Raw genomic sequence first — 72,089 nt, 5'->3', positions numbered from 1 at the left:
TGCACACAGAAACTGCCAGCTGCTCCTCAAGTGTGTCAGACTCTATCTCCGCCTTAACCCAAACGGTTACAGTAATGCAAGGTATGTTCATTTTTATTGTTTATTGTAAATTTCAGTCATGTAATAACTGCAATGTGTTATCTTTGCACTTTGTACATTTCTGACCTTCATTTTAATGTCTTTGAAACATTTTGTGTTTTTGAAACAGAGACACAATAAGGCAATGTTGACTCGCCAGGATGTGATGGCAAAAAACATCCAGGAGATCCTCCTCCAGTTAAACCAGACTGGAGGAGCCAGCCAGGGTCCGGAGACTCCAATAGAAATCCATGTGGCCCAGTCTTTGGAAGAACTTGCTGTCAAAACTGAAAGAGCTTCCGGACTACAAGATTTATTTAAGATTTATTTAAATTGTTTGTCTAGGTGCAGTCAGTCCCAGAAGTGGCGGTCCCACAAGAGATCAATAACCAGCAATTCAGTGACACAGATTAAGATTCAGATGAAGACCTTTTTGAAGTGTTTTACATAGTGACGTTTATTTTTTTCATTTTTTGCTTTAATGTATAGTTATTTTTTTCCCCATTTGTTATATTGTCTGTTAAATTCTGTTAAATAAAATCTGCAAAAACACTTTTCAGTTCTTTCAATTATTCTACAATGTTTTTTAACATGCTTACATTAGTGAATGTTTAAACATGTTTTTATCAATTGTTTGAGTAAAATGTCAAGATTTGAACAGTAATGCTAGTTGAAACAACAAACTTAAGTTCTGAACAAGAACCACAATTATCGATGTTGCTGTGACAGTAGCAGGTAAATGCTAGTATAAATGGATGACAATAAATCCACTGCAGAATGAATATATGAAAAACTGTCAAAAGTCATCAAATGACCAATCGGCGACCTTAATTAAATAACGTTGTCGCAACGTACTGGAGACGTTGTCACGACGTCGGTTGGCGACGACGTAGCGACCTCTTTTGGTGTTTCACTTAAAAATGACCAGCACGTGACGTCGTCACAACGTCATATTGTTTGCTGGGCTAGCGTTGTCATAGGAACGCTTCGGCTTTTGCCACCCGGAAGAACGTCTATTATTGTTGTGACGTCATGGTGAATTGTCGTATTTATTTACCTCAAGCGGTCTGTTTTGAAGTTCTGTGAGTAGTAAGAAAGACGCGCACTGATAGAGAAGCATTTCCATTGGCTGCAGTCTGCAGGTATTGGCCAATAACAAAAGACGACATAGCGCAGCCAATTTTACAGAATGCCATTGATAAATATCAATATCCCTCTAAGTTTTTATCATCATATATACGTTTATGTATCTATTATATTGTAGATATAGTAGTCGTTACAATGTCCACAAAAAAAAAAAATATATATATATAGGGTGAATAGTGGTAAAGTATACCACACTTTCTGAAAATTTATATTATGCATACTTTTTTATTATGATCCAAATGTCTTAGCCGCTCATATGATACTATTCTAAATAGCTTAAGTGCTCTACTCTACTATACAGAATGAAAAAGAAAGAAATATTAAACACAGGATGGATGACTCTTCCTCAAACACACATAGACCCCAAACCACATTTTTCCAGGCGCTACTGTCAAACTGGGACACCTTTATTGGCAAACTGGGACACTTCAAACACATTAAATTGTTATTCAAATGTAGGCCCAATGAATTAAATACACAATAACAATATAAACAACAACAACAAAAATAATAAAAAATCACTTTTTTTAAGGAGGGATGCAGGTACAGCACATTCTTTCCACCCCTCCCTCCCTCGCCTGTCCACAATATTTTGTATTGGGTATTTCATATCAATTTAAAAAATAGAAATCTTCATAAACATTTCTTATTATAGGCTAATTTTATTACACACAGGCTAAGTTTAATTTCTTTTTGTTAAAAAGTTTTCTGCAAATATTGCAAATGTCCAGGCATCCAAGCTTGTACCCTCCATCTTTCTTGTTTTTATTTTTATTTTTTTGTTTTTTGTTTGTTTTTTGTTGGGTTTTTTTTTTTGGAATTGGCATTGTTTTTTAAAATCAGTTTACAATCTTTGTTGAAATATCCAGCTAGGTAACTAAATTTATGAGGGGCATACAAAAAGGGAACTCAATTCCTCCATTAGAATGACTTAAATGGCTGTCCCAGTTTGCCAGTAATACCCTGTCCCAGTTTAACAATACGCTAATGGCAAACTGGGACAGTGTCAAAATCACATAAAAAACAAACAAAAAAGATTCATATGAATGTGATTTTTACAAATTCTGATTCACCATTACATCCTATAACAAAATATATAACAATTACAAATGGTCCATAAGTGTTTTAATTTTTATAATCTTAACATTATTCACCTCAGAATGCTATGTCATTTTACTTTACCGTCATGGTTCACTGTAAGGTTGTTGAATATGGTGTGCCACACCCCCGGAAGTGATGTCATAGTCACAGAATCTATATTTTTTAATCACATACTTGCTTATGATGAGCTCAGTGTTGATTTTTAGTAATGGAATAATTTACATGCAAAGATATAAATTATTAAGCTTAACTGTCCCACTTTACCCATTGTCCCACTTTACCACTATTCACCCTATATATATATATATATATATATATATATATATATAACCTTTTTTTTTTTCAACTGGAACGCCGCCCCCCCTCGAAATTCACTCCCCACACTCCGTCCCCCCGCGTTCACTCCCTGTGAAGGGCCAATTCAGCTCCAGATATGTTATTTTCTGTTTTCTTCCCAATCCCCTCTTTTTTCTCAGAGACAGATTTAGCTCATTCACTTTGCTACCTTTGAGGTAAACGGACGTGCTGAATTATGAAGCAATCTAACGACAGTAACAGCCAATTAGCTTTATTAGAACTAACTATTAGTGAACTTGATTACCACACTCTGTAGCCATAAAACACAACATGCACAGATTTCTTGTTCCGAACGGAAGACCTTGTGTTCTTAGCTCATGAAAAAGCAATAATACATGAACTGGACATGGATGAGTTTGTAACAGAATTCTCTAAAATGAGTGGAAAGCTAATGTTGTAAATATAAGTAGATCTTTTTCAAGACCTGCCCTGTTTTCCTCAAATCTAAAGTTACTAAATGATACAAGATCATGTTGTGTGGTAAAAAAAAAAAAAAAAGTATTTAAAAAACTAACTATACATAAGATTGTTAAAATAAAAATGTTGCATATTTTTCATGGGAGTTGAATTTGTGGCACATCTGATGATTGAAACAGCACACACAAATTACATTCATTGTCAAATGAAAAAGCTAATTAAACAATGAGAAACCTGTGGATGAGCTTCATGACTTAGACTCATATTTCCTAATTGATTACTTGTATGTAATTGTAAATGAAATTAAATTCAAATTAGCTTACTTAAATTGATTTTTGAACGTATAAGATGTTCCAAAGAACCAGTGAAGAACCTTAATTTTCAAGAGTATAGCAGCCTAAAATTATATATGATCAAATAAAATAAAAATACTTTCAGATATTTAATTCATACATTGTATGTTTTACACAATCAGTAACCTACAGGGCAAAATACAATACATCCCAGAAAAAAAGGTTAAAGGGTACATAACATGCACAGTTTCACCTAATCTCATGTTAATCTTGAGTACCTATAGAGTAGTAGTGCATCCTTAATATCTCAAAAAAGTGTTTAGTTTTATTAAATTTATAAAAGAAAAATACAGCTTTCCGATTCTCTCCGGAAAAAGCCGAGGTCCTGGAGGCGGAGCTATAGAGTCAAGCGGTAGTGCTTGATTTCCAGCAAAAGACAGAAATCTGATCCAGTTGTACTTACATGAATGGGGTCTTTTATCACTGGGACCACTCCACGTTTTAATAGCAAACGATTTGCAAATCCAGCGTCGACCTGAGCCTTGTTAATAAAACATTCGTCACTGAAACGACCAGAACACACAACCGCACTTCCTACACTCCGTTGCTGCCCCGGAAAAACAAACTGCATCCACTGTTCCTGTAACACTGGGTTCTTTGGAAAACTGAACACGGTAAGCTTTCCCTCACATCCAAATACACACTTTTTTGGAGACATTCTTGAACAAATCCTATGTAGCGCTGCCGATGATTTCCTGTTGAAGCGCGTTGATGTGCGCGGTCTCGCTCTCCTCTAGTCGACGTGCGCGCGGCCGCGCTTTTCCGAGAGAAATGCTCATATAAGGAGTTCCACTCTTATCTACGTCATTAGATCCACGATCTAAAAAAAAACAGCCGAAACTTGTACCAACCCGGAAGTAAGATTTTCAGCATAGAAATTCTCCGTTATTCGTCCAAAATATTTTTTTAAAACTTTGCCCATGTTTAGCATGAGAATCCATCTCTTTAACACTGTAAACAACTCTGAATACATGAAACACCATTGTACCCCCCCTTTAAAAGTGTATAATATAATAATAACAATAATTAAACACAATTTTTCTTTAAAGCGGTGGTTGATTATGATTTCACTTTTCTAACTTTAGTTAGTGTGTAATGTTGCTGTTTGAGCTTAAACAACATCTGCAGATTTCAAAGCAAAGAGAGATATTTTCTGTTACAGAAATTGTTTTTTAAGGACTACAACAAACGGCTGGTTGGGACTACACAAGCTTCTTCATGGTTTAGTGACAGAATAGAAATGTTTAATTAATTATCTTTAATAATAACATAAACAGTTTTGGCATTTACAAGGTTGTTCAGCTTTAAGAAATGTCTACCCATAATGCATAGTGGGCAGATAGAAAAAGAGACAGAAGAGAAATGAGATTGACTCCATGTGTGTTCGCTATTTGTAATCCTGTTCATAAACTTCAGTAAACAGTTAGTTTATTTTAATTCAAGTCGTCAGTGGTCATTACTGCTTGTTAAGTAAATTTGGTTTTAAACCTAATTGGTTTTTGGTGTTTGAGGTGGGTACACTTGTGTTTGAAGTTTGTATCTTGAGCTCACAGTTTTAATAGAAGTATTTTATGTTACAGGAAATGTATCTTAGCAATGGAGAAAAACTGCAGCACATCTGACGTGACCTTCATTCAGCTGAATTACTTTAAAGCTGTCCAATAATGCCCTTTTTACGAGATGTAAAATAAGTCTCTGATGTCCCCAGAGTGTGTACGTGAGTGTGTAAGTTTTAGCTCAAAATACCCCACAGATATTTTTATATAGCATGTTAAAATGTTCCTTTTTGAGCTCTGACACAGAGTTTCTCCGATCACCTCACACAGACATGCACTAAAAATCTCCAAAACTTTTAGCCTTTTATGTTTAAACTGGAGTCAGACAAAGATGGAGAGACTCAAGAAGAAGTGACAACATGTAGAAGCAACAGGACATTTCTGAATGATTAGTTAATGGATTTATGTTGCTGATGTGTAGTCAACTAACTTCTAGTCATTGATTAGCATATTCTGTCATGATAATCTATAAATCGTGTTCCCTGGGGCGGGGTTTATATACATTTAAGGGTTAGTAATTGTCATCTTTTTTTTTTTCTTCTTTTTTTTTTTCTCCTTAAATCTAATTCAAAACTCGGCTTCTGTAAATGTTCACAAAGTCACCAAAACCTCAAACACAGAACACTACATAATATGACAATGGCCTCCTATTTTAATGAGGTTTTTCAGAGCAACTTCTATACAATTTGAAATGTGCAGCATTTGTATTATAATAAATATATTTACTTTTGGCAATCCTCCGCGTCCTCTTCGCATTTGTCATGACCTTTGAGCCTGGTTATGACAACTGTAATGCTACGGTAATCTATAGTTTGTAAGTCCCGTAAAATGCACACATAATTCCTACAGTACTGCTTTGGGAAAGCAGAGTCTATTTAAACCTGTACAGTGCAGTCAATCATGTCATAGTAAATGAAAACTTGAAATTAACAACTTTTCACCAAGTAAATTAAATACAATCTTCTTCTTCTTCTTCACAATCACTTACTCACTAAAATAATTGTTCAGTGAAACCATTGACTTGTAATTCATAAACATGTTTAAGGATAAATGTTTTTGACAATTGCTTACTCGTGATTTCTGAAACGAAGACTCCTGTTCTCAAAACACACACAACATGTAAATCATGATCACATCTCTTGCACCAGCAAACTCTTAAATTATTTGAACTCTTCTCAAAATGCTGTTTTTGCACCAAATCTCTACACACAATCCATCAAACAATTCACTCTGTCTTAACTAAACACAGATGTGACAAATGCAAAACACTACTATCTTCACTCTATGTGTGGAATATAGCTTGTCATAGCTTTTACACTCACAGTACTGCTTTGGGAAAGCAGAGTCTATTTAAACCTGTACAGTGCAGTCAATCATGTCATAGTAAATGAAAACTGAAAAAAAAATATGTAAAGACTTAAAATTAACAACTTTTCAGTTGTCCATGCACAGATACTGTAAATAGCCTATGTATGATTAATATTTTCACTATAAATAGAAAATCCAAGATGGAAATTAATTAATTTTGTCTGATTTGTACGTGAACAAATTAGCTGTAAGTGTTTCACACACACACACTACGCTCTGGTGTAGATCATCGGTAAAATGGCATTTTAAAAGGAAGTGTTTTCTAAATGAACCACAAGAGCTGATGATGTGTCTAATGTAGAGATCTGTAGAAATCTGACACCAAAACTATGTGCTCTCACAAGTGAAAGTAGAGGAACATTACACAACAGATATATGTCCATCATGCAATAGACATAAAATGTCACAAATTCATAAATAAATTTTGTGTTCATTTACTGTAAATTCACAACTGAATTCATAATTTTTGCTCATACAAGATGACACATGTGCAAATTAAGGGGAGTGGCTCCTTTTCCCACTTCAACTGCTGTCAAAGTAAATATGGGAAATATTGCATAATATTAAACGGACCCTCCCACCAGCATGAACTCTCCATCCGTGTGTCTCAAATGACAGTAATAAACTGCCTATATAAGGACAGTGATCGTCCGACTAAAAGCAGCAGAACACGACTGGACAGAAACAGAAGAACACCTGACACTCAACACAGGTATGATGACATATATGATCAATGACTACATCAATAATCTAAAACCCTAAACACTTTTAGCATTTGTATTAAATTATGAGGATAATAAGGCTAAATAGAAACTTTGAACATTTCTTGACCAGGTAAATTAGTATTTTAAACATTATAGCTTTGATTGACATTTCAGCACTTGATGAACAGAAAGCAACACTTAAGTAGAGAACATACATTTTATAACACATTAGATTAGATTAGATTAGATTAGATTAGATTAGATTAGATTAGATTAAATTAGAAAAACTTTATTGTCTGTCACTGTGATAGAATTTTGTCTTTGACGAGGCAGGCTCAGAAAACATAAAAACATATACAAAAAGAAAACATAAATACACTCAAAACAATTTAGCTACATTAACACTACCGTCACTACCGTCTAGATTGCCAGTTTTAACCAAAGTTTTCGAATCATTAATAAATGACCAATTAAAACAATATCTGTCAGCCAATAATATTCTTCATGATTATCAGTCTGGATTCAGAACAGGACATAGCACCATTACTGCAGCAATGTCAGTGTCAAATGATATTATAACCTCTCTAGATAGCAAAAAGTCATGTGCTGCTTTATTTGTTGATTTATCAAAAGCCTTTGATTCGGTAGACCACAAATTATTATTACAGAGACTCAGGTTTATTGGCCTTAGTGAAGCTGCTTTAAATTGGTTTGAAAATTATCTTTCAGATCGTACTCAATGTGTGTCTGTGGAAAACTACAATTCACCATTCCTACAAGTTAATACTGGGGTTCCTCAAGGATCCGTTCTAGCCCCTCTTTTATTTTCTATTTATATTAATGATCTAGGCCATGGAATAGATTCCGCTAAATTACATTTGTATGCAGACGATACAATTATTTACACAACAGCATCTTCCTTAAATCAAGCTATGCAGCAACTACAGAACGCTTTTCAAGTACTGCAGCACTCTTTGGCGCAATTAAAATTGGTTTTAAATTCAAAAAAGACAAAATACATGATTTTCAGCCGGGGTCGCTCGAAAGTAACTGACATTTCAATTATGACTTCAAATGACTTACCATTAGAAAGAGTGAGTTCTTATAAATATTTAGGTATATGGATGGACGAAAGATTAGCATTTGATGTACATATAGATTATTCATTGAAGAAGCTTAGGCCGAAAATAGGTTTCTTTTTTCGTTGAAAAAATTGTTCTTCCTATGAGGCCCGAAAGAAAATAGTAGAGAGTGCTTTTTTATCTATAATCGACTATGGTGATCTTCTTTATATGCATGCAGCTACATCTCTACTTAGAAAACTAGATTCTGTTTATCATGCAGCTCTGCGTTTTGTCTCCGGTGCAGAGTCGCGGACGCATCATTGTATTTTATATGATTCTTTATCTTGGTTATCTTTATACCAAAGGAGAAAGCTACATATGTATTTATTTATTGCAAAAGCTCTTTTGGGTAAATTACCTTTTTATATATCAAATCTTGTAATTTATTATACAAACAATTATTGTACTAGGTCAGGTTCCCACATTCGGTTAAAAGTCCCTAGGGTATTGTCTGAGTTTGGCAAAAGTGCATTTTCCTTTTATGCTCCATGGGCTTGGAATGAATTGCAAAAAGATCTTAATTTAGACGTAGCCTACTTCCAACTATAAGCACTTTTAAAAGTATTTTGCAAAATGTCTTACAGGATACTTGTAATTGTTTTAATTGATTTGTTTTAACCTAACTTTCGATTGCTGTAATTTGTGGTGTTGTCTTATTGTTATTTTGTTTTGTGTGAAACTCTATGTGCCGCTATCTTGACCAGGTCTCGCTGGAAGAAGAGATAATAATATCTCAATGTGATTCTCCTGGTTAAATAAAGGAAATAAATAAATAAATAAATTAACTATACAGACATGTGCAAAATGCAAAAATGTAATGTGTTCTATATACGATTGTTCAGTGAAGTAATGGCCGTGGGAATAAAATAATTTTTGTATATGTTTTTCCTTGTAAAGTGAGACTCTGCAGCGTCGACCTGATGGCAATAACTGAAAGGATTGGTTAAGGGGGTGGTTGGGATCCTGTGTGATTGTAGTGGCTTTCCTACTGACCGGGTGTGAAGTTCTGTTAGGGGAGTTTGAGGGGAGCCTAGCTATTATCTTACTGGCTTGATTTATTATGCATTATTCGTGCAAGTTTGGATTTGTAGCCTACTTGACGGTGAAGGCATTGTACCAGGCTGAGATATTGAAAGTGAGTATGGATTCAATGAGTGACCTGTACACCCTAATTAAAATATCCTTGCTCACACTAAAAACGCGGATTGCTATTATAACGGCGGATTTGCCAGGAGCGGATCACAGCCGAGGAGACCGACGTTCTCGTCAGGGCCGTAAAAGACAGAGAAGTGACACTGGGGATGGAGAAACCCACCCAAATTAACTTTGGTTAAACAGGCGTATGATAATTTGGGTTAATGTGTATGCTAGATGTATGCTTTTATAATAAACTGTTTATCTATCTATCTATCTATCTATCTATCTATCTATCTATCTATCTATCTATCTATCTATCTATTTATCTATCGTAATAATGTATGATTTGCAAAAATGAAAACTGCTACTTCTGTGTAGATGAGAGAATCAGGGGCTGTTTACACCTGGCCACTTCATGCATTTTCTCAGACCGGATAGCTATCCGATCGTGAAAAGACCAGGTGTAAATGCCCTCTGAAACGCATTCGAGACAGATTTGAATCCGATCGCTCAAACCACTTCTGTGGTCTGGGCCGCATTCCTGACGAAACTGGAACGTGTAAACGCATCTGGTTGTTGAAACCACATGTAAATTGTACTCCTCCCAAAAATGCTAAAAAAATAAACGTGTGAGAGCGTGTTATAGGCTATATGTAATGTTATAGCCAGATATGACGACGCTACTGGAACACGCATCACCGCAGATGAGAAGCTGAACATATTCATTAAGCCAACATGCAAACTATCGCAATGAAAGTAAGTCGCAGACGCTTATTATCACACAATCATCATCATTAAAAGTAAAGAAACGAAATGATCTTACCAGGGCTGTTGCCGCTCTCTCTTATTGCGGTCTTTGATTTTGAAATTTTAGCTGATGATCAATAAAATGCAGTTCATATCTGTTGCTTTCGGTGACGTGCACTCCATTAAATCTGCATATAGCGCGAGAATTTAAGATCGGATTTAAATCCGTTTCGCAAAAAACACATTTATGTGACCAGGTGTAAATGGAATCGTTTTGATAAATCAGATAGCTATCCGATCTGAGAAAACGCATGAAGTGGCCAGGTGTAAACAGCCCGTATGCGCGTTGTGCACACGCTACATTGATTATGGCCAAGCATGTGCCCTTAAAATAGCCTAGCATATGAATAACATGCACAACGCGCCACTGACTTTAAACTAGTTTTTTTTTTTTTTTTTGGTTAGTGGCGGAATTGTTTTCTAAACCTGCAAAATATCACCAGAGAACGTTTGCGCCGGAATTCACGCCGCCTCTTTGCGCTGAACCGCCCCCCCCCCCCCCCCCCCCCGGGAGTGCAAGTGTATTTCTTAGGGAAAAGTCTGCTGTGCGCCGGTGCAAAATAGGAATGATACAGTACATGCGTCGGTGTACAAAGTCAATTGCGCTGGGTGCAAGATAGGGCCCATTGACTTGTTCAACTGGCTGACCATTGATGCTGAGGGGTTGAAACATTTGCTGTGTATTCAAGGTTTCCCTACTCTGACAGCACAGCTCCTTGGTTTTATCGATGTTGAGCTCCAGGGAAATTTCTTGGAATGTTGAGACCAGATTATTAACTGTCTGGTGATAAACAGACAGTGCCTGAGTATCAGACAAATGGGCTACTAAGGCCATATCATCAGCATACTTAAAAAGAAACATTCCATCCCTGTTGCAGGATATATTGTTTGTGTAAACAGAGAAAAGAACAGGAGATAAAACAAATCCTTGGGGGAGCCCAGTATTTAAAATCCTAGAATTAAAACCGTTCACACGCACCTGTTGTGGTCTGTCCTGTAAAAAGTTATTTATCCATAAAATCAGTGTTGGGTGGACCTGAAGCTCGACTAGGTGTTGCAGAAGTGTGTATATGTGTACAGTATTAAAAGCAGAGGAAAAGTCCATAAATAAAATCCTTGTGTGTGATTAGGTTCAGTAATAAAATGAGTGTGTAATGAGTCCAGCTGTCTGGTCACAGTGTCCAAGAGAGTTAGAGTTGCATCCTCCACTCCACGTTTAGCTTTATAAGCAAACTGGAGTGGGTCCAGCCTTCCTGTGAGCCTGTCAGGGCCAGGGGCTTTGTGTGGGTTCACTCGGCTTAGGACAGATGCCACTAGTTTCTCATCTATGATGAGAGCCTGGTTGGATAGACTGGAGCTGGGGGGATTCCAGCTGACTGATGTGCTACAGTTGTCAAACCTGCTGAAGAAGTTGTTTAACTGCTCTGCAAAAGAGGCAGGATCTTGACAGTTAATCACTGCAGGTTTAGGTGTTCTCCCCATCATGGTGTTTAACCCCTGCCATGCCATCCTCACATTTCCAGAGGTTAATTTTTGTTCTACTTTGTCCTTGTAGTGGATTTTTGCCATCTTAGCCTTCCTTCTAAATTCTTTCTGTAGCTCCCTCACCCGGAGTGTGTCACCTTCTAAAAAAGCCTTCTTTTTTAATACCAGACAGATTTTCATGTCCTTAGTGACCCACTGCTTGTTATTTGGATGTATTGTTATATGTTTAGTTGGAGTTACCACGTCCTCACAGAATAAGATGTAAGAGGTATTACATCAGTCAGTAAATTAAAATCATTCCCGCAATCCTCAAAAAACAAACCCCAATCAGTCAACTCAAAACATCCTCTCAGTGCTTCTGAAGTCTCTTCGTTAAAAGTGGTGCACCCCTTTTAAGTTGTGACCTGTACTTTGGCAACAACAGAATAACCTTGTGGTCAGAACGACCAATAGGAGGACGAGGTTTTGATATACACGCATCTGGAATGTTGCCATAGCACAAGTCTGTTGTGCATTCTAGTGGGGACTGTAACATATTGCTCCAGGTTAGGTAGATGTGTGGTGACATCGCATTTGTTAAAATCCCCCAGCAAAAATACTGGTTGTTCGCCAGATTGATTGACAGCCCTATTGTAACTGTCTGTTATATGTTCAGCACAGCAGCAAGTGCGTAATCCGGTCCTGGTACATATACTAAAATCACAGTGATCTGGGAGAATTCTCAGGGTAAATAGTGCATCGCTTACTTGTTTGTGTTTTTTTCTGTGTTCTTAAATCAGATAATAAATGAGTCATCACAAAGTACATGTTAGCTGAACTCTAAACAAGTAATAAAAACTCAGTGAGTGTTTTAGCGCAATTTTCTGACGTCATGGGATCACAACACTAAGAGATAGTAAATCTTTTCCTGGATTTTTTTTTTTTTTTTTTTTTTTTGCGTTCCCGAGATTAGACCTTCCTTAACATAATGCCGAAAACCCGAAGTCTCTAGGTGGTCTGGTTGAGGAGTAGATAGAAGTGCAAGATTGGTGCGCATAGACGCACAGAACAGGGGCCTCATTTATAAAGCTTGCGTACGCACAAAACGGGGCTGAAAACATGCGTACGCCAGTTCCTGCGCAAAAGGTGGGATTTATAAAGAAAAACTTGACGTGAAAATATGCGCACCTACACGCAAACTCTGACCCATGCGTACGCACATTTTGGAGACGGAGCAGTTTGGCGACACCGATGGTGAGTTGGAGTTAAATGTCTTTTTGGTCACTTTTAGAATTTAGAATTAAAATTAAACATAATACAGAAAGATAATACAAATATAATTTCACTCACCAAGCCTGTCACTTGAAGCAAATATCCATTCCTTCTTAAATGTCCGCGCCAGCGAGCGCGTTGGGCCGTTTAGTGAAACTGACGCAGTTTAAATAAATAAAATAATGATTTAAACTATGTTTTACTTCTGATATAAACATTTAGATTAAATATGCTATTCAAATTATGGAGTTAAACACTTAAACATGAAATCATACTGAAAAGTTACAACATTTTTTTATATTCAATCAATAGAAATATTTGTTGTGGATGCGCTTGTTTTTGAACACTTTTCCTGTGGCGTGCTGTGTTTTAATGTTTTAACCACAGAGATAATTGCTTATCATGATAATACCAGATTGTCTGAGAAAATAGTTTCGTGCAAATAATGCCCAAGGCCTATCTGTTTTCATTAAAAATATAAATCAATTAAAAATACAATTCGGCAAGTGGAAAAGACTTTCTCTGAAATGTATTTTACACTATTTGATTTATGTAGGCGATTCAAAAACAAGGTAAGGATAGACAACTACTTGATTTGTATTAATGTAATGTTTCTTGTACCGTTTATGTCATTTGCATATGATTATTCATCCACGTGATAACGTTTAAGTTATCACGTGGATGAATAATCATATGCAAATGATATGTAGATGAGGATCTGCATAGTAAAACTAGGCGTTGTAAGCTCCATATGGTTATTTCGGGTGGAGACGCATGTGCGCACAATCTTCCGCTGACTGGGATTTATAAAGTGAATTCTGCGCAGGTTCTGGCGTACGCACGGTTTTATAAGTCTGAATATTTTTTTGCGTACGCCATTTTTGGCTTTTGTGCGTACGTACACTTTTAGTAAGGTTCCTACGCACAGTTTTATAAATGAGGCCCCTGAAATCATGAGTTAACAATCGCAATTTTGTCCGGTGGAAAATTGCGCTAAAAAACACTGGGTTATTTTTGTGTAACCAATAGCTGGGTTAAAAATATTGTGTCGTTCTGTTGGGTTATTCCGAACATTTATTGGGTTGTTTCTATAACAACGCAACTATAGTATATCTATAACAACTGTAGTATTATGTTTTAGACTGCTTTGAAAAGGCTCAAGAAATGTCTGGAAGAAAATGGGTACTCCTCGTCGCCGGCTCAAAGGGCTGGGGAAATTACAGACACCAGGTTTGTCCTTTTTTCTTTTCTTTTTTTTTTTCTTTTCATTAGCAAAGACATATTGCTCATAAGTTCCTCAAGGTGTGCTGAACCACAGTTTATATATGATGACAGTAAGTGAACATGGAAATCATCTTTTTCATGTGTGTTTCAGGCCAATGTGTGCGCTTTATATCAGATAATTAAGAGACATAGAATTCCTGATGAGCAGATTGTGGTGATGATGTTTGATGACATTGCTCAGAATTCCAAGTGAGTAATTTTCTGAATCTTTTGAGTATCTGTTTTAATGGTTGAACAGTATAAACATACTGCAAATTAGAGGCGCTGGAACACTCAATGTGCATACTATCCATCCTTATTAATCTGTGAGATTAGAGTTTATGACAACGGTTAAAAGACAAGTTATTAAAGGTCCCGTATTATGCCCCTTTTCACAAAATGTAAAATAAGTCTCTGATGTCCCCAGAGTGTGTATGTGAAGTTTCAGCTCAAAATACCCAACAGATCATTTTTTACAGCATGTTTAAATTGACATTTTTTGGGGCTCAGAAAAACGAGCTGTTTTAGTGTGTGCCCTTTAAATGCAAATAAGCTGCTGCTGGACGACACAGGGGGCGGAGCTTCACGAGCTCACGCTCAGTCTCTCAGGACAATTTCATCTCACGGAATGATGATAATATCAGAAACTCTCAGTAACGGTGTTCATTTCGAGTCGGACAATAATGCCTACAGAGTCAGAGTGCTGTATAGAGATGAAACAGGAATAGTTTAGTAGTTTAATTACGGTTATTATAACGTATTTGTCATCTGCTTGTATGTATCCATTATTTATTAATAGCCTACAAGTCTGCTGTCTGAATGATGATCAAACATGTACTGATGAGTTTAATAAAGTTTATTGTACATCACACAAAAGATGAAGCGTCAGTTTTACTTCAGAAAATCACCGTAAGAGCTGAGTAAACAGTAAGTTATAAGAAGTGCGCAAGTAGCCAGTAGAGTTGAGGGAGCATTCCTGTGGGCGGAGGTTAGTCAAGAAATGGTTCTAGTGACGTCATTAAAGAAGGAAGTAGAGGGGTGTAGTCCAAACGAGCCGTTCACTGTAGTCGACTTCTGTTAAATAAAATATCTTGCTTGGCATTGAACTTTGAGCTTTATAATTTTACAGATATTATTTATGCTCTAACAGCAACATTACACACTAACTAAAGTTTGAAACATGGTATCACGAAGAACGGGACCTTTAAGCTTTCAGGAGGATTCATTTAAAACTAGAAAGATAAATAAAAAATAACTACTCAACTGATTAATAATCCAAATGCTATAACCTAATGAAAATATTTAATGTTAATGTTAATGTTTAATGTAATCTGTTACATATTATCTGCAACAACATGGTGAACTTCTATAAATATATGTAAAAAGTAAAAAATAGAGATATTAATCACAGCAGTTAGAAGAGACATCTATCTATCTATCTATCTATCTATCTATCTATCTATCTATCTGTCTGTCTGTCTGTCTGTCTGTCTATGTAATTTAAAAACAAGGTAATGTACTGTAATACAAGTAAAGCATTATAAATGTAAATTCTTTAAAAGAAAATACAAAAAACTTTGAATTCTGGTGAATGTGTCACAGTCTGTGAAAAACATCTATTGATGGAGCTGATTGCGATTAACATGTTCCTCTTCTTCTCTGCCTGCAGAAACCCAAATCAGGGAAAGATTATCAGTGTAATCAATCAAGAAAACGTGTACACAGGAGTTCCAAAGGACTACACTGAAACAGTAACATTATTAATGTTGTGCTTGCTGCTAACATTTTATTTTGACATTTTTTCTCGAAATTTACTGAGTTGATCAATTATGACAAAATCTGATCTTACAGAATGTGAACCCAGAGAACTTCCTGGCCGTTCTTCAAGGGGATGACAGTGCAGGGGGAAAAGTCATAAAAAGGTTTGTAATGGAAAATAATAGTATTTAATTACAGCAGCAGCAGCGTAGCAGATCTATTCTGGCAAGACCAAACATATTCACAATGTCATATCCATTAACAAACACTCTGAGAGCTGTCATGACAGGACATACCGATTGTTCAGTTTTTGTTCAGACAAAACGTCTTATCAAAAAAAACAAAAAAACATGATCTAGGACCTTTATACATTGTAAAGGCTATCCTCACAGCCTCTTTTATACATTGTAAAGTTTATCCTCACGGCCTCGTTTTCATCTACATTAAATTCAGTATGGCGTTGAATCAGACTAAGGTCTATTGAATGGATTTAACCAGTAGAGAGTGAACAGTGATCGCCAACTGCTTTCTGTGCTTAACAGACATGCTTGTGATTTGCTAAAATGCTAAACTGAAATATGAAAGTAATGCTTGTGATTTGCTAAAATGCTCAACGCTGTTAAAACACGTTCTAAAAATCTTTCAGTGCAAGCGATGACGAAATATTCGTCTACATGTCTGGTCTGGGAGACCAATACACTTTTCATTTTCCTGAGTACCAGGTATGTATAAGAATCAGAATAATCGAATGCATGCTTTAATATCGTAATAATGCACATGATGCTGCAGACCATTGAAATATCATGTAAAAGGCTCAACAGGCAATCAATTGCTACATCCACAATTCTGTAGAAGGTAAAGCAAAAACCCACTAAATTGAGTAAGGCATGATGGATAACTATGGGATCAATTTCCCGCCTAAGGTATTGCAGCCAAGGATCAAAAAATAATAAGCGTGAATCAAAAATTTAAAAACTGAAAAAAATAATGCAAAATGATCAGAATAGCAAACAACATGGTCACGGATCAAAATATAATAGGCGTGAATCAAGAAATAACAAGCATGAATAAAAACTTTAAACGCATTAAAAGTTATTTTGTACAAAACTTAAACTCATGGTCATGCTTTCTTAAAAAGTATGTTTTCCTTGGTTTTATTACTCTGTACTTTGTGCTCTCTTGCATTTTCTGCTCATATTTTACTATTTCGTACGCTTGTGCTGTACGCTCTTCGCTCTTCTTTCCACGTTCTGCGCTTGCTTTTCCAAATGTTGCAGTTCCAGTTTCATGTAAATTAGGGCGGGCTTAAGCGTCACCATGGGTCCACTAGTTCTAGATTGACAGCTACTCCTCTAGCCAGGGGAGTTGACATCATGCTTACCGTATACTGTCTATGATGCTTACTTATACAGGGGAAGACGACAGTTTAATTTAACTTTACAAAGACTTTCAAGCAGTAAAGCTACAGTGTTTCATCAAAGAATTGCCGATTTGAACGAGAAGTTTGAATGAATAACTCGCTCGTAAAAACAGTAACTTGCCACCACCTACTGGCCGTTTTACTTTCATATTTAATCAATAACAAGGATGGGCAATGTCGGTCTTTGGTGCCCGAGTTTAGCTCCTCCAACCCTAATCAAACACACCTGAACCAGCTAATCATCGTCTTTAGGATAATTAATACTACAGACAGGTGAGGTTTTTAATTGGAGTTGAAGCTAAACTCTGCAGGACAGCGGCACTCCAGAAACAACGTTACCTATCCCTGATGGAGATGTTGCTGTATTCAAATTTGAAGCTATATTTAAAACATTAATCCTAAAGTACTATGCAATTATGTAGCTATGTAAATAAACACAATAAGTATGTAATAAATCACTGTATATTAAATCCAACTGGTTTCTGTATATCTTCTCAATTTTCAATAATCTTTTGTCAAATTTGGCGAGGTTAATAAAAAGGGTAGGAAATGACAGTTCAAAGTCCTAAAGTCTTCAGACAATGGCCGTTTTTAACTTTTTTTTGCAAATAATTGTAGCGTTTCATACAGTAAGTTCAGGATGTTTCACTTACAGCAGCCGTAGCATATTGACATCATGAGCCAAGAAATATTGTTTAACACCAATTACCAGTGTGCACATTAACATTATCATGTATCTCAAAAAAGATGAATTTAATTATTTATTTCCAGAGTTCAGTTAGCTTAACTGCTTGAAAGTATTTGTAAAGTTAAATTAAACTGTCATCTTCCCCGGTACAAGCATCAGTAGCCATGAGTCGCATTGGTTTGACGTCAACTCCCCTCTTCGATTGATTGGCTAGAGGAGTAGCTGTCAATCTAGAACTAGTGGACCCATGGTGACGCTTAAGCCCGCCCTAATTTACATGAAACTGGAACTGCAACATTTGGAAAAGCAAGCGCAGAACGTGGAAAGAAGAGCGAAGAGCGTACAGCACAAGCGTACGAAATAGTAAAATATGAGCAGAAAATGCAAGAGAGCACAAAGTACAGAGCAATAAAACCAAGGAAAACATACTTTTTAAGAAAGCATGACCATAAGTTTAAGTTTTGTGCAAAATAACTTTTAATGCGTTTAAAGTTTTTATTCATGCTTGTTATTTCTTGATTCACGCCTATTATATTTTGATCCGTGACCACGTTGTTTGCTATTCTGATCATTTTGCATTATTTTTTTCAGTTTTTGCAATATATTTTTACATGTGTTTTTAAATTTTTGATTCACGCTTATTATTTTTTGATCCATGGCTGCAATACTTTAGGCGGGAAATTGATCCCATAGATAACACTTTATAATAACTATACTGTAATAAAGTACTTACAAAACATTTGCAAACTATTCGTTTATTCATAGTTTATATATTTTAGTCTCTACATTGATATATTAATAGCGCACACACAAATAGTGAGTTCTTCATTTATCGTGACTGTAATAAATCAAATTATTAGTGTTTAACGAGTTAGATATAGTTTTTTTTTTTTTTAATGCTTTGTTAACAACTTATTAACCATAAATAGTTCTCACTTTAGATTAGGTCACTGAAAATTGCAATATTTTGCAAAGGATTTGAAATTACTTCGTTACTGTATACTTATTAAAACGTGTTACCGGCATCATTTACCTTTTTTTAAAGTGATCATCTTAAAACTGACACAGTGAACCCTAGAGCTCTGGATTTTATCATTTAAAAGGAAATGTCAGGGGATACAATTCTAAATTCAAGTTCTTGAAGTAGATTAATGGAGACAAAGGACCTGTTTAACCTGAACACCTGCTGACTTCTAGACAATTCATTCTGGTATGTTTTTATGACAGCTTTCTGCCACTGATCTCATTGAAGCAATCAACACCATGTTTACTGAGAAAAAATTCTTTAAGGTATGTACTGGTAAATTTTACATAACATTTCCATATCTATTTTTGACAAACAGTCCACAGAGACATGGATTCAGTTTCATGATAAATTAAACTTAAAAATAATTTGTAATGCAACAATCATTCCCTCTTTCACCTCACTTGAGTGGAGGAAAAGAGTGTGCATTATCCATATTAATATGTTTATCAAATATTACATATAACATGAAACTGATTGACTAAAAGACTTAAATATCTTAAATATAATCAAATGTATACAAATGTCTTTGATGGACTAATTATTAAAATCTTTAAGAAATCCCAGTCTTTAATCGTAAAGGAAATCCAATTCTTGGGCCTCATACACCCGGCGCAATGCAACGCCAATCACAACGTAATTGTCTTTTGCTAGTTTCAGCTCGACTCAGTTAGCATTTTCATGTCCTGCGCCACGTTGTTCAAATAGCAAATGCATTTGGTCTGAAAACGAGGTGTGTGTTCTGGCGCATTGTTGGACCGTTGCTGTTTTGAGGCAACAGAAATAGACTGACCCACTGACCAACTGAAACCTGCTCTTAAGTCAATGGCACAATATTTTCTTTGTTATTTAAATAAGCAGCAGCACACAAACATGCCAATTATTAAAATAAAAGGATTGCAATGTAAAATATTAATATTGTGTACATAAAGATATGATGGAATCCGACTTGTCCCGTACTGTAGATGTTTGTGGTCCGCTTTAACCTCGCGCACGATCAGATCCGTTTGCTCTCTGGAGACGTGTTCAGTCTTTCCACTTGTAGATTCCATCATGTAAATAGCAACTTGCGTTTAAAGGGAATGGGAGATGAGACTCTGATTGGTTTATTTCACGTTACACCCAAAACACACCCATTACTCATTAAGATAATACGACGATCCTCTTAGACCATGCGTCGCGCACTCCAACCATTTTTCCCGTCGTTAAACTAGCAAAAGTGGATTCGGACAAGTGTTGTGCGCTTTAGACCATGTGCTTAGACCGTTAAAATAGGGCCCATTGTGATTCTTCTTGCTGCTTCTCTTCTACTTATAGCAGGTCCATCTTTCCCAACAGTCCCAACAGAACTGCTTTTACAAATACAACTGCAAAACTCTCAAAAGGGGCTAAAACAATCTGTAGTTATATAAAACACTTTACCTATCGAGAATTAGTTGGCTGTATTTTTTAATATATTTTACTATTTCCTCGTCATGTATATGTGCTGCAGATGGTGATATACATGGACAGCGACTACTCTGGATCAATGCTTAAATCCCTTTCCAGTACAATAAATGGTAAGATGTTACATGAAGATTACATCAAATGGTTCTGCATTAAAAGTATCAAAAGTTGGGCTCATACTTTGTGTTTAGTTAAAGCTGCAGTAGGGAGTTTTTAGAAAACGTTGGCTTAGCCTGAAAATTTGAACAAGCACAACTTACAGGTCACTCCCCCTTGCTCTCTGCTGCGCTACAGCCCTCCCTCCACAGCTCCTCCCCCACAGTGGAGCCTGCTGTGAACACGCACCGGCCAGAGTGGTAGAGAAAAAATTCTCTCTCTATGGCTCTGGCACAGGCTAGTAAGCAGGGCCACGATGACGGCAGATAAACAGTTATGGCACATTCATTGGTAGGGACGAAACATCAATAATATGCTTTACACTGACTATGGCTTCCCCATACTTTGACTACAAACTTGACATCATTACATATTTTGCAATACATGTAATGTAACTTTATAACGTTGTATTCTTTCTATAAGTTATAAGCTAGTAAGATAATATAACGGTAACTAACGTTACAGTATGTAAGTAATTATTCTAGCGATATGTAATGCTAAATAAGGTTTGCTAGAACATTATTTCAGCAACATGACAAGCCAGTGAATTAGCAGGTTTCAATTGTTGCTTTGCACAGTGCGTGACATTTTATCTGTTATGCAGCTAGAGTTTTGACACTGAGTCAATGGGCTCCGACGGGCTTGTTTATCGTCATCGGTCTTTTTCTGTTCACCTGTCTTTGTTATATGAGCAGGTGCCACTCGAGAAATTGGCAGTTTGGGTTGTTGGTCCGCCATTAGCACAGCTGCTGCACACCGGCAATCTTGATTTTGACCGACAGTACACGCTGTGCAAGAGAGGGGTATGATCAGCACGTGATTGACACTGCTAAGACATTCCTCCTGGCTCTGATTGGTTGTTTCTGACTGGGAGCGCTGTATTTCTGTAAATGGCAATAGGACCACTGGGAGGAGCCAGAGGAGCTTGATTTTTTCACAGATTATCTGTCTCATATTCTACTGTCAGGACATAATGACAGTTTTAACAAATATGTAAAAAATACATTTTTAGAAAAGTTACCTACTGCAGATTTAAAGGTTTCTGTCCATTATCATTGTATTAAAAAAATAAAATAAAAACTGTTCTGACGTGAATCTGTCATCCAGTCTATGCAGTGACTTCATGTGACGAAAAAAACAAGAACAGTCTCTGTGATCCTGACAAAACTTTGAAAGTCCCCCTCTCAGATCAATTCTCCTCTGCTCTGTTGACGTTCCTTTATTCGGTAAGAGTTTCCTGTCAATGAACTTTAAACTGCAAATGGCATTTAAATGTTTATATTCTGATTTAATTACATTCACAAAGTAATCATGACAAATGTGTGTATTTGTCTTTATGTTCACAGAATGACTTCAGTGCAGTAACACTCAAAAAACTGATTGACTTTATCACGAAAAATGTCAAAACAACTCGTCAGTTTGGGGCCACGGTATTAAAATTCTACTTTCATTTAAAAAATTTTACTTTCAAGACATTTCATTGTTTTCAATATTTCTTTATAGGATATGAACACACATATATATATATATATCTATTCAAAGGATTCATGAATGCTGTACTTTTTTTCTAAATTGGATTCTGACCTTTTTTGTTTTTACTTTAGAAAATCAGTCACTGTCCTCTCAGCGAGTTCCTGCAAAACTGAACTCCTACAAGCTGATCGAACCTTGTTCAAGAAAACATCGTTCTGAGGACACATGGAAATGATGAGATTAATCTGATGACCTTTTGTTCTACTTTCTTGTTTCAAACTTCTGGCTTTATGATTAGAATTAAATTGATTGCAACATTTTTTTAAAGGATTCTTACATAAGTGTCTTATGTTCACTGAGGCTGCATTTGTTTTGTTTGAAATCGATCTCAGAACAGCAATATTGTGAAATACTGCTGGATTGTGCATGCCTGTAGCTCTATTACCATTTCTGATCATTTGTTTGACTGTTGTTTAATCACTTCTAACTATTTCCTCTGTTTAAATCATCTAAAAAATTGATTCATATATTTTGTGTGTGGACTACTAACAATACATTTTTTAAACAAACAAAAAAACAATAAAACTGGGAATGGGGTTAAAATACAATGATTGTATTTGTTATTTATGCATGGATTTGCAACTTTTATTCCACAGTGTCTTACAGTGCATTATTTTAGGTCTCAGTTTGAACAGTTTTTCCCTGATAACTGAACCTATGAGCTTGGCACTGCTGCCATGAGCATGATCTTTCATTATAGTCACAGTGAGAGAATGTTGTCATACACATAAAGCTGTGAATCTTAATCTTTTTGGGCCGGCATTATCCATTATCCTATTCACTATCCAGGTCCTGTAGTGTCCTTTAATAATAATTGTGATCATGGGAGGAACTTTCTCTACCCATTGAAAAGCTAAAAGAACGGCTTGTTTAAAGGATGAGGACTGCACAAACGTCCACATAGATAAGATTGAAGAACTTGACCCGCACAAACCTCAGACCTGAACCTCACTGAACACATTTGAGATGGTCATTTATGAGCATGGGTTTAAAATGACATATTCAACAAGTTTTATTAGTGTGGTTTTCAGATGCTCACTTTTGGCCATATGTAGTCCAATCCATTCATTTACAACATTATTGGTCTGAACACTATGATACTGTTATAATGTGTGTTTCTAAACAAGAGAAAAGTAGGCTATTTGATGGAGAGATAATCATGAATAAAATGCAGCTTAATCATAACCAAAGACATTTTCCTTTCTCTTCAACTCAGAAACATCTTTAATTAGAAAATATAACCGCAAGCAGCAATCATCAGTGTCCAACTGCCAATGGGTAAGACTTCAGGGATGCAAATCACCTTATTATAGCGCCACCTAGTGTTTGACAGATGTGTGTCTGTGCGCATGAGATGATGTGCACATGATTTATGGATTGACGGATACACTGTAAGGACAAAAATACAAAGAAGAGGAAGAAGATTAGGAAGAGGAAGAAGATTAGGAAGAAGGAGAATAAGAATAAAATTAGTGTTTGGACCCCCAAATAATTCACTCTGAATTATGACAGGAAATGACACATTAAAAACATAACTGACCTGTCCATCTTTATCATATTATCAGACAAGCTTTTACTTATTTTTAATTTTGCAGAAATTATCAATCAATCAATAAATAAATACAGTTACAATCTTTTAACAGTCACAAAGGATTGTGTTTAAAAATGTCTACAATGAGTCAAAAAGATCAAAAATTCCAGCTGAGTTTTAATCCAGCTAACATAAGGAAAACGATAAAATAAAATATATTATATATATATATATATATATATATATATATATATATATATATAGCTTCTGTGATTGAGTACTTCAAGGAAGATTCACCTGTGTAGCAAAGATAAACCATCTACATGAGTTCTGTTTTATATGTATGTGCAGTTCTTCAGTTAGACACTAGAGGGTGCTGTGACTCTTTGTATATTCCAACAAACTTCACTTACATCTGGGAGATTTGCTGTAGATATTTGGACATTACTGTATCTGATGTAGCCAGTGTATCAGTCAACTCTCAAACCTAAAAGCAAGATCAGAACAGAACAGAACTGTGACCCAGTTTTGGGCTAGATTGATTTTCAGAGTTTCTACATCACTAAACAGATGAAACAACGCTGGATACTTGTGTTCAGTTCTGTTGTTGACTCGCACACTGAATCTCAGTGTTATATTACTAAAACTAGGCTACTAAAAATAAAGCTGAAAAACTAACTGAAAAAAATATAGAAATAATGCCTTGGCAACTTAAAGTAGAATTACTATGAAGTACTAAAACATAAAAAAATAATAGCCTAATAAATTAGGCTAAAGAGGAAAAAAAAAAAAACATATTAAAACTAAAATGAAAACTTTAAAGCTACTTAATAAAAAAAAAATAAAAAAAAACATTTAAATAATACTAAAATAATAGTAAAATAACACTGTTTCTCTCTGTCTCCATGTACTTAGGCCAGATGTGAACATGTGTAACACAAGATGTGAAACACATAAACTTACATAATTTTTATTGTCTATGTGTTGTTATGTGCAGTTATTACTGATGACATCATGTGTACAAATTCTGTGTTTTAACCCTCATGTGGTGTTCATGTCATTTTTGACTGGAGAAGATTTTCTTTTTCCTGAAAATACTAGTTAATGTTATCGCATTGAACTGAAACTTAGTGACTTTGTTCACAGAGACTATAACAACTTGTCCAAATTTTTTTTTTTTTTTTTTTTTTTACTTTTTTTGTGTTGTTTTTTTCACCTTGTTACACCTATGGTGTTCGCGGTCAAAAATGACAGGCCTACACAAAATAGCTTATAAATCCCTCGTTATGCTATATTATCCCCAAAAATTGGATTCAATCTTTTTATCAACTTGTTTTCTTTCAATTAGGACTGGTTTTGTATTCAATTTTCAAACAGTTTAATTGTAGGAGTCATTTATCCGAGCTTATGCACCTCAGTTTTTGAGTGAAAAAAGCATTATTTGTTAATAATTTTGGCAATATTGAGAAAAATATGAAAATAAAATTGCACTGTTGATCACACTAGTCTACTTTAATGTTTAACCAGGACATTTCTTTTGAAATGCTTTTATTTTGTACAAAATGACACAGAGTCACACTTGTGGTGTTCCCGGTCAAAAATGACGAGCCTACACAAAATAGCTTATAAATCACTTGTTATGCTATATTATCACCCAATATTGGATTCAATCTTTTTGTCAACTTGTTCTCTTTCAATTAGGACTGGTTTTATATTTATATTTGCATCTGATTAATCGTAGGCCTCATTTATTTGAGAGTTGGCATCTAATTTTTTTAGTAAAAAAAACATTATTTTTGAATAATTTTGGAAATTTTAAATAAAATCTGAAGAAAATTGGCACTGTTGATCACACTAGTCTACTTTAATTTTTCACCAGGAATTTTGTTTTGAAAAACTTTTATTTTGTACAATATGGCACAGAGTTACACTTGTGGTGTTCCACTGGGCCATTGAGGGCCATTGTGGGCCATTGTTTCAATGGGCCATTGAAAGTGAATGGGAGAGACCAATGCATCCAATGAATGGAACAGTGGAACACAAAATATGTATCATTTTAAAGCTTAGAATATCAGCTTTTTAATGCATCTAATCACTTTGATCAACTCCTAACGACTGCTGAGTTATCACTCTAAAACTGAGTGTACCCCCTGCAAGCGCCACCTAGCTGCGAAATAAATAATCATAATATTTTTCAAAACTATTACCTTGATCAACTTAAAATAGGTGTCATTTGAAAGCTTAGAGTCTGAAATGTACAATGAATGTAGCCATTTTGATAAACTCCTAAGTAGTGCTGAGTTATTTGCTGATAATTAGAAGAAAAAAAAAATCATAATTTATAAACTACTTTTTTGTATTACATTCAGCAATATGTCAAATACATCATACAGCTCAGATAGTCCTGTGTCATATGTCATTTGAAAGGTCACAATGAGTAGAATACAACAAGCATAATTGTTTCAGGCTTTTTACTAAACTTGAGCGAGGTTTTTCTAAAAGAAGCCCTTCAAGAGACCCATGTGTAAACCATGTATGGATTCTGAATTTTAGACACATTTCCGCTCGTAACTTCATGAAACATGCTCCGATTGTGGAAAATGACACATCATTATTTACAGCAGATGCTTACAATTAAAATGATCATTTAACATAAACACAATTAACATAATCCATCACTCATAACTAAAGATATTCCTCATGGAGTTCTAACACAAAAAAATACCACAGACGCACAGACTCACGTATAGCCAACCAAGGTAGCTTAGACTTGGCCTTTTTACTCGTATCTTCATGAAACATACATCGATCATGAAAAGTGGCACATCGGTATTTACAGCAGGAGCTCACGATTAAAAAGAACCCAAACTCAATATATTCCATCAATCAGATCTAAAGATATTCCTCATGGCGTTCTAACACAGAAAATATCACAGACGCATCTAGCCAAGTATATACTCATGAAGCACTCACGTTTGGTTTTCGCTCATAACTTCACGAAGCATGCACAGATCGTAGAAAACTGTACATCATTATTTTCAGCGGACTATCATGATTAAAAACAGCCCAAACTCAGCATAATCCATCACTCAGATCTAAAGATATTCCTTATGGAGTTGTAACACACAAACCCCAACAGGCGCACACAGAGCCTTGAATATAGATGTAGCCTAGCACTTATGTCGCGTTTTAACTCATAACTCAATGAAGCATGCAGAAATTGTGGAAAATGGCACATCATTATTTACATGAGATTGTTAATATTAAAAAGAGCCCAAACTCACCATAATCCATCACTCAGATCTAAAGATATTCCTCATGGACTTCTAACACATGTCTCTCCCATTCACTTTCAATGGCCAACTGAAACAATAGCCCTCAATGGCCCAGTGGAACACCACAAGAGTAACTCTGTGCCATTTTGTACAAAATAAAAGTTTTTCAAAACAAAATTCCTTGTGAAACATTAAAGTAGACTAGTGTGATCAACAGTGCCAATTTTCTTCAGATTTTATTTAATTTTTCCAAAATTATTCAAAAATGTTTTGTTTTTTACTCAAAAAATTAGATGCCTACTATCAAATAAATGAGGCCTATGAATAATCAGATGCAAATATAAATATAAAACCAGTCCTAATTGAAAGAGAACAAGTGGACAAAAAGATTGAATCCAAGATTGGGTGAAAATATGGTATAATGAGTGATTTATAAGCTATTTTTTATAGGCCGGTCATTTTTGACCGGGAACACCACAAGTGTGACTATGTGCCATATTTTTTACAAAACAAAAGTTTCAAAACAAAATTCCTGGTGAAATATTAGAGTAGACTAGTGTGATCAACAGTAGCCATTTTTTTCATATTTCTTTTTTCATATTTCCAAATTTACTCATACATTATTTGTTTTTTACTCAAAAAATTAGATGCCTACTCTCAGATAAATGAGGCCCATGATTAATCAGATGCAAACAGAAATATAAAACCAGTCCTAATTGAAAGAGAACAAGTTGACAAAAAGATTGAATCCAAGATTGGGTGAAAATATGGTATAATGAGTGATTTATAAGCTATTTTTTATAGGCCGGTCATTTTTGACCGGGAACACCACAAGTGTGACTATGTGCCATATTTTTTTACAAAACAAAAGTTTCAAAACAAAATTCCTGGTGAAACATTAGAGTAGACTAGTGTGATCAACAATACCAATTTTCTTCAGATTTTATTTAATATTTCCAAAATTATTCAAAAATTAAAAAAAATTACTCAAAAACTGAAATGCCTACTCTCAAATAAATGAGGCCTATGATTATTCAGATGCAAATCAAAATATAAAACCAGTCCTAATTGAAAGAGAACATGTTGACAAAAAGATTGAATCCAAGATTGGGTGAAAATATGGTATAATGAGTGATTTATAAGCTTTTTTTTATGGGCCTGTCATTTTTGACCGGGAACACCACAGGTGTTATAGGGTTTTGAACACCACATGAGGGTTAAATGAAGGACACCATACAGTCTCATTGACTTAACTTTCTGCATTTCTATAATTTATACTGTAAAAAACTATTTATTCTGTCCACAAAAATATATATTCTGTCAAAACATAACAAAAAAATAATAATTCTACATTTTCAAAAAAACATCATTCTGTATGATTTATAAGCTGTTTTCCTCAAACATACACATTTGCAATCATTTAAGTGCATTCCATTTTCACAATCTACTCAATAAATCACTGAAGAAACAAGATAAGATTATGAAGAAATTAAATGAGTGAATTATTGATCATGAATGTGTGGGACAGGATCTTATCTTAGTTTCATCTGACACTGGATTTGGCCATTTTCATTCAGTAAAATATACTCTACTGATTGTAAAAATATTAACTACTTTGGTGCTGCAGGGATAGTTCAACGGGCTCACAACGCTTGGTTTAATCCAGATTGTGTGTCATGTGCAGCGAACAGCCAATCACCGTACATAGAGAGCATCAGTTTGATTCACTTCTCACGAGAGCGTGATATAAGATCTCAGAATTGCGAGTTTATATCGCGCTCTCGTGAGAAGTGAGCCCGTTGAACCTGATCTAAACCAGGTTGGATTAAATGGATTTAACAACTCTATTCAGTTGAACACTGAAAAAAATTATTCATTGAATTTAATACATTTTTTTATTTTATTTCATTTTTATTTATTTGAAAGGGACAATGGACAGTAAGAAACTGTCCCAGAATTATCCACAGAGCTAAATTTCATCTGCAGTCCCTGGGCAGAAAGTATCAAATCACATTACATACAATATAATAACCCACAAGAAAAATATACGACACATTGTCTATCAATTAACAATAAATACAGCAATATTACTACCAAACAATCTCAATATACATCCTATAAGATCACATAATATTACAAAATCAATCCCCCATAATTATAAAACCTTGACAAAACAAGAGTATTTAATGATTACAGACCTGACTCCTTTTTAACCACATTTTCAAATGCAGCTTGAACTGTGTCAATGTATGACATTGTCTAATAACAATTGGTAAGTTATTCCAGTTTTTAACAGCTCTTACAGAAAAAGCTGATCGACCAAACTCAGTTATTCTAAAATGTGCTTCAGTCACCTCTTGATGAAGCCCTTGTTTGTCTTATGTTTTCTCTACGTGAAGCAACAAATGCTTTTAAGGGAGGAGGTGCAAGATCATTTACAATTTTATACATTAAACAACAATTGTAAAATATAATAAAATTGTCAAAAGTAAAGAAATTGTGCTTTTGGATTATAAGACAATAATGGTATCTATTAGGTTTCTTGTCAAATGCCTTTAGAGCACGTTTGTATAAGGTATATAAAGGTCTGAAAGTAGATTTTCCTGATTGTGACCATGAAGTAATACAATAAGAAAAATGAGAAAGAATCAAAGAATGCAAATAAATTCTTGCAGCTTCCAGTGAAAGTTGACTCCGTATAAATTTAAAGTTTCTAAGTTGAGGTGTCACTACGCGGACTATTTTTTAAATATGCTTTTCAAATGTTAAGTGCGTATCTAAAATAACTCCAAGATATTTAAAATATGACACAATTTGTAATTTTTCACCACAAACTAATATATCAGGATAATATATAATTTTAGCTACATTTAAACAAATGCATTAAGTTGAACTTAATACATTTTAGTTCAACTTAATGCATCCCAGCAAACATTGGTCCGACGGCAACGTCGTGTCCCTGGCCAAAAATAGTCGCGGTATGACGGCATAAATCGGTAAAAATATGTAACACACATTTCCTAAAAATGCATTCAGATACATTTGTACATGTCTACAGTTCTCTGGGGTTGCATGTACAATTGTTATTTTGACTTTTAGCTACGTGTAGTTCAATATAGTGTATCGGGTGAGAGGACGTCACCTGGCGACGTCTTTTACACGTGCATTTATAGTCCATCATGACCCTCCATCATGGAATCCTTGTGAAATATGCAAAAGCTGTGCTTGATCCTTGCATGGTTAATACTGCAAAAATTAATTTAATTGCCCAAGTAGTTTTTAAGAGGTTGTGAAGACGTCCACTGACGTCCTTTACACGTCAAGGCTGTGAATAGATGTCCACTGATGTCTTTTACACGTCTAGTCAAGCAAGACAGAAAAAAAACAGGAATTATCTTTATGAAATACACGAATTGTATACAAAGTAAATATATTTACTTTATCTTGTTTAAATAAATTATAATCACACAGTTCCTAGTGTGGTTAAGTGAATGCAAAGCCTCTGCATTCTAGTCATTATTTCAACCAGGTAGGCTGATACGTTGTGTGGTTTTTTTTGTGTGTGTTTTTTTTTTATGGAATGTATGCATATACATGTAAAACAGAAATATATCTGGTCACCATTTATGTCTGAGTTGGATGTAATTGCCAAAACTGTGCTGCCAAGATGTAACAAAAGATCTCCCGACATTACCAAATCCCGCGATAGGTTAGATTATCTCACGAGATGTTAACGCGTTTTCCCCATAGACTCACTCCGGAACACTGAAGTTTGAACAACCACGAAGAGAGGAGGAATTGAGGCCCATATTATTAGAAATCTACTGTTGGGTACGTACATTTTGTATTATTAGATTCACGTGCTAGAGTTTTAGCCTACTTGTTTGACATGAATGAACCGAAAGAAATGATGCCCACATTGTCAACTGAAATTGGCTAACTGAGTTTGGCTAAAATTAGCTAGTAGGCTAAAAGTTAATTTGAACTTATACAACGGTATATACCATAGTATAAAGTATGTTTAATGATACAGTCAAAGTTATTACTGTAAATTATTAATGTAGCCTTTTGAGAGTTTCTTTCAGAAAGTAAATTATCTGAAGTAGAATGAAATTAGCTGGATTTGAACATGTATGTTTTCAGTAACTGCTTTAAAAATATTTTGTAATTTTAGAATTGCTAAACATGTCTATTCAGGGGACATCCCAGCCCACCTGTCTTTATCAGAAATGTCCTGTTCACTTTCTCACTGTTACACACCTAGTTAAGGCTCTTTCTCAAGGGCACCACAGTGGTATTGAAGAGGCAGGGGACAAATGCTGTTTTGAATTTAGCTGAAGACCATAAAAATATTTTGAAAATAAGTGCATGTCATTTACCTCAAATTTTTAATTTTCATTTATTTTAAAAAGAAATATATTCTCTTCCCTTAGATGCTGTGAAGAGGTGGAGCCCACATGCTACAGACTCTGAAACTGATGCAGCAATGGCAGAACACCTGAAACACGCTCCTGGAAGAGCTGGGGGTGGTGGATACAAAAAATGAGCCAAACAATGTGTTTAAGGGATAGTTCACCCAAAAATGAAAATTGTCATCATTTACTCAACCTCATGTTTCAAACCTGTATACCTTTCTATGCTAAACACAAAGATATTTAGAAGAATGTTTGTAACCAAGCATGTCGCTTCCCATTAATAATCATTTTTTCTCCAATAATGGTAGTCAATGGATGCTCTATTTGCTTGGTTACAAACATTCTTCAAAATATCTTCTTTTGTGTTCAGCAGAAGAAAGAAACTCATACAGGTTTGGAATTTGGTGAGTAAATTACATAATTTTCATTTTTGGGTGAACTATCTTTATATAATAATTCAGTATTTTGCTATTGGTATTTAGTTTGGTTAACAAATCGAGAGCTTAGAATTATAAGGTTCTATCTCCGTTTATTGTAGTTTATTGAGGATCAAAGTTTTTAAACTCGGTTTATGTTTTGTGAGATGGAACCTTTTATTTTATTAATAACTACTAACAAAATATTTTTTTTACAAAAATAACACCACACAGGCATTAATAAACACCTAATGAATCAGATTGTCAAAAACTCAATTTCGACCAAAAGTGGAGATAGAACCTTATAATTCTAAGTTCACGAAATGTTAAACATTGAAAAAAATAAAGAGAAATTTTGGCTGTTCAAGATCAATAAAATGTTGTGCTTAATCAGAACATGCTTCTTTTTTGCTTATGTCCACAAATAATGTGTTATTGTTTTTGATGTACACGTGATTAAAACGTTTTATTGACGTTCAGGTCTGACTGGACCAATTTTGGACCTTTTTAGAACCTTTGTCAAGATGTGTAGACCTCAAGACTTGATTGCCTTTCACGATGTTACACAATAGGTGTGTGATTATTTTATATGCAGGCTTATACACTTAAATTATGCAGCAACACATTTAAACACATATGACAACGCATTTAGACGTCCAGGGACGCGCAGAAGAGACGTGGAATTCACGGCCAGAAAAGACGTGGAATTCACGGCCAGAAAAGACGTCGTTTCAACTTCCATTTTGGAACTATTTTTCAACCATGACGGGACTTCTCGGACGGACGTCTTTTCAACGGTCATTAAACGTCCAAATGTTTGCTGTGATTTGTTTAAATGTGGCTAAAATCAATTGTGTGCAACCACTTACGATAATTTCGTAACGATACGATAATCAACGAATCATTTTTTTCAGTGAATTCAGTTCAACCACATGCGGTTTCATGTCATCTACATTACACACCCCATCGCCAAATCATAGAACAATTCAGTTAAGACAGTTGTATTCATCTTAACAAAACACAATAAATCAATATACAGAAAAACTGATTTCTAAAATAAGGCATAGGCCACAAATCTGTGAGTACAGTTTGCAAACGTGAGCAGGTGATGTTTAATATTCAGTTAAGAAACTATTCCAGCGTGTGGAGTTTACTACTGAATAACCTGTCAACACTCATTAACTGGAACAGGTTTTCACAGGAACTGAATATTACAGCCAAATATTATTGTTGTGTAATCAGCATATTGTTGTGTATCTTCAACTACTGGAACAGTATTTCACAATTTTTCACAGGAACTGAATATTACAAAACAACTATTGTGAAAGAAGGATTCACAGGGTTCCCACACTTTGGTTAACTTCAAATTCAAGGAACTTTCAAGGACTTTCCAGGTCCAATACCCTTAAATCCAAGGACTTAATGTGGGGACACATTTCAAGTGAGAGCAAGGTTACATCGTGTTAGATACAAAATACATTGTTACAGTTTTTTTTTTGTTTTTTTTTTTGGGGGGGGGGGGGGGGGGGGTTCAATTCTTTTTGGCCATATGACAGAGATCTGATATTCTATTTTTCGTATTTCTGTTCACCTCCTCATCTGTATCACCTCCTATACTGTATTCTAAAATGATCTGATATTTACTTTTGCATGTATTTTATTGAAAAGAGCTTAGGCTCATGTAACCAGAAGTTTTAAGATATATGAATATGCTTATTAAGTAGGGGTGCACCAAAATGAAAATTCTGGTCCGAAACCGAAAATTGAGAGAGTGGTTTGTCAGCAACTCTCCCAGGCAATGACTGGTAAACTTGACTCTCTGCAATTTGCTTATAGAACTGGCTGTTCAGTGTTTTAACCACATAATGTTTATTTTAGGTTTCATACATTTAAATACATATAATTGTTTAAGTGCTTGGCACAACACCGGCATTCTGGATAGTGACGTAAATGAAGTTTGGTGTCGTGAACGTGAACCCTTGCGCATGCGTAGTAAAGGTATAACCTGTGGGGGAAAAGGCATTTTAAACCTTATTTGGGGGCAAAGTCATCAAACTTTTTCAGCGATTTTTATCATATTTTACTGCTGTTTCTATACATGCAGTTTTTATGTCCCGGTGACCAGTGAAAGTGCAGTTCTGACTCTCTGCCCATTCATTTAGATAGGAGCCTTAAAGACGAAAGCTATTTAGTCTGAAATAGCTGCCCGGAGGCGTTGCCAAGATGGCGGCCGAGTGGCACGACTTGCCTAAAAGGACTTTGTCCACAACTCAACACTGTTAGATTTATTTGTTCTGGAGGATCGTTAAGCAGACAACAAAATGGTAAGAAAAAAAAAATATTTTAGTTATGAATAAGTCACTCAGTCAGAATGTTATAAATCAGTTGTTTTTCTCAAAGTTTTCATCCCAGTTAAGTTTTCATGTAGCACCTGGAGTTGTAAAAAAATGTGTGTTTAATATATATAATAGTGCTATGTCAATTATATAATGTGGCACTGATTGAGCGCACTTGGCCTGTTCAGCACCATCACTGTCAATCAGATGCCTCTGTCCGTGGTGCTGATTTTTTTTTACTTGACTGGCGAACGGTTTTCTTTGTTCGTCAATACAAACTTGTCAAAAAATGTGGCTTTCTTTTTCACTTTACTGAGAGTCTAGCTCTGCCCCTGGCTAAAAGTTTTTGAAATTTTCAGTGTGTGTCTGTCTGAGGTAATCTGAGGTACACACACACACACAGAGTAGAGCCCTGCACGGGCCTCAAATTTAGGCCCGAGCCCGGCCCTGGCCCGAGACGCTCAGGCCCTAGCCCGACCCGTGTCCGACAGCTCATCAGAATTATCAGCCCGAGCCCGACCCGAGCCCTTTTTTTTTTTTTTTTTTTTTTTTCATTACACAGCGGCAGCCTGCCCTATTTGCAGCCATTAAAATAGCTCAGTTTTGTTAGTTATGTTTCTTTGTTAGTTATGTAAATTAATGTTTCTTTTCATTTCTTTATTAGGTTAATTTAGACAAATGTTTGGAGCATTTTTTTTTTTTAAATGACGACCAAGCAAACCGAGCCGACAGCAAGTAAAACATGTTTGATCAATTGAGCCTCTCAAATCAATGCTATAATACTTTACTTGTCTACAATAAAATCAATAGATATAAAAAACTTCAAGCATATCACACAGACAGTTAGTTTAATAAATGTTTATTTATTAAACCACAGTGAGTAATTTTTTTTTTTTGAAATACTGAGGCAGGCTCAGGCTGCTCGCAACAGCGCTTGCAAACGAAATGAGCAATAGCCTATTAAATTAAATAAATTAAAAACAAACTTGCAGATTATCTTACCTCAAAAATGCACCACAGAACATGGCCATTCTTTTTTTCCAGTGGTTTCCAACAGTTAAACGAAAAACAAAGTCCAATCAAACGAAAAACATCAGAGGTTTCCAATAGTTAAACGAAAATAAAGTCCAATCAAACGAAAAGTTAGAACAGTCTCTAACAGAGCATCGTGGAGAAAAAGAATAGCTAAGCATCCACAGTGGAAGGTTTTAACCCAGTCCTCCTTTCTTCTATCACGAATTCTTCTCACGCATGCGATTTTTCTCTTAATATTCTCCATTATTTGCACATGAGGTGAATCATGGGTCGCGCTGACGGGAAACCTTCTGTGTGCGTGCGTGAGACAGACTGTCATGTCAGTCATATCATGTCAGTGTAATTTTAAGATTAGCTGATGGCTATAATGGCCAGTATTTAAAACACGTTTTAAGTGCAGGGCACGTCCAGTTCCCGCGCGCGAGCAGAGAGATTCGCGCTCGGCACATTATATTCCGTGTGCGAGCAGAGAGATTCGCGCTCGCGCATTATATTAATGTAGCCTACTTTCACGCTACAATAATGCGCTCTCGACATTTGACAGGAAAAAAACGCCATAAGTTATGAGGGTACGAAATGTCTTTCTATGTTTGTTTTTCTATCGTCAACGTCAACTTCTCATATATTTTTTTAAATTAATGTCTAAAAATATAAAAAGCAGGATAACCCAAAAAAGGCCCGAGGCCCGGCCCGCATTTTAACTATGACGTGAAAATTGGCCCGAAGCCCGGCCCTAGGGGCGTAAAAAAGTCGGGGCCCGTCGGGCTCGGGCTGAAATGCAGGGCTCTAACACAGAGACACACACACACACACACACACACACACACACACACAGAAGCCCCTTTCACACAGAGATTCCGGAAAATACACGGATAAAGTGACCCGGGATTTGACCCAGGTTCGTTTGATTTTGGTTCATTCACACTGCCAGTGATTTTCCGGAATCAGAGAGCACGTTCACACACAACCCGTGTATGTCCCGGAAAGACACGTGACATCGATGTGACTTGTAATGTCTCAGCAGCGTCTTCAGTTTGCTTATGAGCTGCGATTTCTCTCTCGAGAAACCACGCTTGTGCATTTATTTCTCTGATTCGATCATAAACTTGCGCATTACGTACCGCTTCACAGCTGGCGAACGATCCCGCGCTTCAGCGTCATCACTGCGACACGGCATTATTACGGCTTTTGTTCACACAGCGCGCGTTCCGGGACTGAACCCGGCAATGTTACTAGTAGGTCCCCAACCCGGCATCGATGCCGGCATCAATCCCGGGTCGTGTTTGCGTTCACTCAAAAGGCGTTCCGGCAATTTGCCGGCAATTCCCCGGGTTCAATGCGCTGTGTGAAAGGGGCTAGAGAGACACACACAGACAGAGAGAGACACACACGCACACACACAAAGACAGAGAGAGACACACACGCGCACACACACACACACACACACACACACACACACACACACACACACACACACACACACACACACACACACACACACACACACAGAGAGAGAGACACACGCGCACACACACACACACACACACACACACACAGAGAGAGAAAGAGACACACGCGCACACACAAACACACACACACACACACACACACACACACACACACACACACACACACACACACACACACACACACACACACACAGGTATTCCTATCATTATGGGGACATTCCATAGACGTAATGGTTGTTCTCATTCAAAAGCTACACTCAATGCTGCGTTTGATTTAAGCGCTATGGGAAAGCTTTTGTGCGTGACCAGCTGTGAATATGTGTGTACAACACGTCAGTGGAATAGACTGAAGTTTTATAGCCTCAGGCAGTGACGTCATCAGAATGCGTGCGTGTCTGAGTCTATAATTAGATGTGCCACAGATGCATCAGCAGGTCTTTTGTCTTCAGACCATACTGTGTGTGTGTGTGCTCAATCTCTGAAAAACTATTTCTTCTGGAAGGAGTTAGTTTTTGCTGGCAGTGCGCAGAAAATCATTTCTCTTTTCATCTTCACTCTGTCTTACAAGTGAGAGAAAAAAAAAAAAAAAAAAAGAAGGAAATATGAGCGATCTACAAAACAAACGGTGTGTGTCTCCGTGTTCACGCCCTATGGCTGAATTAGACACACAACAATACTGTTGTGTATGTTTGGGGCAAGAGCATGCTGCCCTTGCGTTAGAGCGAGCATTGTGAGTTGTTTACAGTTAAAATGCTACGTCCTCGTCTTGGCTTTTTCCAAGGGCTAGCACCCACCATTCCACCATGGGGCTCGCGAATGGAGTGAGGAGTGAGAGACAAATCGCTCGCTCTCTCTCCAGATCCACATGTCCTCTCGCATGATCCCAAAGCGCGCCCTGGTCGCCTCTTCGGCTCGTGCAGAGGATAACCAATCTCTTGAATCCAGTTTGGATTTCGAGTTACCTACCTCCGACCGTTCCTCACGTGATGAAAAAGCTGTTGAGGAATTACTCAACGTGGTAACTCCCCCGGTGGCCAGATTACAAATAGACTGGCTACGTGAACAAGAGACCCACAAACTCTCTAAACTGGGAGACAGGTTTCTGTCTGGTGGCCAGGCAGAGGGACCACAATAACAGTCTCTCCCCTTCTTTGAAGACTTCCATGACGAGTCAACTCATAGATGGGAAAACCTATACTTCCCATGTCTTTGTGCCTTCAACGTCTATATATTCGACTATCGTGGGTCAAGTCAAGTCAGTCACCTTCATTTATATAGTGCTTTTAACAATATGGATGTTTTTTTCCAAGGGGAAAAGAAAAACGTTTTGACCTGTTATTGTGTTGTTTTCACAATGATTGTCATATATGTGGGGGCTGCTTTAGTGAAGTTTCATCAGAAATGGTTAGAAATCCATCAAACGTGACAATGTATGTCAATCAGCAAATGCAACTCCCAGAAACACGTCGAAACTGAAGATACTGAAAACAGATTTCAAACTGCTCATGACACTTCATGGGGCTGTTTTCAGTATCTCTGTATCTTCAGTTTTGCTGTGTTCTTGGGAATTGCATTTGCTGATTGTCATCTGTACATTTTCATGCTTGACGTATTTCTAACGGATGAATTTCTGCTTCACTGAAGCAGCCCACATAAATTACAGGTTTTAAATTACACATTAAATCACGGTTTTGTTTTGTTTTTTTTCCTGGAAAATTTGAAAATTTTTCATGACTAATCTATATATTTTATATTGTACAATACCTAAAACAGTTATTTTGTATGTTTTGTGAGTACTTCATCTAACACGTAACATTGCTGTACAGTATTTATAATCAAACCGTGATAACTTTTCTAAACTTTTTGCACTAATTTCGCAACACCTGTGGCTGAACCTCACGGGCATCAAGGACAGGGTCAGAGTGTTCCCGCTTGATGCCCCAATCTCATATGATGAACACAGTCGTCAGCAGGTTTCGGGAGGTGAAGAAACACAAGGAGGCTTTCGTGTAATTCCTTCCTCACCGCACTCAGGGGGACAGCCACCCAGCCAGGTTAATCAATGAATCATCTATTTACTTCCACATATATACAGTGGTGGTCAGAATGAGTGTACAAAAATAAATCTGCATTGTTTATCCTTTTGATCTTTCATTAAAAAAAATTGCAAAAATCTAACCTTTCATTGAAGTAAAATAATTGAAAGTGGGGAGGAAATCACATTATGAAATAAATGTTTTTCTCCAAAACACGTCGGCCACAATTATTGCCACCCATAGAATTTTTTACGAGTAAAATATCTCTGAAGTATATTCCCATTAATATTTATCTTTATTTAGCACACCAGGGTGTTCACTTCTTGTTTCACAGGAGTTTAAATAGGACGAATACACAAAGGCCAAATTTCTTTAATCATCCATCACAATGAGTAAAACTAAAGAATATAGTTCTGATGTGCATCAAAAGATTGTTGAGCTTCACAAAATAGAAAGTGGCTGTAAGAAAATAGCTAAAGAATTGAAAATCCCTATTTTGACCATCAGGGCAATAATTAAGAAGTTATAATCAACTAAAGATGTTACGAATCTGCCAGGAAGAGGACGTGTGTCTATACTGTCTTAATGGACGGTGACGAGGAAGGTTTGAGTGGCCAAAGACTCTTCAATAATCACAGATGGAGAATTGCAGAGATTAGTTGAGTCTTGGGGTCAGAAAGCCTAAAAAAAATTATCAAACAACCCTACATCCCAACATGTTGTTTGGGAGGGTTTCAAGAAAAATCCTCCTCGCTCCTCCAAAAATAAACTCCAGCATATTCAGTTGTCAGACACGACTGGATCTTCAAAAGGGACCGGATTCTGTGGTCAGATGAAACAAAAAAAGGGCTTTTTGGCAGCAAACCCAGCAGATGTGTTTGGTGCACACAAGGATAAAAAGTACCCCATGCCTAAATATACTGCTGGATCTTATATGTTCTGGGCCTATTTTTTTGCTGGAGGTCCTGGACATCTTGTTCAGATACATGGTATTATGGATTCTAGCAAATACAAACAGATAAAAAATCAAAACCTGTCTGCCTCTGCTAGAAATCTTATAATGGGCCGTGGTTGGATCTTCCATTAGGACAAGGGTCCAAAACAAACATCAAAATCAACACAAAAATGGGTAACTGAGCACAAAATGAAGCTTCTGCCATGACCGTCCCAGTCTCCTAAAATGAACCCTATACAAAATGAGTGGGGTGAACTGAAGAGAAGAAGCACCAACATGAACTTGTGAATCTGAAGGATCTGGAGAGATTCTGTATGGAGGAATGGTCTCTGATCTCTTGTCAGTTATTCTCCAAACTCACCAGGCATTATAGAAGAAGACTCAGAGCTGTTATCTTGGCAAAAGGAGGTTGCAAAAAGTATTTAATAACAGGGAGCCAATAATTATGGCCAGCGTGTTTTGGAGAAAAGCATTTATTTTATAATGTGATTTCCCCCCCACTTTCAATTCTTTTACTTCAATGAAAGGTTAGATTTTTGTGAATTTTTTTGAATGAAAGATTTTTTTTAAGCCATTTTTTATCATATTTACCAGGAGTGCCATTAATGACCACCACTGTAGATTCTATAGAACTGCTAAGTTATTTACTCTGGAGAAAAAAAAAAAAAAAACCTGTCAAACCAAAAAACAAAACAAAAATAAAACTGTAAAACCAGTGATTGTGTGGAATCAAAATGGCTGTTATCAGCATCTCATTTACAGTTTCATAATTTTCTTAGGAGTTGCATTTTTGCTGGTAGACATACTGGCATAATAAGGCATATCTGATGGCTTTCTAACCGTTTCTGATGAAACTTCACTCAAGCAGCTCAATAATGGCATTCATTGTGAAATGAGAACAGTAATATGTCAAAACAACAAAAACAAGAAAACCTGTGGATGAACTTCAAGACTTATCATCTTTATATGTATATATAAACATAATTAAAGAACATATAATACACACACACACACACACAAATATGTATATAAAACTCAAACCTTTAATATTTGTTTACTTATTTAACAATACCTAAAACATGTATCATGTTTAGAAATGATTTAATCAGCAAAAAACCTTTGCTTTACAGTAATTGCTATTCATATTCTAACCATAACTTTTCTAAACTTGAGCACTAATTTCAGGTCATCAAAAATGCAAGGTTTACAGACATTCTAGAATATTTTCAATAATGTTTGTCCAGTACACAAATCTTTTTCACTATACATTATAACTGTTTCATCTATATAAACAAATAGATAAACTGCCTTTCTTAATGCTTATACTCTCAAACTTTTTCATTTGCATCTCTTCTGGTTAAGTTTAATACATTTGTCTATATAGAATATACATTTTCACAGATATAGATCATGTATAACTGCTTTGTAATTTCTGAAACTGACAAATAATTATTTAAAGGAATTTGAGATTGTCAATAAAAATTATATCTTCTCTTTTTCGCTTTGGTGCAATTTTCACAAGTGGGAAATTTTCAAACATTACACTCCAAAGTGATCATAATTGTAGCAGAGCTGCTCATTCATAATCTCATGCTTCTATAGCTATACATATCCCACATAATAATTGTTTAAAATATCACAATTATTATAATATGTAATGAGAACATTTGAGAACATTGAGAACATAATCACTAAAATACAACTATATCTTTGTTCTATTTAGTACTTTTAACAATCAGTTAATTCAATAGCAAACACGGCAAGATAAATGTTTCACATCATTCCTGTTTATGAATTAAAGATGTTACACTAATACAGGCTGTTGCCACATTCAAAAATACATTTTCATTACTTACTAATTAGTTGTAATAACTTATGTAAGTGAAATCAAATTCTTAATGTGGTGACACTTTACAATATGGGTGCAGTAATAAGCATTAATTCATGCTTAAATAATGCAGAGATAATCATGAGTTAAAGTATGACTCATGAAGAACTAAACTAGTTTCTTATGCAGTAATCATTATGTTTAGCTCTTCAGGAGTCATACATGATTATCTGTGCATTAGTTAAGCATGAATTAAAGCATATTAATGCACCCACATTGCAAAGTGTTACCCATAATGTTTGTATTATTCATTTACCCCTTTACTTTGTGTCAGGCAATGTTTGTTGTTGTGTTAAAAAAAAAAAAAAATTATAAAAAAAAAGAAAAGCAAATTTACTTGAAGAACGTTCTTAGAACAAAAAGTCTAGAAAAACAAACATCTTCAGTTTCATATGTTTCTTGGGAATCGCATTTGCTGATTGACAAACTGTACAATGTCACGCTTGATGGATTTCTAACCATATCTGATAGAACTCCATTGAATCAGCCCATAAATTACATACATTGTGAAATATATGTCAAAACGTCTTTGTTTGGTTTTTCTGGAGAAACGAGAAAACCCGAGGATGAACTTCATGACATAGTATCTACATTAGCAAACAATTTTTTATGTTTTTGAAAGAAGTCTTTTCTGCTCATCAAGCCTGCATTTATTTGATCAAAAATACAGAATAAACTGTAATATTGTGAAATATTATAACAATTAAAAAAAAATTGTTTTCTATTTTAATATACTTTAAAATATTAAATATAATTTATTTATGTGATTCTGTGATTTATTACACCAGTCTTAAGTGTCACATGATCCTTTAGAAATCATTATAATATGCTGATTTATTATCAATGCTGCTGTTTAATAGTTTTTTTTAATAGTTTTTAATAGTCAACTTATGATACTTTTTTCAATATTCTTTGAAGAATAAAAAGTTAAAAAAGAACAGCATTTATTTAAAATAGAAATCATTTGTAACAATATACACTACCATTCAAAATTCAGTCATTTGTTTTCTTTATTTTTTGAAAGAAATTATTACTTTTATTAATATGCTAATCAATGACTAGTTAGTTAACTCCACATCAGCAACATAAATTCATCAACCAACCATTCAGAAATGTCCTGTTGCTTCTACATGTTTTCACTTCTTCTTGAGTCTCTCCATCTTTGTCTGACTCCGGTTTAAATATAAAAAGCTAAAAGTTTTGGAGATTTTTAGTGCATGTCTGTGTGAGGTGATCGGAGAAACTCTGTGTCAGAGCTCAAAAAGGGACATTTGAACATGCTATAAAAATATCTGTGGGGTATTTTGAGCTAAAACTTCACATACACACTCTGGGGACATCAGAGACTTATTTTACATCTTGTGAAAAGGGAATTATTAGACCGCTTTAAAGTAATTCAGCTGAATGAAGGTCAGATGTGCTGCAGTTTTTCTCCATTGCTAAGATACATTTCCTGAAACATTAAATACTTCTATTAAAAGCTCAAGATAAAAACTTCAAACACAAGTGTACTCACCTCAAACACCAAAAAACAATTTGGTTTAAAACCAAATTTACTTAAATCTAATTCAAAACTCGGCTTCTAAAATGTTCACAAAGTCACCATACCTCAAACACAGAACACTACATAATATGACAATGGCCTCCTATTTCAATGAGGTTTTTCAGAGCAACTTCTACATGTGCAGCATACTGTAATGCTACGGTAATCTACATACAGTTTGTAAGTCCCGTAAAATGCACACATAATTCCTACAGTACTGCGTTGGGAAAGCAGAGTAAACCTGTACAGTGCAGTCAATCATGTCATAGTAAATGAAAACTGAAAAAAAATATGTAAAGACTTAAAATGAACAACTTTTCACTTCTTTATGCACAAATACTGTAAATATGTATGATTAATATTTTCACTATTAACAGAATTATTACAAAATAACTGTTTTAGGTATTGTACAATATAAAATATATAGATAAGTCATGAAATTCATCCACAGGTTTTCAAATTTTTCCAGGAAAAAAACAAACAAAAAAAACATGATTTATTGTGTAATTTAAAACCTGTAAATTGTGTAATTTAAAATCTGTAATTTATGTGTAATTTAAAATCTGTAATTTACAGTATGTGGGCTGCTTCAGTGAAGCAGAAATCCATCCGTTAGAAATCCGTCAAACATGAAAATGTACAATGACAATCAGCAAATGCAATTCCCAAGAACACGCCAAAACTGAAGATACAGAGATACTGAAACAGCCCCCATGAAGTGTCATGAGCAGTTTGGAATCCGTTTTCAGTATCTTCCGTTTCGACGTGTTTCTGGGAGTTGCATTTGCTGATTGACATACATTGTCACGTTTGATGGATTGCTAACCATTTCTGATGAAACTTCACTAAAGCAGCCCCCATATACACTCACCTAAAGGATTATTAGGAACACCATACTAATACTGTGTTTGACCCCCTTTCGCCTTCAGAACTGCCTTAATTCTACGTGGCATTGATTCAACAAGGTGCTGAAAGCATTCTTTAGAAATGTTGGCCCATATTGATAGGATAGCATCTTGCAGTTGATGGAGATTTGTGGGATGCACATCCATGGCACGAAGCTCCCGTTCCACCACATCCCAAAGATGCTCTATTGGGTTGAGATCTGGTGACTGTGGGGGCCATTTTAGTACAGTGAACTCATTGTTATGTTCAAGAAACCAATTTGAAATGATTTGAGCTTTGTGACATGGTGCATTATCCTGCTGGAAGTAGCCATCAGAGGATGGGTACATGGTGGTCATAATGGGATGGACATGGTCAGAAACAATGCTCAGGTAGGCTGTGGCATTTAAACGATGCCCAATTGGCACTAAGGGGCCTAAAATGTGCCAAGAAAACATCCCCCACACCATTACACCACCAGCACCAGCCTGCACAGTGGTAACAAGGCATGATGGATCCATGTTCTCATTCTGTTTACGCCAAATTCTGACTCTACCATCTGAATGTCTCAACAGAAATCGAGACTCATCAGACCAGGCAACATTTTTCCAGTCTTCAACTGTCCAATTTTGGTGAGCTCGTGCAAATTGTAGCCTCTTTTTCCTATTTGTAGTGGAGACGAGTGGTACCCGGTGGGGTCTTCTGCTGTTGTAGCCCATCCGCCTCAAGGTTGTGCGTGTTGTGGCTTCACAAATGCTTTGCTGCATACCTCGGTTGTAACGAGTGGTTATTTCAGTCAAAGTTGCTCTTCTATCAGCTTGAATCAGTCGGCCCATTCTCCTCTGACCTCTAGCATCAACAAGGCATTTTCGCCCACAGGACTGCCGCATACTGAATGTTTTTCCCTTTTCACACCATTCTTTGTAAACCCTAGAAATGGTTGTGCGTGAAAATCCCAGTAACTGAGCAGATTGTGAAATACTCAGACCGGCCCGTCTGGCACCAACAACCATGCCACGCTCAAAATTGCATAACTCACCTTTCTTTCCCATTCTGACATTCAGTTTGGAGTTCAGGAGATTGTCTTGACCAGGACCACACCCCTAAATGCATTGAAGCAACTGCCATGTGATTGGATTAGATAATTGCATTAATGAGAAATTGAACAGGTGTTCCTAATAATCCTTTAGGTGAGTGTATATGACAATCATTGTGAAAAGAACCCAATAACAGGTCAAAACGCTTTTCATATATATATATATATATATACAACGCATTCTCATCCTAGGGCGTCATATACTGACGCTTTTGAAATTTCTTCAATATCCGACGCACAGGGCACCCTTAGGCGTCAATATGAGACGCCGGTTATGGGTAGGTTTAGGTCTGGGGTAGGTTTAGGGTTAGACCGCTAGGAGGCGCCTCCTGGGCTCATATTTATCTGCGTCTCATATTGACGCCTAAGGGTGCCCTGTGCGTCGGATATTGAAGAAATTTCAAAAGCGTCAGTATATGATGCCTTGGGATGAGAACGGGCTGATATATATATAAAACTCAAACATATTTGTTTACTTATTTAACAATACCTAAAACATTTATCATGTTTAGAAATTATTTCATCAGCAAAAAACCTTTGCTTTACAGTAATTGCTATTCATATTCTAACCATAACTTTTCTAAACTTGAGCACTAATTTCAGGTCATCAAAAATGCAAGGTTTACAGACATTCTAGAATATTTTCAATAATGTTTGTCCAGTACACAAATCTTTTTCACAATACATTATAACTGTTTCATCTATATAACAAATAGATAAACTGCCTTTCTTAATGCTTATACTCTCAAACTTTTTCATTTGCATCTCTTCTGGTTAAGTTTAATACATTTGTCTTATATGTATATATAGAATATACATTTTCACAGATAGATCATGTATAACTGCTTTGTAATTTCTGAAACTGACAAATAATTATTTAAAGGAATTTGAGATTGTCACTAAAAATTCTATCTTCTCTTTTTCACTTTGGTGCAATTTTCACAAGTGGGAAATTTTCAAACATTACACTCCAAAGTGATCATAATTGTAGCAGAGCTGCTCATTCATAATCTCATGCTTCTATAGCTATACATATCCCACATAATAATTGTTTAAAATATCACAATTATTATAATATGTAATGAGAACATTTGAGAACATTGAGAACATAATCACTAAAATACAACTATATCTTTGTTCTATTTAGTACTTTTAACAATCAGTTCATTCAATAGCAAACACGGCAAGAAAAATGTTTCACATCATTCCTGTTTATGAATTAAAGATGTTACACTAATACAGGCTGTTGCCACATTCAAAAATACATTTTCATTACTTACTAATTAGTTGTAATAACTTATGTAAGTGAAATCAAATTCTTAATGTGGTGACACTTTACAATATGGGTGCAGTAATAAGCATTAATTCATGCTTAAATAATGCAGAGATAATCATGAGTTAAAGTATGACTCATGAAGAACTAAACTAGTTTCTTATGCAGTAATCATTATGTTTAGCTCTTCAGGAGTCATACATGATTATCTGTGCATTAGTTAAGCATGAATTAAAGCATATTAATGCACCCACATTGCAAAGTGTTACCCATAATGTTTGTATTATTCATTTACCCCTTTACTTTGTGTCAGGCAATGTTTGTTGTTGTGTTAAAAAAAAAAAATTATAAAAAAAAAGAAGAGCAAATTTACTTGAAGAACGTTCTTAGAACAAAAAGTCTAGAAAAACAAACATCTTCAGTTTCATATGTTTCTTGGGAATCGCATTTGCTGATTGACAAACTGTACAATGTCACGCTTGATGGATTTCTAACCATATCTGATAGAACTCCATTGAATCAGCCCATAAATTACATACATTGTGAAATATATGTCAAAACGTCTTTGTTTGGTTTTTCTGGAGAAACGAGAAAACCCGAGGATGAACTTCATGACATAGTATCTACATTAGCAAACAATTTTTTATGTTTTTGAAAGAAGTCTTTTCTGCTCATCAAGCCTGCATTTATTTGATCAAAAATACAGAATAAACTGTAATATTGTGAAATATTATAACAATAAGTTTTTGTTTTGTTTTCTATTTTAATATACTTTAAAATATTAAATATAATTTATTTATGTGATTCTGTGATTTATTACACCAGTCTTAAGTGTCACATGATCCTTTAGAAATCATTCTAATATGCTGATTCATTATCAATGCTGCTGTTTAATAGTTTTTTTATATAGTTTTTAATAGTCAACTTATGATACTTTCTTTCAATATTCTTTGAAGAATAAAAAGTTAAAAAAGAACAGCATTTATTTAAAATAGAAATCGTTTGTAACAATATACACTACCATTCAAAATTCAGTAATTTGTTTTCTTTATTTTTTTTAAAGAAATTAATACTTTTATTAATATGCTAATCAATGACTAGAAGAGTTAACTCCACATCAGCTACATAAATTCATCAACCAACCATTCAGAAATGTCCTGTTGCTTCTACATGTTTTCACTTCTTCTTGAGTCTCTCCATCTTTGTCTGACTCCGGTTTAAATATAAAAAGCTAAAAGTTTTGGAGATTTTTAGTGCATGTCTGTGTGAGGTGATCGGAGAAACTCTGTGTCAGAGCTCAAAAAGGGACAATTTTAACATGCTATAAAAATATCTGTGGGGTATTTTGAGCTAAAACTTCACATACACACTCTGGGGACATCAGAGACTTATTTTACATCTTGTGAAAAGGGCATTATTAGACCGCTTTATAGTAATTCAGCTGAATGAAGGTCAGATGTGCTGCAGTTTTTCTCCATTGCTAAGATACATTTCCTGAAACATAAAATACTTCTATTAAAAGCTCAAGATACAAACTTCAAACACAAGTGTACTCACCTCAAACACCAAAAAACAATTTGGTTTAAAACCAAATTTACTTAAATCTAATTCAAAACTCGGCTTCTAAATGTTCACAAAGTCATCAAATCCTCAAACACAGAACACTACATAATATGACAATGGCCTCCTATTTCAATGAGGTTTTTCAGAGCAACTTCTACATGTGCAGCATACTGTAATGCTACGGTAATCTACATACAGTTTGTAAGTCCCGTAAAATGCACACATAATTCCTACAGTACTGCGTTGGGAAAGCAGAGTCTATTTAAACCTGTACAGTGCAGTCAATCATGTCATAGTAAATGAAAACTGAAAAAGAAAATATGTAAAGACTTAAAATTAACAACTTTTCACTTCTTCATGCACAAATACTGTAAATATGTATGATTAATATTTTCACTATTAACAGAAAATCCAAGATGAAAAATAATTAATTTTGTCTGATTTGTAAGTGAACAAATTAGCTGTAAGTGTTTCACACACTATGCTCTGGTTTAGATCATCGGTAAAATGCCATTTTAAATAAGAGTGTTTTCTAAATGAACCACAAGAGCTGATGATGTGTCTAATGTAGAGATCTGTAGAAATCTGACACCAAAACTATAATGTGCTCTCACAAGTGAAATAAAGGAAGATTACACAACAGATAAATGTCCATCATGCAACAGACATTAAATGTCACAAATTCATAAATACATTTTGTGTTCATATACTTTACAATTCACAACTGAATTCATATTTTTTGCTGATACTAGATGACACATGTGCAAATAAAGGGGAGTGGCACTTTTCCCACTTCAACTGCTGTCAAAGTAAATATGGGAAATATTGCATAATATTAAACTGACCCTCCCACCAGCATGAACTCTCCATCCGTGTGTCTCAAATGACAGTAATAAACTGCCTATATAAAGACAGTGATCGTCCGACTAAAAGCAGCAGAACACGACTGGACAGAAACAGAAGAACACCTGACACTCAACACAGGTATGATGACATATATGATCAATGACTACATCAATAATCTAAAACCCTAAACACTTTTAGCATTTGTATTTAATTATGAAGATAATTAGGCTAAATACAAACTTTAAACATTTCTTGACCAGGCAAATTAGTATTTTTAACATCATGGCGATTGATTGACATTTCAGCACTTGATGAACAGAAAGCAACACTTCAGTAGAGAACATTTTATAACACATCGCTTACTTGTTTGTGTTCTTTTCTGTGTTCTTAAATCACATTATAAATGAGTCATCACAAAAGTTAGCTGAATGTTACACTCTAAAAAATGTTGGGCTATTTTTTTGTACCCAAAATATCTGGGTTAAAAATATTGGGTCGTTCTGTTGGGTTATTTCAAACATTGGATTGTTTCTATAACAAAGCAAAGTATATCTATAACAACTATATTATTATTTTTTAGACTGTGTAAAGACCACCCATTGGCCCAACGACGGAATCCAACGGTGGACGAAGGGATACTGCGTGTATGTCTTTTCAGCGCTCCAGTGAAGTTCACTTAATTTATTAGAATTTAGTTTCAATATTACTTTAGCTCTACACTTAATCTGACTCCAATTTCAAATGATAAGCAAATTTAGATTGTGTTTCTTATCAGAAAGTAATCATAAATATTGTTTATGGTTTAATTTAGATCTTTGATTATTCTGGGTATCCCATACTTTCAATTATTCTTTCATTATGGACCCAGTGTCGCTTTGAGACGTCACGTCACGAATGTGTGCTCACGATCACAAACTATTGCCAGTTCTGAAATAGTCAGAGGATGCAGTGCGAACTATTTTACCCTTAAGTGGTCGCTCTCTGCTGACTCATAACAGAGGTGTAATTGTTTAATAGTTGCGAGATGCAACGTGCTAAGTCAGTGATAGTCAGAAATCGGAAGGTCTCCTTAATGATGTGCTCCATGCTCCATTCATTAGTGCCTTTGGTTTGATCAATCCTGGAAGAGATTTGCGGAAACACCACATTAATCTAGTAATAATTATTTCAGAATAATGCAGAATAATTCAAATATAGCATTTTATCTGTCAAGTAAAAATGTATCATGCCAATTACATGAGTAAATGATTAAAAGCCACTTCAAAAATAATAAATACATGGCATCAATTACTCAAAGATGACACGAAGAGTAAGCAATGCATTCCTGGCAGAGACACACAGTGTTGTGTGAGTGTGTTCCGAGTGTAAGCCTCAGGAAGACACTGACGCAGCACTGCATGGGGGTTTTCTGGTTACAGGTTCCTAAAGACTGCTCTGCCACTTACCCATAAATACCCAGACCAGAGCAAAAGGGTTATACCAATATGTTTTAGAGTTGTTTTGGGTCAATTCATGTACCCCAGGGGGTAACACCTGGTTTCAGAGGAGAGGAGAGAATTATCAGAAATCTTGAAGAGACATCACCCAGAGAGGAGAACAGGATTCTCCGAAGTGTTCAATCTTTCTCATTATACCAATGACTGCAATGAAATTAAGACCATTTTACCAGTCACACTGAGACATTTAAAATGATACCAAACATGAACAGGAAACACAATATATTCACAAGATACCTCATATGTGATATATAGACAATCTCAGTGAACTTTTAGTGGCTTGACTCAGGGGGAAAGGAAGGGAGGAGGGAGAGGGGGATGCAGGAGATAATGAAGGAGAAAAATTTGGGCAAGACAATGTCCTGTGCTCTTTCTTTGCGATTTTCTGTCCAGGGTGCGTTTCATTGCTTTATTGTAGGATAAGTTTTATCTCAGCTTTTGTCTTAGCAGGAAAATCAACTCTTACAACTGCTTTTGAAAGGCTCAAGAAATGCCTGGGAAAAAATGGGTTCTCCTCGTCGCCGGCTCAAAGGGCTGGGACAATTACCAACACCAGGTTTGTCTTTGTTTTTTGTTCTTTTCATTAGCAAAGACATATTGCTCATAAGTTCGTAAAGACGACAGTAAGTGTCGTGGAAATCATTATTATCATGTGTGTTTCAGGCCAATGTGTGCGCTTTATATCAGATCATTAAGACTCATGGAATTCCTGATGAGCAGATTGTGGTGATGATGTATGATGACATCGCTTACAATGCCAAGTGAGTAATTTGCTGAATCTTTTGAGTATGTTTTAATGGTTGAACTTGATCTTCAGTGATAAACATACTGCAAATTAGAGGCGCTGGAACACTCAATGTGCATACTATCCATCCTTAATAATCTATGAGATTAGAGTTTATGATAATAGCTAATATTGCCCAAAAGTTATTCAGCTTTCTTGCCCCAAGAAAGATAAATAAAATAAAAAACTACTAGACTGATTAATAATCCAAATATAACCTAATGAATATATTTTTTTAATGTTATCTGTGTTACATATCTGCAGCAACATGATGAACTTCTAGAAATATATGTACGGATAGCACAATAGTAAAACAGATTTGGCCATGAACTCAAAAGATCTAAATAATAATAATAATAAATAAAAACCAAAAAATCTGTGATACAGTAGCATTTTCACAACTTTCCAAAAAAGTAAAAAAATAGAGATATTAATCACAGCAGTTTGAAGAGAGAGAGATCAGATTTACTCCCTTAGCCATATAGAAACACTATTACGTAACAGCGTTAGTTTATTTATTTATGTGTCTCTGTCTGTCTATCTATGTTATTTAAAGCCAAGGTAATATAATACAAGTAAAGCATTATAAATGTAAATTCTTTAAAAGAAAATACAAAAAAACTTTGAAATATTCGATTTAATGATTCAGGAAATGTGTCACAGTCTGTGAAAAACATCTATTGATGGAGCTGATTATGATTAACATGTTCCTCTTCTTCTCTGCCTGCAGAAACCCACTTAACTATAAAGGAAAGATTGTCAGTGTAATCAACCAAGAAAACGTGTACACAGGAGTTCCAAAGGACTACACTCAAAGGGTAACATTATTAATGTTAAATATTGTGTGTGTGTGTGTGTGTGTGGGGGGGGGGGGGGGGGGGGGGGGTGTTATCAATTATGACAAAATCTGATCTTACAGGAAGTGACCCCAGAGAACTTCCTGGCCGCTCTTCAAGGGGATGGCAGTGCAGGGGGAAAAAAGGTCATAAAAAGGTTTGTAAAGGGAATTTTTTTTAATTACAGCAGCAGCAGCGTGGCAGATCTATTCCGGCAAGACCAAACATATTAACAGTGTCATGTCCATTACCATAACAAACACTCTGAGAGATGTCATGACAGGACATACCGATTGTTCAGTTAACAAAACATCTTATCAAAAAAAAAAAAAAAAAGACATGATCTAGGACCTTTATATTGAAAAGTCTATCCTCACGGCCTCGTTTTCATCTGCATTAAATTCAGTATGGCGTTGAATCAGACTCAGCTTCGGTGCTCAACAGACATGCTTGTGATTGGCTAAAATGCTCAACGCTGTTAAAACACGTTGTAAAAACCTTTCATGAACAGAAACCAAGGTTGAATCCTATAGTAAGGCTGTATATCTGCACTGTAAAAAATGATTTTTTGGTGAAGTAAATACTACTGAAAAAAAACAATGTAATTTACATGAAAAAGTTAGTTCAGGCAAGAATTTAAAAAACTAAGTAAATTCCATATCAGTACTTAATTCAAGCGAGTAGAAATGAAAGCGTAAATATCAACTCAATAAAATTAAGTAAAAAATACTCAACTTTTCTGATACTGGGGTTCCCATCATGCACTGGACCTTGAATAATTAATGAGGTTCATTTTTCACTGTTTTCCAGCTGTATTTACACTGTTTTATCATTGCTTTTGTTGTCAGGATTAGTAACTTGCCATTTTGTGACATTTCGAGTAAATTTTCTGCTCAAAATGACACATTCAAACACAAAAATGATCCATCAAATGTTACCGTCATTGTGTATTGTCTACCAAGTATTGAGGTCTATGCATTCACATGAGGCTTAACATCTGACATAATGTAGTATAAATTACTTAGATAATCTTAGTAAAGCACATACTATAAATGACTGGTATAATTCAATATTATTGTTTGAGTGAAATGTAATGCAAAGGAAAATTAAACTAAATCGATATTAATCAACCTTTTACTAGCCAAGTTAAAATTACTTATTTTCTTTGTTACTTTCACTTAACTAGGTTAAGTAAAGTTTACTTAATTCCATATTCCAAGTAAATTTAACTTAAAGATTTCTAATTAAAGATACTGATAAATATGTTTAGGTTTTTACTTGGCAAACTTTGTAAATTTACTAGCATTTTCTGAGTGAAAAAACTTAGCTAGCTTTTTTCAAGTAAATCCTACTCCAAATTTTTTTCAGTCTGGTTTGCTTTGCTTTCTCCAATCACCCACAATCCTTTGCACACATTCCATTTCACTAAAACAAATTAATGAAAAAAGAATCGCCACTGAGCTCCTCTAACTTCATTATGTAAAGCAATGCAAGTCAAGGCATGTTATGTGTTTTCATGCCATGACTATCTGATTTTAGTATTCAGTGCCGAGGAGAACTCTAGAAGGACTGCTATTGCTATCTCCTTAGTCAGTGTGTTTGTCATGAACTCATGATGCCCCAACAACTTTCTATTCATTTACATGTTAACTACTGGTCAAACATTATGTGGATTTTTAGGATGATAGGATGATATGCTTATTTAAATAATTGTTACGGATCTTCTGCTGCTGTAGCCTACTTGGAAAATGAATAACCATTATTATTATTTAATGCAGTGGAAGCGGTGACGAAATATTCGTCTACATGTCCGGTCTGGGAGACAGTGGCATTTTTTATTTTCTTGAGGAAGAGGTATTTATAAAAATCTGAATAATCAAATGCATGCTTTAATACTGTAATAATGCACATGATGCTGCAGACTACTGAAGCGTATTGCATTCACTTGAGGAAAAATTATCACAGAATTCTGAGATAATTTTTTCTTGAAAAAAAAAGATTTGCTGTTTTTCTGAATTAATGACTTAATTATCTCAGAATTATGAGATCATTTTTCATAAAAAAATATTTTGTTCTGTTTTTCTGAATTAACGACTTAATTATCTCAGAATTCTGAGATAATTAAGTCATTAATTCAGAAAAACAGAGCAATTTTTTTAAAAATGAAAAATTATCTCATAATTCTGAGATAATTAAGTCATTAATTCAGAAAAACAGAGCAAATATTTTTATTTCAAGAAAAAAATATCTCATAATTCTGAGATAATTAAGTCATTAATTCAGAAAAACAGAGCAAAAACTTTTTATTCATGAAAAATGATCTCGTAATTCTGAGATAATTAACTCGTTAATTCAGAAAAACAGAGCAAAAACTTTTTTTCATGAAAAATTATCTCGTAATTCTGAGATAATTAACTCATTAATTCAGAAAAACAGAGTAGATTTTTTTTCCTCAAGTGAATGCAATACGCTTCCGTAGCAGACCATGTAAATATCATGTAAAAGGTTCAACAGGCAAACAATTGCTACATCCACAATTCTGTATAAGGTAAAGCACAAACCCACTAAATTGAGTAAGGCATGATGGATAACACTTTATAATAACTATACTGTAATAAAGTACTTACAAAACATTTGCAAACTATTCGTTTATAGCAGTGGTTCTCAAAGTGTGGTACGCAGGCTCCGTCTAGTGGTACGCAGAGGAATCACTGAATTTCGCACGTGAGATCAAACCGGTGTGATCTTTTACCGTCTATTATTGTGTGATCAGTCTTGGCTGGTCCCTGGAGCGTACGATACGATTACACCGGTGTGAGTAGAACGGCCAGTGCATCACGTGATCAACTGCTAAATTCAAATGTGCTTTCGTAGTAGGCTGGCGCTGAGCCAGAGACGGACGCGTGCCACTCAGGCCTGTCAAATATCACAATTATTCAGTGTTTTTAACCACATAATGTTTATTTTAGGTTTCAGACATTAAAATTCACCTAAGTACTAAAAAACAATACAAGAATTTGTAAAACACACTGATGTCCATGGAAGCGGAAATAATTAGACGACACATTCTATTCAGACTGTGTAAGTTACACATTGTGTTAGCAACTTTAAAGTTAACTCTATTCTTCTCCCAGTTCACCGGCCACTTCATGTATTTCGGGAGAAGTGGATGAATTCACGTGCTCCGATTCTCTGAACAGTGGCACAAACTAACATGATGGTGCAAGTAACTAATGCGATCGTTTTAAAGGTGTTTAAACAACATAACACTTCCACTTGCATATATTTGACAATCGGAATATCAAATAGTTCATGCCATAAGCTAACAAATTTGTGAATATAAAAAAAAAAAAAAAAAAAAAAAAAAAAAGCAGATCATAGTCAGTCAGCGATATTGTGGCTGCGGTGTGTCACGTGACAAGCAATGACGCGTCACCATGGAAACAATGCAGTGATCAGTTAATGATCGCCTTGAAAAACTCACAGGGGTCAGCCAGAATATTTTAAATGTACGTTTTAAAAGTTAAATATCGATACACAGCCTTTTTATTTTATTTTTTTATTAAGTACAGTACTTTTTTTTTTTTTTACTTAAAGGACAAGTTCGGTATTTTCAGAGACAATTTATATATTTTACACTTAAAGCCCTGTTTACAGATCGTTTCTGATTAAATAGAACGGTTAAGATTAAAATGTGGACACATGCTGCTGTCCCGAGAATTTTAGGTTTATTTCGCTTTCCCCCCCACCTACACAATGGCAGCCTATGGGCACTGGAACAATCCTTCATAAAACGCATTAAACTTTCGTTTACAAAGACGTGAAACTCACCGAGTGGTCAGGGGTGTTCACTGATATGCTCACAAAAAAATCGCTGCAAAAGATGCTTTCCAACAGGTGTTTTACCATTCGTTGTAAAACTGTGGACCTATTTTTCCAAACGTCTCACACCCGTAGATTCTTCCGTTGAGAGCTTGAATAATAAACACTCCAGCCCAGTTGGTGGCGATAATGCACCTTTGCCAATTACAAGCAAACCACTGGCATTTAATTGAATACACAGAAGAAGCAGAAGAAGAAGCGGCGGAGTAATACCGTACTGCACACAGCCCATCCAATTCAAGTCAATGGAGTTGGACAAAAACTACGATAAAACCTGTTGGAAAGCATCTTTTGCAGCGATTTTTGTGTGAGCATATCAGTGAACACCCCTGACCACTCGGTGAGTTTCACGTCTTTGTAATCGAAAGTTTAATGCGTTTTAGGAAGGATTGTTCCAGTGCCCATAGGCTGCCATTGTGTAGGTGGGGGGGAGAAGCGAAATAAACCTAAAATTCTCGGGACAGGAGCATGTGTCCACATTTTTATCTCAACCGTTCTATTTCATCAGAAACGATCTGTAAACAGGGCTTTAAGTGTAAAATACCGAACTTGTCCTTTAATATTTTAAGTACAGTAGGCTACAGTTTTTATTTCACTTTTAGGTGCAATACATTTGAATTGAATCATTATTTACGTTTTTTATTAACCTGTATGTAAGCAGCACAGTGCAGTGTTAATGTTCAAACTGTGTTTTTACAGTTTAAAGTGGCTGACAATAATAAATATTCTTATTAGAAATTAAGCTGCCTCATTTTTGAGCTGTGCATAACTGTAGCTGAATAGTTAGGCCTACGCTACTGTATATTGGTCATTATGGTGGTACTTGGAGAGCCAAATATTTTCTGAGGTGGTACTTGGTGTAAAAAGTTTGAGAACCACTGGTTTATAGTTAATTCATAGTTTATATATTGTAGTCTCTACATTGTTGATATATTAATAGCACATACAAATAGTGAGTTCTTCATTTATCGTGACTGTAATAAATCAAATTATTATTGTTTAATTAGCTCATATGTAAGGAGTTAGATATAGGTTTTTTTATGCTTTGTTAGCAACTTATTAACCATAAATAGTTCTAACTTTAGATTAGGTCACTGAAAATTGCAATATTTTGCAAAGGATTTGAAAGTACTTTGTCAATAAATACTTATTAAAAAGTGTTACCGGCATCATTTACCTTTTGTGTGTTCATCTTAAAGTGACCATCTTAAAACTGACACAGTGAACCTGGATTTTATAATGTAGAAGGAGATGTCAGGAGATACAATTCTAGATTCAAGTTCTTGAAGTAGATTAATGAAGACAAAGGACTTGTTTAATCTGAACACCTGCTGACTTCTAGACAATTCATTCTGGTATGTTTTTATGACAGCTTTCTACCTCTAGACTCATTGAAGCAATCAACAATATGTCCACTGACAAAAAATTCTCAAAGGTATGTTCTGGTAAATTTGTCATAACAGAACTGCTTTTACAAATGCAACTGCAAAACTCTCAAAAGGGGCTAAAACAATCTGTAGTTATATACAACACTTTACCTATCGAGAATTAGTTGGCTGTATTTTTAAATATATATTACTATTTCCTCTTCATGTATGTGCTGCAGATGGTGATATACATGGACAGCGACAAATCTGGATCAATGTTTGTAAACCATTCCAATTTAAAAAATGGTAAGATGTTACATGAAGATCACATCAAATGGTTCTGCCTTAAAAGTATCAAGAGTTGGGCTCATACACTTTGTGTTTATTTAAAGGTTTCTGTCCATTATCATTTTATAAAAAAAACTGTTCTGACGTGAATCTGTGATCCAGTCTATGCAGTGACTTCATGTGATGAGAATAACAAGAACATTCCCAGTGATTCTAACCAAACCTTGAAAGTCAACCTCTCAGATCAATTCTCCTCAGCTCTGTTGAAGTTCATTTATGAGGTAAGAGTTTCCTGTCAATGACCTTTAAACTGCAAATGGCATTTAAATTTTTTTATTCTGATTTAATTATACATTCACAAAGTAATCATGACAAATGTGTGTATTTGTCTTTATATTCACAGAATGACTTCAGTTCAGCAACACTCAAAGATATGTTTGATATGATCAGCAAAAATGTCAAATTCCCCTCTTGTCAGTTTGGGGACACGGTATTAAAAATTATACTTTCATTTAAACAATTAAACTTTCAAGTCATTTCATTATTATCAATATTTTTTATAGGATATGAACACATATTGATCTATTCAAAGGATTCAAGAATGCTGTATTTCTTTCTAAATTGGATTCTGTCCTTTTTTGTTTTTACTTCAGAAAATCAACGAATGTCTCCTCAGTGAGTTCCTGTAAAACTGAACTCCTACAAGCTGATCGAACCTTCAAGAAAACATCGTTCTGAGGACACATGAAATAATGAGATTAATCTGATGACCTTTTGTTCTACTTTCTTGTTTCAGACTTCTGGCTTTATGATTAGAATTAAATTGATTGCAACATTTCTTTAAAGGATTCTTATATAAGTTTCTTATGTTCACTGGGGCTGCATTTGTTTGAATGGAAATCGATCTCAGAACAGCAATATTGTGAAATACTGCTGGATTGTGCATGGCTGTAGCTCTATTACCATTTCTGATCATTTGTTTGACTGTTGTTTAATCACTTCTAACTCTTTCCTCTGTTTAAATCATCTAAACAAATGGATTCATATGTTTTGTGTGTGGACTACTAACAATACATTTTTTAAACAAACAAAAAAACAATAAAACTGGGAATGGGGTAAAAATCCAATGATTGTATGTGTTATTTATTATGCATGGATTTGCAACTTTTATTCCACAGTGTCTTACAGTGCATTATTTTAAGGTCTCAGTTTAACAGTTTTTCCCTGATAACTGAACCTATGAGCTTGGCACTGCTGCCATGAGCATGATCTTTCATTATAGTCACAGTGAGAGAATGTTGTCATACATATAAAGCTGTGAATCTTAATCTTTTTGGGCCGGCATTATCCATGATCCTATTCACTATCCAGGTCCTGTAGTGTCCTTTAATAATAATTGTGATCATGGGAGGAACTTTCTCTACCCATTGAAAAGCTAAAAGAACGGCTTGTTTAAAGGATGAGGACTGCACAAACGTCCACATAGAAGAGATTTACTGAGGCAGGTGTTGAAGAACTTGACCGGCCCGCACAATCCTCAGACCTGAACCTCACTGAACACATTTGAGATGGTTATTTATGAGCATGGGTTTAAAATGACATATTCAACAAAGTTTTATTAGTGTGGTTTTCAGATGCTCACTTTTGGCCACATGTAGTCCAATCCATACATTTACAACATTGTTAGGTTGGTCTGAACACTATGATACTGTTATAATGTGTGTTTCTAAACAAAAGAAAAGTAGGCTATTTGATGGAGAGGTAATCATGAATAAAATGCAGCTTAATCATAACCAAAGACATTTTCCTTCCTCTTCAACTCAGAAACATCTTTAATTAGAAAATATAACCGCAAGCAACAATCATCAGTGTCCAAGTGCCAATGGGTAATACTTGACTGAATGATTCTGGGATGCAAATCACCGTATTATAGCGCCACCTAGTGTTTGACAGATGAGTGTCTGTGCGCATGAGATGATGTGCACATGATTTATGGACTGACGGATACACTATTAGGACAAAAACACAAAGAAGAGGAAGAAGAGGAAGGAGAATAACAATAAGAATAAAATTAGTGCTTGGACCCCCAAATAATTCACTCTGAAAATCAATCAATCAATCAATCAATCAATCAATCAATCAGTCAATCAATCAATCAATCAATCAATCAATCAATCAATCAATCAATCAATCAGTCAATCAGTCAATCAATCAATCAATGAATCAATCAATCAGTCAATCAATCAATAAATAATGTAAGTCTTGTAAGTCCAGAACACAGTCTCTGTCACAGAACAATGATAATGTCTGTGGGTTTATGACAGGTAATGGCACATAAAAACATAACTGACCTGTCCATCATTAGTAACTATCATATTATCAGACAAGCGTTTACTTATTTCTAATTTTGCAGAAATTATCAATCAATCAATAAATAAATACAGTTACAATCTTCTAACAGTTACAAAGGTATTGTGTTTAAAATGTCTACAATGAGTCAAAAAGATCAAAAATCCCAGCTGAGTTTGAATCCAGCACACAAATGAAAAGGATCAAATAAAAAGATGAATACAGTATTCACATTAGTTCTGCTTGTACACTGTACATTCTGGAGAATGTAGGTCAACCAGGCAGGCTATTCAATACAGATGTGCACAGTATACATGCTGAATTCTGCGGAAATAGCAAGGATCGATATATAAAAAAAAAATATATATTTTATTTTTTAATATAGCTTCTGTGATTGACTACTTCAAGGAAGATTCACCTGTGTAGCAAAGATAAACCATCTACATGAGTTCTGTTTTATAAATGTATGTGCAGTTTTCAGTTAGACACTAGAGGGTGCTGTGACTCTTTGCATTTTCCAATAAACTTCACTCATGTTTGGGAGATTTGCTGTGGATGTTTGGACATTACTGTATCTGCTGAAGCCAGTGTATCAGTCAACTCTCAAACCTAAAGGCAAGTCCAGAACAGAACAGAGCTGTGACCCACTTTTGGGTCTTGAGTCACCAGTTGAAAACAAACAGCTGTAATTATTACTGTACTAGATTGATTTTCAGAGTTTCTACATCACTAAACAGATGAAACAATGCTGGCTACTTGTGTTCGGTTCTGTTGTTGACTCGCACACTGAATCTCAGTGTTATGTTAACTAAAACTACTAAAAATAAAAATAAAAACTAACTGAAAAAAAAAAATAGAAATAATGCCTTGGCAACTGAAGTTGAATTATATGAAGTACTAAAATGTATAAATAAAATAATTAAAAAAAAAAAAAAGGCTAAAGAGAAATACAAAAAAAAAATACTAAAACTAAAATGAAAACTGAAAATATAAAAATGAAAGCTAATTTTTTTTATTTATATATATATATAATTTAAATAATACTATGTAAATAATACAAAAATTACACTGTTTCTCTTTCTCCATATACTTAGGCCAGATGTGAACGTGTAAATATTAAACATAAATCTACATCATTTTTATTGTTTGTGTTGTAGTTTTTTGTGCAGTTATTACTGATGACATAATTTGTACATATTCTGTGTTTTAAATGAACTTAAAATAAATCAGTATCTTACAAAAGAAAAATCAGTATTCAACATTTATTCTCTGAGCATTTAATTATTTAGATATTATGGGATAAAACAATGTGTATAAAAGTATGAGAGGAGTGCTTGGACTCAAAACCAGTGCTAGAGAAAACAAACATTTCTGTAATTAGACATCTCATAGTTACAGAGATGTTGCGATAAATTCCCAGTGTGACAACTTGCCCCGGTCACCCTGGTTTAGATGTAGTTTGTGTTATTATTGTCCAACAAACTGGACAATGTAAAAAAAAAAAAAAATTAAAAAAAAAAAACATCACAGTAGGGATTTCCACAGCTAATATACACACATTCTCCCAGAGAGAGTCACAGGCGGCTGGAGACAGAAACACACTTCAGTGCATTTAGATTTCTAAACCCGTGTGTGTGTGACACTGATGAATGCAGCTGTGTAGAAGAGAAAACGCTTAATGCATCGCTCCACTTTACAAAGTCTCTGCGCCTCTTTCCTCCAAATTATACACGAATGCAGTAAATAGCGGGTGTTTTCTCCCATTATTCTATACCCACTTCTACTCTGGCAGTAAAAAGTGTGAGGTTACAGTTTATTTTCTCACATTCAGTATTGTTTTAATCTCTCTGAATGTTCTATGTTTGTTCTTTGAAAAACCTCTGAGGAACAGAAAGGCAGGGAATGAGAAAAACATAGACAGCGCTGCTGTCATTCAGGCGCCTGCTTTCACTTGGAAATGTTGTCTTTGCATTCGCTTTAATATCCTATATCCTTGTTCCTGGAGGAAAACATGATTATTTTGTGTGGAAAGCAAATTGCTGCGTTTCACTTTGACATTTTGCCATCACCTCACAAGACCAATGGGGCAAAACTGAAATGTGGGCCAAATCAGCCACTGTACATGTTCAGGTACGATGCACCAATTACGTGTGTGTGTGTGTGTGTGTGTGTGTGTGTGTGTGAGAGAGAGAGAGAGAGAGGGAGATAGTTAGTGAGTGAGTGAGTGAGTGAGTGAGTGAGTGAGTGAGTGAGTGAGTGAGTGAGTGAGTGAGTGAGTGAGTAAGAGAAAGAGAGAGAGAGACTGAGAGTGAGTGAGTGAGTGAGAGAGTGTGTGTGAGTGAGTGAGTGAGAGAGAGAGAGAGAGAGAGAGAGAGAGAGAGAGACAGAGAGACAGATAGAGAGTGAGTGAGAGACAGATAGAGAGTGAGTGAGAGACAGAGAGAGAGACAGAGACAGAGAGAGAGAGAGAGAGACAGAGAGAGAGACAGAGAGAGAGTGAGTGAGTGAGTGAGTGAGTGAGTGAGTGAGTGAGTGAGTGAGTGAGTGAGTGAGTGAGTGAGAGAGAGAGAGAGAGAGAGTGAGTGAGAGACAGAGAGAGAGTGAGTGAGAGAGAGAGAGAGAGAGAGAGAGAGAGAGAGAGAGAGAGAGAGAGAGAGAGAGAGAGAGAGAGAGAGAGAGAGAGAGAGAAATTACTGTGATGTCATCACAATAAGCTTAAGCAGAGCTCAGTACAGATCTTGGAATTAAATCAAATACTTTATTATAAAAAATAAATAAATGCATAATGAGACTATGGAGTGATACAAATTTGTGAAGAATTTACTGTGATAATCAAATAAAAATTATTAACCAACACTCTATCATTTCAATTTAATGAACATTTGAATTCAAACTTAAAAACATACAGAAAACTAAATCCTTTAAAACAGCAAATACAATTTTAAGAAAGAATTGCCTGGTCAATAAGCTCTATCACTCATAACAACACACTACATCTATTTCCCTTCTGCTTTAATTTTCTTCTTTTTAATTCTTTAGTGAGAGTCAGCTGGCTGGTAAAACACAGAAAACTGACAGCTTCTGCTTCACTCGTATTGTGGGAGTTTACGGACCTCATTCCGGAAAGAAAGCTGCTTGTATACTATTAAATAAAGATTGTCCATCAACAGATAAAATCCCAGAAGTGAGTAATTAATTTGAATTTGTTACTCAGAAGGAAGTTCATGCTAATGAAATACCAGTCAAAACTCGGAACAATTCAACTTTATAGTCATTTGGAAGGATTTGATGGGTATTAAAAGCATCTCGTAACAAGCCAGTATTACAAGAAGAATGTTACATGTTTGTTTTGCCTCTGTGGTTCATAGCTTTTATGATACTAAACACAGTTTAATAAGATTTGAGAGAACACAAAGAGGCTGATGCCAGAATCCATTAAAATGTCTATGATCCACAAGCTCTGCAAGTGTGTGTGTCTTTAAATACGCTGTATATTGACACATAATGTCTTGCTAACAGTGATTGTGTTGGTTAGATTCTCTGTTATAAAACCCCATTACACTGCTTTAAACTACTTGATGGAATAATGAGGTTTTTTACACCACAAAGCAAAACTCATAACAGATATATACTGTACGTACATGAAGTGACTGCACACATTATCTCAAATATGATCCCTTAGAAGAGAGATATAAATCCTTGAGATGAGTTAGACAAACATCTTTTAAGAGCAGACACAGTCATATATCCAGGCCGGTGACGTTAAAGAAGCTTACATATAACAAAGTTTTGATTTAACTAAACTACATTTCTAAAATGTAGAAAAACAGCAATAATATAAAAATGAGCGATACTGTCCACGTTTGATTCTTAACGTGTTGATATTTCTCACTGCAAAGTGACTGTGTTAATTCCGGTGTTTGCATCACATGACCATCTCTCTCTCTCTCTCTCTCTCTCTCTCTCTCTCTCTCTCTCTCTCTCTATATATATATATATATATATATATATATATATATATATATAAGTCTATGGCTTTTCTGACGTAGTAAACTTGCGCGATACAAAGTGCTGGTGTACGAGTCGCGTGAAGCTCGAGTCACGGATAAAAGCTCCGAGAATAATTGAAATCATTTTCTCACTCTCATTTTGTTCCAAACCTGTATGAATTTCTTTCTTCTGTTGAACACAAAATATATTTTGAAGAATGTTGATAATCAAACAGCCGTTGACTTCCATAGTAGCAAAAAAATACAGCTGTCTGGTTACCAACATTCATTAAAAACAATTGAATGTCTCTCTACAAAGACAAACATGCAGAATGTATTCTTTCAAAGCACTGAGATGCTGCTGCGTGTCTGTGTGTGTGTGTGTGTGTGTGTGTGTGTGTGTGTCTCAGGTAAACATCAAGCGTATAGCATCAGTTCTGGCAGGTCACGTTAGTCAAGCTCGCATCAGTGACTCTCAGCTGATCCACACCTATAGGAATACGACGCCTATCACCGTATATAAGCTCCTTCAGTATTATCAGCAGCTATCGCGTTTCTCAGGAGCGATTACCCTCCTCCATCCCCAGCTCCTCCTCTCGCCCAGTCAGGATTTGGCATTATGATTCCCCTCGAATCAGAATGAATTCTCAAATTATGTTGTACTTTAAAATCTTGAATTAATGATATCTGCAATACATTCACGTTGGTTCTGTTCTGTTTACCCCAAGGGGGGTTATTGCTCTTATCCATGCTAGACGCCAATCCTAACTGTATGCTAACTGTCAAACATATTTGACGATAGTGGTCCTGACAGAACCTAAGTCCCCACCAAAGATAGCAATATCCAAAAACCTTGACCTTGTAGAGACATTATTCGGTCCCCATGAGGAAAACAGCTTATTAATCATACTAAGTGATGTTTTATGAAAATGTAAAAATGCAGTAAGTTTTTTTGTGTGTGTGAGAGTGTGAGTGAGTGTGTGTGTGTGTGTGTGAGAGAAAGAGAGAGAGAGAGAGAGAGAGAGAGAGAGAGAGTGTGTGTGAGTGTGTCTGTGTGTGTGTAGCAGAACGGTTGTGCTGTGGTGAGTTTGGAGCATCTGTGCAGGCATCAGTGTGTTCTGCAGAATGAGGCTAATTAAAGGTTCCATGTGGCCGATCAGTGTTTTAATGTCCCTCCCCACCAAACATCCGTCTCAGGTAATGGGGTGTGGCTAAAGCAGCTTCCAAACACACACACACACACACACACACACACACACACACACACACACACACACACACACACACACACACACACACACACACACACACACACACACACACCCCTAAGGTTTTAAACACTTCCTTTAGGACTGTATGCCTGACTGGAGAAGCGCAATTCGTGCAACGGACGTCACAAGTGCATTGTGGGATAGCTGTGTCATCACCGGCACCTAATTGATGTTGCAACAGGAGCTGATGATGTCTGATGACAGTGTGTGATGTATCGAAGGCCCGTTTCAACAGTCTGACCTTTTTAAGGAAAGACAAAGAAGAATAACCATCAATGAAATATGAATCATTCGCTATAAGTTATAGTGGGCTTGTATAAATCATTTGCATTGGAAATCATTTGTTATGAACCGGTTTGAACATCTTTTGTGCTCTACTTGAGGAACTCTTAAAGGTTGTAATGATAGATGAGTGACACGGATCCATCTGTTATAATGTTTTATAAATATTTAAATATGTTCTAAACAGGGATATTATATCTTAACTAAAACTAATAAATAAAAATGAATTAAACTATACAGACATATTTTAAAAATAATAATAATATAAATGACAAAACACAATAAAATTACTAAAACATATTAATAAAATATGAATATAAAATATAAAAATTAAATTTACACCGAAAATAAAAACTATAATATAACATTAATGATGTTAATGATAATTAATTATGAATTATTATTACTCACGATTAATGAAATAAAACATTCTTCTAAACATATGACAGTAGTTAGGAGCCGTTTAAATAATTAAATAATAATAAAATAATTTATTTTTGAAATATAACCTGCATGTTACTGTGTTCTGCATAGACACCAAGGCTGCCCCTGCTGGTAGATGATGCAACTACATTCATCAATCTTTCTCCATTGACAAGCATTGAAAAGTCTGGAAAAACTCGGACAAAATAAGCATTTTGTTTAGTTCTAGGATCGAGCGGACAGCTCTCTGTACACATCCTTGATAAACACACTGCTACACTCCTCACTGTTTCACTGCTGCGGTGTAAAATCACACATGACAGGTGAATTCTGACAGTACAGCAAACCTTGCCTGGGTCATTAGTGCTAATATCACATTTCTTTGCCAATCCCTCATCGTTTTTGTGCTTCATTGACTATTTCTCTTCAAAAGATATTAAGTATTCAAACCTCATTTGCGTCCTTATTTTTCAATTTGCTGCCGCAGTAGTTTAATTTATTCCATATAATTTCTTTTTTCCGAGAGGGACATTAATCATTGCCTGTTCCTTTTAGTGCCTGTGGGATTCTTCTTCCTTCTGTTTTTAATCAATAACACAAGAGCCCCTCCTTCGCTGAGTAAGATAAAACAGTTAGCTAAAGGATATCTACTAACTCTGCAATGATCTTATCTGCTCTTTCTACAAATATAGGCTAAAGACCCAGAAGAAATCAAGTTCTGTGGCTTATGCAAATCATGGTTCATGGCTGAGACAAACCAGGCTTTTGACTACTTTAGTTTTTAGCAATTACGCTGAACAGAATGGAACCGTTATGGTGTAAAATGAGATAAATGCTTTATAGTGCAACAGTCGGTTTCCGGAAGTAAAAACTGAAATTGATTTTGAACGATAACGTATAAACCTTTAAAGACAGAAAAGCTGTGAGCTATAGGGTTGTTTATTGGTGGTATTTGAAGCTCATTGGTTGCTGAAGCTCATTATTTTTTTAAATAACTGTATTTAACAGTGGAACTGGTGAAAAACTACATTACCCATGATGCTCTACAGAAAATTACACCAATCAGAGAGTTGAAAAAAGCAACACAAGCCAAACTAGCTCTTTAGCTCCGCCCACTCCCATGAAGCACTGTGAATTACATTATTGACTCGATCTTTCTACGCTATCAAAATGCCTGTATACTTTATATATGCATATTTAGCAAAAAACTTAATATATATATATATTTAACAATTGTAAATTAGTTTTAGATTTCTCAATCTTTTTTTATTTGATTATGCGCTTTGCCTTTTTGTCTGATTTTCAACTTTTTGTCATTCACCTCATAGCTCGGTTCATGATATATAACTCTTTAACAAAGATTTCCAGATGGAAAAATCTTTTATGGAAAACATATTTCCGGAACCAGCGCTGCTTAAAAGTGTGCAGGCACTGTTGCACTCTATAAATTTGATGGCATATTTAACTAGCATCATTTGATAAATGCACGTATGAATTCAATATTCTATAAACATCAAATGGTTCATAAATATATATGCATTCCTATTGTTGTTAATGACAAAAAATAAATAAAGAAGAAACATTATAAAAATGCCACACTTTATGTGTGCAAATGTGCATGTTTAATCCATTTATTTTTCATTTTTATTCTGCTTAATTAATTTATCTCAAGACTCGCATCAACCTGATCAAGAACACAGTTCCCTTGAAGGCAATCTGTTCATTAAGATAATATGTTAATTTATGGGAAGTGCTATTAAGATGTTCTCCAAAAAGAGTGCCGGTCAGCATTTTTCCAAACTTGGCCTTCTTAATTACATCATTCTTTTGCTGTCATTAAGGATATTAAAAATTCATTAAGGGGACAAGTACTGCTGAGCTGCAGCAAATCAGACGAGAAGTCCCTTGATGTTCTTCTTAAGGCCATAACTGTCATTAAGACACTGTTAAAGCCCACAAAGTCTTTTACTTTAAGTGACTTAACAGAATTATTTACATGATATGCCATATAATATTTGCTCAGAAAAAAAAGCCCTCAAATAAGTATAATTAAATGATTTTTTGATCCAACTATATTCCAGTAATACTCATTTTAGAGGAGAGTACTTTGTATCAGCATTGCGGCTGTTCTTGGATGTTTTTACTGCACAAGACTGTGTCAGAAAGGCTTTAGGAGCTAAACGAAATTCTGCCGACTCATGTTTGTTGGCTGAAATGCTCCTCTAATGCGCTTGTGCCTAATATCGGACTGTATTTAACATTTACACCCCATTTTGTCGGTCATGGCCCAATGATTTTGCACAATTTGATTTGAGCGGAGGGCTGGAGCGCAGTGTTGTGTCTGTGTACACAGCTCAGTGGGTGTATACTGTAGGGTTTTATTGATATTGCTCTAAGATAGCTTTGCTCTGGGCCTCCCTGTTTGCCCCGCCGTCGAGGAGTCAGCGCCGTAGGTGACCCGACAGATCAATTTATCTGAGCGAGAGCAGCAATCCGTGAGAGGCATCTTTACCCAAGAATGAATTAAATGAACGTGGTGGGGACAGACGAGTTTCTGTGATGGCCTGCAGTCAAATACACTCTCGATCCTCTCTGCGATACCAAAAATCATATATTATTCTCGTTTTAGAAGTGAAATTAATGTACTGTACAGAAAATGGATTCTTAAAGTGTTAAAACAAAGCAAGAAGCCATCAACCGTATTGCTTTTCTAAAATGTCATCAACAGCAATATGACAAAAGAAAACACTCAATAAAAAGTTGAAGAGCATCCTGACGAAGCAACATCGGCTCGACCGACAGCAAGATGACCGGAAATTGAGAAATGCACAAAAATCAGATGTATGTGTATGTTTCAGTCATAAAAATTAAAACGTCAGCAAGTCTGCTCAACAACTTTCTCAGTTCTGTTAATCAAAATTGTTGGCAAATTGAGCCACAAATGTTTGTTCACTGAATATTTTGTTCCATTTTTTTGCAGTTAAACTCAACACTCAACTCAACAGATATGCAAAGATGGTGCACTCATTTTACTTATGAATGGGAGAAAGTGCAACTCGCAATATTGTGGAATAAGCTCCGCCTTCTAAATTAAAAGAGCCAATAGCCAATTGGTAAAGTCATTGCATCACTGCAGTTTCCTTTAGAAGCTCAGTGTGATATAGAAACAGTCAGTGTTCTGATACACGCACACTGGCTAAAAACTGCCTGAAAAATGCTTCTTTTTTTTGTCATGATTTGAGCGTTTAGAAACAACTTTTTTGAGACAGTTGTCAGATTTCATTGGTGATTTCAAATATTAAATTTAATTGTAAGCTTGGTGAACAGCTTTGGAGAATTTGATGTTTCCCCATTCAATGAGATAAGAGCTGTACTTGCTTGACTGAAATAGCTGACCGAGAGGCGTTTCAGAGATGGCCACCGAGTGAAATGACTTGCCTTGAAGGGACTAAAAATCACTTGGGCTTCATCCGAAATCTAATACTTCAGAACTGTATAGTAGGCGAAAAACAGTATGTGACAAAAGAAGCAAGTCAGAATTTGCAATACTATATTAGTAATAAAGTGTAGGCAAAAAGTACCTGGATGATCTTCTACATCTGGTGAGATTTTGAAGTGTGCATATGATGGACACTTTACTGTCCCATGAGGCCACGGGAGAGGATTTAAGGCCCTGATATGCTCACGGCGAAGATATTTTGCGTTCTTCGTTTTGGGGTAAAACGAACTTCGAAATCCGTGAGCAGCGATATACTATTCTCGAACATCTGACACTGGCCACACTGCTGAGAGCGATGGTTAGATGAATATGTGAATATGTGCCGCACTCGTTCCTCTTGGTAACAAAATAAACAAAACAAAACTGAGAAAACAGAAAGCATTTTTTTTAATAAAGCAAAAAAAAAGTATATATATATATATATAGCAGTTTATATGATAGATTGCTTAAAATCTAGCAGCTTTACCGTATTAAACATGAAAAACAGTGTCAGTGTCTAGTTTCATCAGAAGTACAACTTCATATTCTACTATAAAGCAGTTTTCCAGTGTGTTCATGTTTTCACTGATGTCTGATTCTAGAGGAGAAAAGATTTTCACGTGAAAGAAGGGGATCCTCTGTGCACATCTACCTATTATGTAATTGCCACGGACCAATGGTAGAACAAAGGTGTTTACAAGCCAAAGCAAACTTTCCCGGAGAGTTCCGAACTTCGAACTCCGAACGAAGTTCATTTTGGCCTGATTTTGTTCGAAAGGACGTCACATAAGTTTCATTTGAAGTATATCGGGGCGTTTATGAATGGCAGTGAAGTGACGTAACGCTGTAGGTCACATGATAATGACAACATGGCGAATGTAGTACGTCCAGATTACATTCATACTATATACAATTTTTTTTTAGCAGTCGTGAAGTAATTACTAATTCAAAATAAGTACCGACTCAAGAGTACGCAATTTCGGACCCAGCCTTAAACTTTTATAGAGAATTATTTTTTAAAGTTTTTAACTTCTTCACTGATTTACTGTGAAGATTTGTCCAATGTATTTGAACCAATTTTTTTTTAACTTTTAACTTAAGTAATTGAAATGTTTTTACAGTGTTCATTGTGCAAACCCTTCACTGCTTGAATTTTAAATCACTGACAAAAAAATGGACAAACTAAAACAATCATGTTATGTCAGAGCGATGATTGGAAGCACATTCATGGGGTCCCTTGACTCTTTGGGGGTCCGGGACTCCCTCTAATACACCCTCAATTTGAACTGCATTGCAGTAATCATATTTCCAAAAATGATGGCAAGCTACACTTTAACAAACAGTCATATCGCTAATCTTTTGATCTTTCTTCTTCGAAACTAAAAGCATCTCATGCACCCCCCGCCCAAAATCACATCATCGACATTAAGGCGCGTCTTCAACGGAACACATGCAAGATAATGTGGAGTTAAAACATCTACAACCCCGCAGGAAGCTAGCGGACAACAGTATAAACGCAGGGTAAACGCGGGGGTAATAACGCTGATGAGATCTTAGCGGGGGTGATTTTATTCAGATGTGAATTAGAGCCAAAAACCGGACTCATGCTGAGATTGTACTTAGGCCAATCTCTGTCACTTACACTCACTTACTGTTAATGTGGCCCCCTCCAGGAACCACACGATTAACTAGCCCAAACTCCACGACTTATTTCTGGATTATTATTATTACTGCTATCCCGAAACAGCGAGAGTGCGTGTTGGTTAATGGTTATCTCAATGGGCCTGTGCAAAAGGCGGTGAAGATCCCTATAGCTTTATTTCTGTTGACAGACAGAAAAGTTTCTCTCAAATAAGAGGACATTAAAGTGTGAACGAGTCGCAGCAGGAGCCGTGCGGTTATTGGGGTTCAAATGGAAAAGTTAGTTTTGGTGCATTCACGGGGTGTGTTTACTTGAAATGGTTTTACAGATCAGCGCCTTAGCTACGATTACCATGATGTAACCAACAGAATCAGAGGAACGTACAGATAGTTGGCTCAGGTGAGATATCGTCAACATTTAGTCACAGTTAAAGGCCATCAGGCACAATGCAGAGCAGAGTGAATATATTTCAAATACAGCAGTGCAAGGTTGCTTTTATGAAATGATGATTACAAAAATATTTAATGTTATTTGATTTAATTCTAAATGCCATCTTTTAAATAGTAAATCATATACCTGATATGTAAACTAAAGTAATTAGAATACGTTTTTAGATATTTTTTTTAATGGTTATTAGAATTTTTTTACATTTTTTTTTATTCGAAATTGCAATGAAGTCACAAGACAATAAAAAAAATTTAAATAAAAGAGCATATAAATGTAAAAAAAAAGCAATTGCCCAAAAAATCTATTCATTTGTAACTTAACTTAAAATAAATGTATCAACTTTTTCTGGAAGGAAGGCAGGAAGGAAGGAAGGAAGGAAGGAAGGAAGGAAGGAAGGAAGGAAGGAAGGAAGGAAGGAAGGAAGGAAGGAAGGAAGGAAGGAAGGGAGGGAGGGAGGGAGGAAGGGAGGGAGGGAGGGAGGGAGGGAGGGAGGGAGGGAGGGAGGAAGGAAGGAAGGAGGAAGGAAGGAGGGAAGGAAGGAAGGAAGGAAGGAAGGAAGGAAGGAAGGAAGGAAGGAAGGAAGGAAGGAAGGAAGGAAGGAAGGAAGGAAGGAAGGAAGGAAGGAAGGTGCTGGATCTGTAAGTGATTTATCAGAATTTGCCAAAGTGTGAAATTTTCATGTTAAAAGAGCTTTTCACATTTTAGCTTAATATGCAAAGTTAACTATAATTCATTGAAGAGTATAAAACTGTAACAAAGATGATTTTTGTGCAGTAAAAAGTACAGCAAAACACTGTTTCCCACAATGCAATGCACATGAC

General features: G+C 35.6%; 2 protein-coding genes across 2 annotated transcripts; both read left to right on the top strand.

The window, feature by feature from the left end:
• Positions 1 to 6,992: 6,992 nt before the first annotated feature.
• Positions 6,993 to 23,359, top strand: LOC307146834 (legumain-like). Its single transcript, XM_079851137.1, has 11 exons — positions 6,993 to 7,088; positions 14,026 to 14,114; positions 14,260 to 14,357; positions 15,817 to 15,898; positions 15,999 to 16,069; positions 16,552 to 16,627; positions 19,241 to 19,303; positions 20,530 to 20,596; positions 21,747 to 21,865; positions 21,986 to 22,069; positions 22,244 to 23,359. The coding sequence occupies exons 2-11, from the start codon at positions 14,049 to 14,051 to the stop codon at positions 22,283 to 22,285; spliced, it is 768 nt and encodes a 255-aa protein (XP_079707263.1). The 5' UTR covers positions 6,993 to 7,088; positions 14,026 to 14,048; the 3' UTR covers positions 22,286 to 23,359.
• Positions 23,360 to 50,556: 27,197 nt separating this feature from the next.
• On the top strand, positions 50,557 to 58,512 carry LOC307147149 (legumain-like). The gene is made up of 10 exons (XM_079851645.1): positions 50,557 to 50,786; positions 50,894 to 50,991; positions 51,745 to 51,832; positions 51,934 to 52,007; positions 53,629 to 53,704; positions 57,105 to 57,167; positions 57,339 to 57,405; positions 57,550 to 57,668; positions 57,791 to 57,877; positions 58,041 to 58,512. Exons 1-10 carry the CDS (start codon positions 50,721 to 50,723, stop codon positions 58,074 to 58,076), a joined length of 774 nt encoding a protein of 257 aa, XP_079707771.1. The 5' UTR covers positions 50,557 to 50,720; the 3' UTR covers positions 58,077 to 58,512.
• Positions 58,513 to 72,089: the final 13,577 nt, after the last annotated feature.

Source organism: Squalius cephalus (assembly GCF_949319135.1).
Source record: "Squalius cephalus genome assembly, chromosome: 19".
NCBI lineage: Eukaryota > Metazoa > Chordata > Actinopteri > Cypriniformes > Leuciscidae > Squalius > Squalius cephalus.
Note: the sequence above shows the minus strand (reverse complement) of the source record. Positions and strands in the feature narration are given on the sequence as shown.

Excerpts from the sequence above, each read along its gene's own strand:
- LOC307146834 (XM_079851137.1), top strand. The coding sequence starts at position 14,049 with ATGTCTGGAAGAAAATGGGTACTCCTCGTCGCCGGCTCAAAGGGCTGG. Across the intron at positions 16,070-16,551 it reads GGGGGAAAAGTCATAAAAAG|TGCAAGCGATGACGAAATAT; the intron begins GTTTGTAATGGA and ends AAAATCTTTCAG. Across the intron at positions 16,628-19,240 it reads TTCATTTTCCTGAGTACCAG|CTTTCTGCCACTGATCTCAT; the intron begins GTATGTATAAGA and ends TTTTTATGACAG.
- LOC307147149 (XM_079851645.1), top strand. The coding sequence starts at position 50,721 with ATGCCTGGGAAAAAATGGGTTCTCCTCGTCGCCGGCTCAAAGGGCTGG. Across the intron at positions 57,168-57,338 it reads CTGACAAAAAATTCTCAAAG|ATGGTGATATACATGGACAG; the intron begins GTATGTTCTGGT and ends TATGTGCTGCAG. Across the intron at positions 57,669-57,790 it reads TGTTGAAGTTCATTTATGAG|AATGACTTCAGTTCAGCAAC; the intron begins GTAAGAGTTTCC and ends TTATATTCACAG.